The 72,089-nt window shown below is 42.4% G+C and overlaps 3 protein-coding genes and 1 pseudogene across 3 annotated transcripts; 3 read left to right on the top strand and 1 right to left on the bottom strand.

Moving 5' to 3' along the window:
* The first annotated feature begins 16,862 nt into the window (after positions 1-16,862).
* Positions 16,863-17,651, top strand: LOC115674825 (uncharacterized; annotated as a pseudogene).
* A 26,448-nt stretch (positions 17,652-44,099) lies between these two features.
* On the top strand, positions 44,100-44,843 carry LOC115674874 (dirigent protein 22-like). The gene has a single exon (XM_030597393.2). It carries the CDS (start codon positions 44,177-44,179, stop codon positions 44,717-44,719), a length of 543 nt encoding a protein of 180 aa, XP_030453253.1. The 5' UTR covers positions 44,100-44,176; the 3' UTR covers positions 44,720-44,843.
* Positions 44,844-49,152: 4,309 nt separating this feature from the next.
* LOC130134946 (uncharacterized) lies at positions 49,153-50,308 on the top strand. Its single transcript, XM_056303002.1, has 2 exons — positions 49,153-49,743; positions 50,022-50,308. The coding sequence occupies exons 1-2, from the start codon at positions 49,153-49,155 to the stop codon at positions 50,160-50,162; spliced, it is 732 nt and encodes a 243-aa protein (XP_056158977.1). The 3' UTR covers positions 50,163-50,308.
* A 6,390-nt stretch (positions 50,309-56,698) lies between these two features.
* On the bottom strand, positions 56,699-57,082 carry LOC115674872 (dirigent protein 21-like). The gene has a single exon (XM_056303001.1). It carries the CDS (start codon positions 57,080-57,082, stop codon positions 56,699-56,701), a length of 384 nt encoding a protein of 127 aa, XP_056158976.1.
* Positions 57,083-72,089: the final 15,007 nt, after the last annotated feature.

The following is a 72,089-nucleotide window of genomic DNA, read 5'->3' as shown; positions in this document are numbered from 1 at the left end:
TTCTTCAGGGTCGTAATGTAGGCTTGGTCAATGGCTTAACGAAGGAGACTGTCCGAGTCAAGGCCATGAAAGAAAATATTCTGCAATCATCTCCGGATTTACAAGTCAAGAACCCTGCAAAACGAGATAGAAATAGTCTTGCTCGCACTTCCTCGAGCGTTGTTTATAAACATTTGAAATTCCACATTAAATCAAGTGCCCTAATCAGAAGAGACTTCATGAGGGATGTAACGTGGGCTCAGTTCACAGGTTGAGAAACGAAAGGATCGTTAGGCTCAAAAATGTGTGTAAGGGTGAAAATTGGTGATCATTTTAGCGTTGTCACCAGCCTTCTTCTCCACCGTCGGGACTCTTTTGGAAAACTCCCTGGGTAATCCCGTGTTTTAGCTTCTTTGACAACTTTTTCTTGAGGAGCTTCTGCGTCAAGCATTTTCCTGGATACCATTCTATTTATGTTCCAATTGCTTTCTCAAGAATAGGCTCGTCTTCATCTATTATGTGACAGATCTTTGTCAAGACAGAGTTCCTAAAGTAGGAATTTGTATCGAAGAAGAACTCAAGTTTAACCCTTTGGGGTCATTTTTTCATCGTTTTTCTTCTTCTCCTTGTTCTTTGTTTTTTTATTCATGGGCATTGGCCTTGCTTTTACCAGGCACACTGCTTTTTCATGCCCCTAGTTTTCAGCATTTTTTTGCTGCTCTTTTGGTGTTGTCAGGACTAGCCTAAACAAGTTTTAGTAGAACAATATTATTAGGCTCTTGGAGTCTTCATCTTGATTCGGTACTTTGGACCCTGATGCTCAAGTTGTGGTGACTTTTGCCTTGCCCCGGTGTAGGGGATGATCACCAACTGGGTTGGTACGAAATGAAATCGCCGGCTCAATTGGGCTAGCAAGGGATATAAGTGTATGGGATAGAAGAAGAACTGCTCTTCGTCATCCTAGGGCACTTAAATTATCGTGAGAGTTCACCTGCAATAGTAACACTCAAAGATTAATGCAAGTGAGAGCAAGAAAATTTCTATTCATCTTTTTCACCTTGTGAGAGCTGTTGCAGCTGATGATCATAGAAAATTTTAGATATTACAAACTCCTCATCCTTCTTGTCTTGTTCATCACTGTTATCAATAAGATGTTGGCATTTTGGACAAGCTTTAGTTTGCTGCTTCTCTCTTGACAAAGCCCTCTTAGTCTCGACTGTCCGACCGTCGATGGTGTGCTTGTCTTGGAAGACTCTGTTGAGGACCGCCGGATCCGTAAAGACGACGAGGCCGAAACCACAGGGGTGGTGACCAAAAAGGAGGGACGCTCTTCTTGCTCCCTCTGGATTTGAATCCTTCCTATAATGCTGGTTTACCTCAAGCTGCCCCAATGTGGGGTGGTTCTTGACAGGGGTGATTTAAAGGGAACCTCCAAGTGTATGGGCTCAAATGGTCAAGCAAAGGATTAATGGAAGTGTATGGGGCAGAGAAATGAACTGCCTCTCGTCATTTTGGCTACCGTACCTTATGCGAGAAACCCCTTTACCTTGTAGAAGTGGAACCTTTTCGCTCATCTTACATGGGTTTGGTACTTGAGAATGTGTATAGGCTAAGGATTGCCTCTCATCATCCTAACATACCTCGTTCAATACATCGGAGCAGTTCGACACCATTCGTCGAATTGTCAAAATTTTCACAGGGAATTGGTGAATTAAACAGGTAAAATTACCATGCGAAATTCTTTCCAAAAGATATGCAATGCACTTGGGGGAAGGTTAAGCATTTATTTGCTTTAATATGTTTCCTCTTTCTTTTGATTCTTTCAACTCTTAAAGTTTTAAGGGAAAGAAATACTTACCTATGCTGCAGCAGCGACGAGGTAAACCTGTAAGGCAATAAGAAAGACCGTGTTAATGAACGGCTCTTTGAGGGATAGGAATTGGGAACGATACAACATTACCCTTCGTGATTCCCTTCATTTGAGATTAAATTGACAACTCCTTGAGTTTCCTCGGATGTCGATAATTCCCTTTTGACAAAAACAGGAGCTTATGTTAGAAATGAGAGGATTGAGGGTAAATTGAGAACGATACAAATTACCCTTCTTCCATTTTGCCTTCAAAGCTAGCAGAGTCTTTTCTCCTCTTTACTTTGTTCAGCCTTCTCTGACTCAGTCTGCTCCTCCATACTCTTGGTCTCGAAGCTCGAATGAAATCCTCTATAATTTGGGGTGCTTCCAAATAGAGGGTTCTATTGTCAGTGCATGCTATGTCAACGCGGCTCCGGCATGTTGAGGAGTTTCTTGTAAATGCTCTGATTCTTGACTGCACAGGGCATGTGCAATTGCTTGCGTGGGGATCTTCGCAGCAAAGCTAATCTCTGCTTTAAAGGTCTTTGACGGACATGGGCGTGACTACCATCGAGACTTCCGTGCTTGCCAGGATCGGCTTTGACGCAATTTTGTCATGTGCGAAACCCTTTCTGGTTAGACTTGCTACCATGAGTGTTCTTTACTCAATTTTGTCCTATGTAAAAGGAAAAGATATGTCATTTCTGTACTAAAGTGGATGAACTTTTAGGAACGAAATACATCCTTTTTTATGGACTGGGGGATTGCATGCCCCCTAGTCTACTCTTCCAATTAAGCATTCCTTTGTTGTGTTTCATTTGAGAGGTCCCAACATTGGTGCTCTATCCGGCTCGCTAGCACGTCAGAGTCTAGCATGTTCCCCAGTTCATTATCTGCAAAAGAAAAGGGATGGAATGCCATTTTCAAAATTTGTTAAGGAATAAGACATACCTTTTTTCTTTCAAAAGGGGTAATCTTTTCTTGATCTGCCCCCGACTTTTGTACGAAATGATGTTTCGCTCATCATGGAGTCAAGGAATGCTCAGCATTCTCTTTGACTCTCTGGGGCTGATATCACCCACTGGTAATAATGAGATTTGCCCCATGCTTCATTTGAAGATTGGATGATCTTCGCTCGGACTGCCCCTATCAGATGAGTTGGTCCGCTAGCATCACTAGGGTCTGATGTGCTCTTCAGTTTGTGTCATTTCCAAATGTCCCTTTCGTAATAATAAATCAAAAGGGAGTATGCTCTGAGACACGAAGTGAGCGAGTTAGAAAGACAAACAGGGCTATGAGCATGCATGCTTTTTCACCACCGTTCTTTTTCGATCCTTTTGAAAAATGATAAAACGTTTGTTTTATTTTCAAAAGCTTAGAAACGAGGAAACATGAGGAAGCCCGGGCCTCAGAACACTTTCCTTTTCGTGGCTGGATATCATCATCGGGCCGGTTTGGAATACTTCCTTAAGCCCTCAAAACAAAACATTTGTAATTCTTTTGAATAGTTCAGGCGAATTACATTTGTTGGAATGGACATTGCAATACTAAAATTCCAAGCATAATTACAAATTCAGAAACTGGGAATCTTAAAAAATAACTGGGACTTTAGAAAGCAAGAAAAGCTCCCACATAGGAGGATTCAAACTATTAAATATGCCTCTATTCTAAAGGAGGAAAATTGAGTCTTCAGTTTACTCAATGACGACATCCGCGCCTCCTGCTTGATTGGGTGGTGCGTTGCAGAATGAAAACATTTTTGCATCTAACAATTTCTGGACCTTATTTTTCAAGACAACACAGTCATTGACGGAATGTCCCGTTTCACCCAAATGATAGTCACATGCCTCGGAGGGAACGTAGTTGAGGAAACGCTCAGGATTTTCACGCTTTGGCTCTTTAGCAAGCAACCTCTTTTCCAGGAGAATAGGCAGGATCTGAGACATAGGCAAAGGGAGTGGCGTGAACTGCTTTTTGTTATTTCGCCTTTGGGGCGGCTTGCGGCCTGAGGCCGGTTGCTGTCCACTGCCCATCTGAATCATTGGGGAAGGACGAACGGTTTGGGTGTATGCAACATCCACATCTGTCAGGGGTTCTTTCTCCTTCCTCATGCCGAGTTTCTTGCTTGTGGAAGTGGGGTCTGTAAATCACCCCTCACGCAATCCCATTTCGATTCGTTCACCCACAGGAACAAGACGATTAAGGGATTCAGGTGGCACCAACCGGGCGGTGTCCGTATTCATATGGAAGAGACTTTATGAACAATTTCACTTGTTCATGATCAGTGAGTTGTGGGGTAACTTGGGCGGCCAAGTTTCTCCATCTGGTGGCATACTCTTTGAAGGACTCACTCTTCTTCTTTTCAGTGCGTTCCAGATCGTCACGAGTAAAGGTGACGTCGAGGTTGAATTGATAATGCTTGAGGAATGCATCAGCGGCATCATCCCAAGACTTAAAAGTATCCACATCCTTCGACATATACCATGTCAGGGCTGGCCCCGTCAAACTCACTTGAAAGGTCTGAATCATGAGGGGTTCGTTGTCAACGTACTGGGTCATCCGCACATGATACATGTGCAAATGATGTCTGGGGCATGAGGTACCGTCATACTTCTCGAATTCCGGCATCTTGAATTTTTCTGGTACTTTGACCCGTTTGTATATAGACAGGTCAAGTGGGACAACATTCTGCGGGGCCTTGTAGCTGTTTCAGCATCTCCTCGACTTTTGCAAGGCGTTTGTCCTGTTCTATCATTGGTACAGCTTCAAGTTCAGGCTTCCTGACAGCAAGGGGAAGCGGATCGTCCTCTAGCGGGGGCATTTTATTGTCGCTGGCGGAGGCTTTGTCTTTTCCGGTAGACGGTGGTGATAACACCACCTCAACTGCTGCAGGCGTAGGTGTGAGCTTGCCATGAATGGATTCCACCTGCTTTGTGAGATTTTGGATTGCATTGAGGACCATCTTCATTTCGTCCTCCATGTTATTGAGACGGACGTTTTCTTCTGCCATTTTTTGTAGCTACCTGGGAAAACGCTGATATGAATGAGTATAATGCCCAATAAAGAATCATTCTATGACTTATTCATATTATTATTGCATATTTTCTTTATTTGCAAAGAAAAAATAAGCAAAAAAGGTTTTTATTAATATTAACATTACAGGCGGCGTCCCCGGGGTTCGAACCTCGGTCGCCTCGGACCTGACGCTACATCCCCGGATACCACTGGGCCGAAGGCCGCGATGGTGTCATTAAGGGGTAAAAAATTTTATTTAAAGCATAAAAAACGGCCCGAGTTATATTAACATTTGTACAACCCATAAACATTTTTACAGGAGATAACCAAAACCCCTAAACATAAATACAGGGAAATATAAAAGACAGGGTTTTTAACAAAAGGGCGCCATTCCCGGATACTCATTTTATAAACGATGGGGAAATCACGGTCTCTCGGAGGCGCTTATTTTTACGGACAAGCTCCGCAATAAGCGTATCCCTGGTATATAGACTGCAATCAACGGGTGGTCTAACAGTAACAAATCAATTGAATAAGTAAACCGTATATATATAAAAAATGAGAAGTGATAGAATATATATACCTTTCCTTGAACCATGGCAATCGCAACAACATGCACATGAGGAGTGAGGTTCGATTTCTATCTAGACTGGCTCAGCAAAATGAAATTAAAAGGGTGCCTGACCGTCGCAGCCTCGCGTTGGTGTCAAGTCCTTTTAACCTCGGCCAAATCGAAAGGAATATCTTATAGTCACGCGAATAGCGGCTAAAGATACTTCTTTACGATTTTTAGAAATAAATTTCGGGGAAAAGAAAGGCAACCTCTACATCGCGGGCTCGCGTTCGAGGTCGTATCTTTCTTAACACCATCCTAAAATGCCCTATCGCGGCCCAGGTCCGGCAGCGTGGTTGTGTGTGCAACGGTGTAGTGCTAAATCATTAAAGCATGCACAACAAATTATAAACAATCAATTCGAACCTGCAAGACAAATAACACCTTAATGTCAGGATCATACCTGGAGTCCTTGCTGCCAAACAAAAATTATTTTGAACAAGATAAAATTTTTTGGCTTAAGTCCACTTTGAAAAAAATGCAAGTCCCCAGCGGAGTCGCCAGTCTGTCGCGACCGAACTCCCGAGCCCTTTTTAAACAACAATGCAAAAAGGGGGGCTCGCCTGGTACGTGCTAAGTCTAGGTTCAGGACTTAACTCGGGCCCTCCCAAGCCCATACCATATCGCGACTTAGGGTTTAAGTATTTAACATGCAAGTGGTTTATACTAAGGAGTCGCCACTAATCGATTTGGGGTGGGTCGATTAGAAACCCAAATAGGGTGATGGGAGAACCATCCTATTCCTACGAACCAGAGATTAACTGAATTCGGGGACTTGGTTACATTAGTTAGATAACTAATGCCCTTTCGGTACCTTTTTATCCTGTTCATTTCATGAAAACACTTGTCAGGCAATTTGGATTGATTTTAGGACCTTTCTCCTAACATGTGAGGTGATCAAGCGAGTGCATAATCAGAAACGATTAGCAGTCAGGAACACAACAATTCATGCAGCTTAAGGTTCTAACCTTAACTAAGTCAGATGACATTCAAAAACACAACAGCTCATGCAATTGTATTAAAAAACATGCATAACAATACAACGGTAATAAAAACTAACATGCAAAATACTACCGCGCAACTTCAGGTTTGTCTAATTTAAACATGGAAAAAATATGCATAATAATACTACATTAAATTAAACACTTAGATATAACATAAAAAAAAAGATTTTTTTAATTTAATTAAAAAAAAAATTTCGAAAAAAAAAATACAGAAGAAGGAAAAAAAAATTAATTACATTTTTTTAATTTTTTTTTAAAATTTTAATTTTTTTTAAATAAAATAAAATAATAATATAATATTAACCGGGTCGGATCCGACCCGGGTCAACGGATCCGACCCGGGCGTTGACCCGGGTCGGATCAGTGGCCGGAGTCGCCGACCGACCGGGTCAACGGATCCGACCCGGGCGTTGACCGGGTAGTCAGTGGCCGAACCGAGCCGACCGAACCCGTGGGAGCACCCGGCGAGGCCGAAAATTGGCCTCTCGCCGGGCGGACCCTGCACCGGCGCCATCCCCAAATCGGCCCCTAGGACTAAAAACGAACCTCTCCACCCACCGGGGTCACCGTCCGATCACCCGTTCGCCGGCCGGCGGCCAAAAACAAACTAGCCTCTTTGAGGCATTTCATCGAGCAGGTAGCGTGCGCGGCAAAAATCAAGGGATTTCGGCCTCCTCCGGCGACTCGGTCGGCTCCAACGACCTTGGTTCGCCTCCAACGGTGAGCAGGGACCGGGACCGACGTCGGTATGGGCCGGGATTCGCACGAAACGGCCGGCGCGAGTCCCGGCCCAACCACGCCGGAAAACAGGGGAAAACAGAGGGGCTTCTCGGCCGAGGGGGGCTCACCGGTCGACGGCGCGTCTGGATGGCTTCCGGCAGGTCTGGCGGCGTCGACGACCGCTGCTGGTTCTTCTTTAGCTCCGGCGGATTCTCGGCTCTCTCTCTCTTTCCCTGTTTTCTCTCGGTGCTCTTTTTCTCTCTCTCGGCCTCTCTCTCTGTTTTTTTTGTCAAACGGCCGACAGGGACTCTCTCTCTCTCTCTGTGTCGCCGCCTTCGGCTCAGCGACGGGGATGGATGGCTGAGGCGCGGTGGCCGCCGGATGAGCTCTCCGTCTCTCTGTCTCGCTCCGTCTCCCTCTTTCTCTCGGCTCACGCTCTCTCTCCAGCTGCTCTGTTTCTCTCTCTCTCTGGCCGACCGGGCGGCTTTGGCTGCTTCACGGCGACGGCGACGCTGATGGTTCGCTCCGGCGTACTCCCGACCTGCTTTCTCTCTCTCTATTCTCAGCTCTCTTTCTCTCTGTTCTCTCTATGTTTCTCTCTATGCTCAAACCGACCGAGAAAAGACCGCCCCTCTCTCTCTCTCTCTTCTGGCCTGTATAGGCCGACGACCACGCTCACTCTCTGCTCCGTTGCGTCTGCTAACAACGGCCTGCACCAGCCTACGCCACGCCACAACTTTCGTGGCCATTTGCAGGCCGGTGCAGAGCAGGGGCGGAGCAGGTCTGAGACGAGGCAGAGAGGAATAGCGAGCTGAGAGGGAAGAGGAGATAAGGAAGGCCGGGACAACGGGGAGGACGGGACTGGCAATTAATGCCAGTCCCGTCGGCGTGCTCACCCGGCCCTCCTCTGGCCAGACAGCGACGGTGAGAAGCGGCGCCGCCGTGCGTCACGCTTCCGTCGCAAACAGGGGAGAACAGGGGCGAGGAGAGCGACCGGCGCAGGGGGAAGAGAAGGAAAGGAAGCTGGGCCGGGCTAGGCCCAGCCACGGGGGGAGAGAAAAAAAAAAAAAAAAAGGGAAGTGGGCTGGGCCCGCGTGGGGGAGAAGGGAAAAAGGAAGAAAAAGGCCAGGTCGGCCCAGCCCCGACCCGGCCAGAATCGATTTCGATTTTTTTTTTTAATTTTTGTTTAAAATTAAAGAAAATATGCTCTAGTAGGCCCTATTAATGGACATATGCCTAATGTCTATATGCAATGCATTTAAATAGCAATATTTTTTTGTTTTAGGAATTAAAGAAAATTAATTCCTAAATTTTGTGTAATTAATTTTGGGCAAATAAAAAATAGGTGTCAACACCACATTTGTGAAATCTCAACATGAATCAAGTAAGTGCACCTTATACACCACAACAAAATGGATTTGCAAAAAAAAAGAACCAAATTTTGGTGGATATGGTTAATTCCATGATCTTACAAGCAAAATTTCCAATAAATTGATGGGGAGAAGCACTTCTTACTGCATGTCACATTCACAACAAAATTCTTTCAAAGAATTTAAGATATCTCCATATGAATTATGGAAAGGAAGGGTACCAAATATCCAGTACTTTAAAGTATGAGGATGCCTTGCGTGCTATAGAATTTATGATCCTAAGTGAACCAAATTAGGACCAAGGGTGTTAAAAAGTATGTTTACTGGATATGCTGAAAATTCTAAAGCTTATCGCTTATTAGATGTTTCACGACCGACCTTCGAGTTTTTATTTTTAAAAAAAATGAGGATTTCGCCTGGTACGTGCTAAGTCTAAATTGGGGACTTAACTCGGGCTCTCCCAAGCCCATACCATATCGCGACTTAGGATTTAGGTTTTTAACCTGCAAGTGATTTTTATTTAGGAGTCGCCACTAATCAGTTTGGGGTAAGTCGATTAGAAACCCAAGTAGGATGACGGGAGAATCACCCTACTCCTACGAATTAGAGATTAAAATGAGTTTGGGGACTTTGTTACACTAATTAAATAACTAATGCCCTTTCGGTACCTTTTTACCCTATTCATTCAGAAAATATTTGTCAGGCAATTTGGATTGATTTTAGAACCTTTTTCCTAACATGTGAGGTGATCGAGAAAGGGTACAATCATTAAAAAAAGCAGTCAAGATAGATATGCAGTCTAAGGTTCTAAATCTAACTAAGATGACAACATTTAAAACATAACAGTTCATGCAATTATATTCTAATAAAAAACATGCATAATAATAACACAACAGTAGTAAAAAAAAAACGCAAAATACTACGATATAGCCCTATAGGTTTATCTAATTTAAACATGGCAATTTGTGCAATTATAATTTAATTAAAAACAACATATATAATAATAATACAACAACAATTCAAAACATACAGATATGTCACATAATTTAGAAAAATATTAGACAATACTTATACCTAAATTATACCCTAATTTTAAAAAGAAAATTTTAAAATTTTTAAAATTTTTTTAAATTTTTTTAATAAAATAACAATATAATATTAAAACCGGGTTGGGTTTGCTGATCCGGGTCGGTCAAGACCGACCCGGGTCAATGGACCTGACCCATTGCGTTGACCCAGGTCGGATCTCCGGATCCAACCCGAGCCAGGGGTCAACCCGGGTTATTAACCCGGGTATGGACCGGGTCGGGCCCGGTTAGGACCCAGTCCGATCAATAAAGAAGAAATAGGGCTGGTTTGACCGGGTCGAACCGGCCCTATTTGGCTTGTAGACCGGTTGGACCGGTCTGTAGGCCGGTCCAGGGACGGCTCCCGCGTGTTTAGACACACGGGAGCTTCGGCCGACGAGATCCGGCGATCTCGCCAGACGACCTAGGCCACCCATGGCCTAGGTCTTCACCTTATGAACTTTACCTACCTTTTTCGATGATTGAGCCCGTCGTCCGACTGCTTGCTCGCCGGCCGGCAGCAAAAAACAAACTAGCCTCTTTGAGGCATTTTATCGAGTAGATGGGGGGCATAACAAAAATCGAGGGATCTCGACCTACTTCGGCGAACCGGTCGGCTCCGGCGGCTGCGGTTCGCCTTCGACAGCGAGTGGGGGCCGGGACCAACGACGGTATGGGCCGGGATTCGCACAAAACGGCTGGCGCGAGTCCCGGCCAAACCGTGCCAAAAAACAGGGGAAAAGAGGGGGGTGTCTCGACCGGGAAGGCTCACCGGTTGGCAACGCTTCTGTGGGGGGCTTCCGGCTGGTGTGGGGACATTGGCGAGACGACTGGCTTCCTTCTCGCAGTCGGGGGACTCTCGGTTTGCTCTTTCTCTGTTTTCTCTCGGATTCTCTCTCTTCTTCTTTTTTCTTTCTTTCTCGGTTTTTTGTTCAAACAACCTGACCCCTTCTTTGTCTCTCTCGCCGGTTTTTTTATAGGTGATGAACAACTCACTCTCTCTAAACTCGTCTCCTCCATTAATGGCCTGCACCGGCCTACGCCTACTCGGGACTTTTGTGGCTTTTTAGGCCGGTGTAGGGGCTGCTCTGTCATCCGGGAAACAGGGGGGAAGGAGAGAGAGATGGCCGGGAAATGGAGAAGGAGGGGACTGGCTATCAATGCCAGTCCCCTTGCCGTGCTCCCCTGTCCATCCTCTGTTCAGAGGGGACAGGGATGGCCACTCCATCGTCCATTAGTTGGACAGTGGAGAAACAGGGAAAAACATGGGAGAGAGAGAGAGGCCGGCGTGCGGGGGAGAAGGAAGTAGAAGAAGCTGGGCCGGGCCGGGCCGAGCCCAGCTCGGGCGAAATGGGGAAAAAAGAAAAGAAAAAGGGCGGGCTGGGCCCGCACGAGGGGGGAAAAAAAAGAGGGCCGGGTCATTCCGAATTTTTTTTTAATTTTAATTTTAATTTTTTAATGTTTTAGTTTTTGATTTGAAAATTAATCAAGAAAACATGCTCTAATAAGCCCTATTAATGTAAATGTGCCTAATGTCTATATGTAATGTGCTTGGAATTAAAAACATTTTTTTTAGGAAGTAAAATTTAATTACTAATTTTTGCATAATTAATTTTGGGCAAATTAAAATAGGTGTCAACAGATCACAAACAACAATTGATGCAAGCAATCCTTCATCAATTAAAAGAAATTTTTTTGATTTTCCAAGGGAGCCAAGGAGAAGTCAAAGAGTGAAGAAAACGAAAGATTTCGATTTAGATTTTGTAACTCTCCTCGTAGAAGGAGATAGGGAAAATGTTGTGAATAAATTATCTATGTTTATTTTACTTGGATGAAGATCATATGACGTTCAGTGAGGCAATGGCATGTAGAGATGCATCATTTTGGAAAGAAGCAATTAATGACGATGGATTCAACTATTGCTAACAATACATGGATGTTAGTTGACTTGCCTCCTGGATCAAACCCAATTGTATGCAAAGAAGTATTTAGAAGAAAGTATAATCCAAACGGTACGTTACAAACCTTTAAAGCAAGGTTAGTAGCAAAGGGTTATAAGCAGAAAATGGGAATTGACTACTTTGATACTGTTGACACCTAATTTTTGCTTATACGTTTTAGATTAATTACATATAAAATTAGGGGTTAATTTTTTAATCCCTAAACAAAAATATTTTCATTAAATTGCATAGCATATAGACATTAGGAGCATTGGAATTAATGGGGGCTATTAGACACATTTTTTCTTGTTTTTTTTTATAAAAAAATTAAATTTTAAAAAAAATTCGAAAAAAGAAAAAAAAACTCCAACCTAGCCTACGTTGACTACCTTTTCTGGCCCAACACCTATTCGAGGCCCAACTTCCCTTCTCTCCTTTTCCCTAGCCCAACCCCCCTTCTTTTCTCTTCCTCTTTCCCTTACGCTCTGCATGAAGGGAACCAGAAGGAGAGGACAGAGCAAAAGCAGAGCAGAAACAGGACAGAACAGAGTAGAAGCCAGAGGCGCGGGGGCAAACCGGCGTGATCCTCGGGTCGGGATCAGGCCGGCCACGGCAGTTGGCGGTGGCAGGAATCCATGCGCAACTGCCGTGGCCCTTAAAGTCGAGCCGGAACAGAGAGGGAGGGAGACCGGAAGGATAGAGAGAGCAATAGCGAGAGAGAAAACGGGGAGACCGGAAGGCAGAGAGAGAGAAAACAGAGAGAGTAGAGAGAGAGATCGAGGTCGAGGGAGAGATCCGAGGTTGAAGGGCCCTCTGTTGGCAACCCTTATGCCTCAACTGCGATCGACGACCCTCTGACGCATCCCCTTTCCCGCGATAGGGTCATGGTAGGTCTTGGTCCCGAACTCTTGTCAGGGCTCGCGTTTGTTTGATTCGCGGTCGATTTCCCGAGGATTCCTGCTCGAAGGCGTGCAAGGCGACCGGACATAGTCCGATCTATCAAGATCGCCCTCATTCGTCGCCACCGAGCAGGATAGGGACGACGCCACAGATCTCTTGTTTCGGCCCCTACTGTGCTCTGCTTTTTTTAGTTCTTGGTCAACCGGGGCCGAGGCTCGCCGGCACTCGTTTTTGCTCATTCCTGACCGTCGGCGAGCCTTCCCTAGCGGCTGTTGTATGCAATCTTCCATGTCGTATTGATTGCGGTTGACGTTCAAACCTCCCTTGGCTCGGTTTTCGCTTTTCCAGTCAACGTTCGTAATGTGTTCGATATAATGCCGGAATGAAATCCACGAGTTTTCGCATATAACGAGCAATCATTATGCATTTCTCTGTGCTTGTCATGTGGTTCGTGTTCGTGTTGCGCTTCCTTCGCAGGCATGCTTTCGGTCGATCAAACGGTCGTTTTCGTGTTTGTCGCCGGAGTTTTTTTTGTTTGTCCATTGGCCGGCGTTGAGGAGTCACCGGCGTCGAAACTCGGCCCAGCCGAGGGGGGGATGTCGGAGCTAGGCCGGTTCGGGATTGATTGCCGTCGCGGTGTCGGGCGTAAGGACGAGTCGGGCCGACGGCTGTGGAAGATGAAGCGCCGCGGGCGTGAGTCGGGTCGGTAGCCGCGAACTGGGTCGGGCAAGCGAGTCTAACCAGGTAGGGTTTTGTTGGGTGTTTGGACTGGTTTTAGGTTTATTACGTTTTAATGGTTTTGGGCCTTTTAGTTACTACAGTGGGTCTTTTAGGTGTTGGCCTTTCGTGGGTGGGCCGAATTTGGGAATTAGGCTAAATTGTTATTTAATTTTTTATTCCAAGTGAGCTTGGGTGTTTTGTTTTTTTTTATTGTTTTATTTGAATTGTGGGTTTATTTTGAATTGGGCCCTCATGGAGCCCACCTCACGGTGGACCCGGGCCGGCACGCCCAAGTCAGCTCTGACCCGGGTCGGATGTGGAGATTCGACCCGGGTCCGTTTTATATTATATTGTTATTTTACTATTAAAAAAATTAAAAAATTTCGAAAATCAAAAAATATTATTTGGACTTTGGAATTGGTTTTTCTTGCCTTACTGTCTGATTAGTGTCATATTTGAATGCACGTTGCTTGGTTCACACACTTTGAATTGCGTGTTTAATTTAACCTCGCATGTAGTTGATTATCCATGTTAGGTTCACATGTTGATTGTTGCTTCTCCTATCTTGGTTAGGAATCGAATTTTAAGACTTCCAATTAGTGTGAACACGTTAGGCGGTAATTGAGGCACTAATTGGTCAATTAGTGTAATCAAGTCTATGTACCCATTGAATCTCTGGTTCGTAGAAGTGAAGCATTTCTCCCGTGCTTTACTTGGGTGTCTAATCTACCTACCAAAAATTGATTAGTGGCGACTCCTATATGAAATTGATTTGCTTGTTAATAACTTAAACCTTAAGATGCGAGTTGGTATGGGTGGGGCCGATTTGGAGAGGTCGCGACAGCTTAGCGACTCCGCTGGGGAATTGAATAGAATTCTTAGTGGACTTAGGCCGTTTATCTTGTTCAATTATGTCCCTAATGTGAATGTTCTTGCAGTTGGGAGTTATAAGGTGATGAGTGATTGTTGACCCCTTGTTTTGCAGGTTTGGATTTTGGGAATGAATGTTCATTTTTTCGAACTCTTGAAGTGTCATTTGTTTATAAACTGTTGTGCATGCTTTAAATGTTTTAACACTACACTGTTGTACACACAACCTTGAACGTGAGACTGCGATATAGAGGTTGCCTTTCTTTTCCCCGAAAATTCTCTCTTGGTGTTGTAAGTGTTTATCTTTGTCCGCGAGACCGCGTAACTGTAGGATATTCCTTTTGACTGAGCTAAAGTTAAGAGGACCTAGCATCAACGCGAGACTGCGACAGTCAGATCACCCTCTTAGCTTCACTTTGTTAAGCCGTCTAGAGTAGGAATCAGCCGCACGTTACATTCGCATGTTTATGTGATTGAAAGTTTGTCATCCATTGTAAATATGGTTTCTCTCTTTACTTGTTCACTTTTGGTTGAAACTTTCATTTTTTAAATTCGTGGAAATCAATCGAATGCCATAGGTGATCTAAGCTTATAATTGAAAATTTCGGGCAATCACTCTTAACAGTGAGCCTTGAGCATAAATCTCTAATATCTCCGATTTGGCCCTACAAAACAGATGATCTTGTCTAAATTTTCAATAATGGGCTTAAAATCACATTTTGTATAGAAATTCTTCCGAGTCAAGATTGTATTTTGCGGCATAAAATTGAAATCACATTTTCAACAAAATTCTTTATTGTTCACATTTCGAAATCGGAATTCAAATTACATTTTGTGTATTTTTCTTAAAACAAGAATTATCTCGTCTTTCCAAAAATCGAAATCACAAATCAGTCTTTCATAATTGATGCCGCATCTTGTGCATGAAACTTTTGGAATAGAATGGGCGTTCGATTGATAGCCACGATTTGATCTTTTAATGATGTTTCCTCTTACTACGAAATCTTGGCGAAATACCAAATCCCTGCAAATAGGGGCCATGGGGCACGTATCGTCGCCTTGCTTTCGTTATAAGAGGCGACTTCATTGAGAGATTACTTTTTTCATTCACGTACTGACATTGTCTTCCTTTTGAAGGTTATATGCAGCGGCCCTTCTTTAGAATCTTCTCGCTTAACCATGCCAAGAAGTGGACTTAGAAGCTAAGACGAGATTTGTTTATTACACTCTTCTACGCAAGAGTTTTTTTGTACTTTGTCATCGTCTTTATTCTTAGTAGGAATCATGTTTCGTGTTTTGGGCATTGATTGTGAACCCAATTGAATGTTTTTGTAAATCATGCAACTCAAATTCAAGGTCATAAGTAGCTTTTTGCTTTGGGTCCAATTGGAGATGCTGCAAGCTACCCATTTGGATTAAATTTCCACAGAGACTTGGGAGAAACATTCTAGGATGGTAAAATGCCGTCGTTCCAATAAGAACTTCTCATGCAGCAATTGACTTGTTTTCCATTTTCTTTCATGAAAACAGATAAAATGAAAGGGTTGTTCGAGATTGGCATTCACTTTCCCTACAAAACAAAAGTGTGGGCCCTTTGAACTCGAAGCGCATGCAGGATAAGCGTCGTAGAGAGTACGAAGTGATTCTCGTTGTACTTGCCAGACAGATAACAGAAGAAAAGAATCATTACTCACAATGGGTTAGCAATGAAGTTGGTAGGTCTAGAAGACATAATTTCTTGAAGTTTCAAAGTATATTATTCGTCTTCTCAAACTCCATAAATAATCTCTTGGAACACACATTGGATTGGTGTTTGATTCATGCAAACATTTGCATGATGAACTCTGCTTGCATCCTTGAGATTTTAAACTAAAATAGAGGCGGCTTCTGGATTCGAAGCAACTAAGGCTTTAGGCATGTTAGCCTCCTAGATTTCCATTTGATGCACTTGCATAAATTGCTGAAGCACTACCGCGCGCTCTTCATCTATGGTGGCTGGCTCTTCGATGGTGGGTTCACGATATGAACTTGGAATTTCTGGGGCTCGCCAAGACACTGTTGATTCATGGTACAACTACAAGTGCCTATCAACATTGGTGCAATAGATCCAGGATCTATATAAACTACACGAAGCATTTCACCTTGAATGTGATGCATTCCGAGGATGACTAAATTTGCTCGTCTAGGGAACAACTTCCTGATTGCATAGGAGAACTAAGTTTTCTAAAGAACATTGCTCTCGATGGTTTAGCAATCAAAGAAATTCCCAGTTCAATAGAGTCCTAATAAAGTCCTGAACAGAACTTGAGAAACTAAGTTTCATGTTGTGCAAATCGCTCGCGACACTTCTGATATGATTGGGAATCTCAAATCATTGACACAACTTTTCCTTGGTCCCTGTTTGCTGATAGAGTTACTTGTTGTTGTGGGTCACTTATCCCGGTCAAAATACAATCCATTGGAGATATGTCAAGCCTTATCGATCTGTTCTAGGATAACACCATGATAACAACACTGTCAGAGTCTATAGGAATGTTTGAAAGGCTTCGCACCTTAAGACTAAGTCAATACGCACAACTCTAGCAACTACTTGCTTCACTTGGAAAGTTGAAAAGTATGGTTTACTTAACAGGAACTTCTGTTAGAGAATGACCCCAGGAATTTAAGATGTTCACGAGCTTGACATCATTGAAAATGAGAAAGACAACTTCTAAATGTGGAAGACAATCCAGAACTGGTTGAACCTAATCGATCCGATGCCCTAAATCATATTGTTCTTCTAGAGTCGTTTACAAACTACTGTTTATTGAAGGAAATGGGTGCTCATACTTGGGGATTTTTGGGAAGAATCTCCGACAATTTTGAAAGGACTAGCTCCTTGCAGGATTTGGATTTGGATCGTAATGATTTTTCTAGCTTTCCATCCAGTCTGAGGGGGCCTTGTACTTTAAAAAAAAAAACTCGATTTATCTCATTGTATCTGCCTCCACTTCTCGTGAGCTTGCTTGAGTCAAATATGGCGAACTGTAATGCGTTGGAGCGCATGTACGACTTGACAAATGTGGATGGTTTAAATGGAGCTTGATTTTACTAATTGTAGCAATTTAGTTGATGTCCCTGGTCTCCATGAAGCCTCTAAGGCATTTTATTCCTAGTTGGTTGCAAGGCATGCATCCTAGCAATGAAGAGAAGAATTGAAAAGATTGCTCCAAAGCATTTGGACAACTTGAATATCGCTGGGAGTGAGATTCCACGATGGTTTCATTAGAAAGTTTCTCATTTTATTGCTTCAAAGAACCACGAGATTGGAGGAATAATTTTCATTATTGAGGTCTCTCTGGACATTGTAAACCGGGGAAACTTTCCACTACTAGCAATTGTGGACATTAAAAGAAGGCTTCTCAAGCGTGAAGGTCTGATACGCACCACGACATTGTACCTGATAGGGATCCCCGACACAAGTGAAGACCAGCTTTACTTGATTACTTTTTTAGAATTCGAGCCAATGGTTGGGAGCTTAAAAAAGGAGATCGCAAATTTGATTAATGGTAAGAGATCATCACGATCTCTCATGCTTGCCTTGAAGCATTATGGAAAATGCTAGTCTCCCATTGATGAAAGATGGAAGGACTTGCGGCTCTTGGCATAAAGAATGACACCCTAGTGATCATAAAGAGCTCCGTTTCAAGAATCCACTAAGCCATTACGCTTCACCATTTTCGGAAAGCGAATCCGAGGAGGGATGACATCTGAACATTCCTAAATTTGAAATTTGACATTAGGGTCACATTTGTGAATCTACTTCTTTCTTCAATCGTCAACATGGATTAAGAAATGCTCTTAAATTTTGTGCTTCGGGTAATCCCTATTGTTCTCAAAGCAGAGTCCACAGAAATTTCTCATCTTGTAGAATCTCATATCAATTTGACAACCTTCTCAAAGGAAGAAATGGGCAAAAATTCCTCGGCACCAAGGCTACTTCCTGGGTTGGTGACATCTATAACTCATGGGAAGCTCTTTGATGGGTCCACATATATGGATGCAAACTATTCAAACGATATTGTCAAAAGACAAGAAGAGGAATGAGCTATGATCCATTTGGAATTGCTGAGCATCAGTAGCTGCAATTTTTGTGCCTTCAAATAGCTTCTCGGCATTTAATCTAGTGTGGAGATGATTATTGGTGGTTCGCTAAATGATCCTTCAAGGCGTGGATGTACACGAGCTAGAATCAGTCATCAAATGGTGCCCCCGAGTCAAAGTTGTAATCGTTCTGAGTTAAATTCAATTTATTTAAAGAATGACTTGTTCCTCCCCTTGTGCAGAATTTGTGAGGACAAAAAGATTTGATGTAAGGAAAATTCCCGGGAATTGACAGGATTGCAAGAGGAGGACAACTTAGTCCAAAACTGCGTCGTCCCAAAAAGAAAAGGGCGTATATCGTTCCCAAATTAGTCCAACTGAAAATGGAAATGACTTGTGCCATCTCTCATTTTGTAGATGAAATAATGTGTTTGACCATGGTGACAACAACTTCTTCCAAGAAAGCATGATGAGGCAATACACATTGAAGGGAAGTGTATCTGATCATAGGGGCAACGCCTCCCGTCAACAAATCGTGACAAAACCATCCAATTTAGCACAAAAGGATGTATCGTTCCTAAATTAAGTTCAATCAAGAATGGAGATAACATGTTCCATTTCCTTTTTGCAGGGTGATAAACAGGGCAGGTCCCTGAAAGAACAGTAACCCTCACCCAAGACGCATGATAAAGCGGAGTCATTCGATTCAACACAAAAAGGGTGTATCGTTCCTAAATCAGTCCAATTCAATTTTGGGATCGAACTAACATGTCTCATCTCTCATAGACAAAGGCGCATATTGACCGCGGAGGCGACACCTCCTACCAAGGAAACATGCAACAGATGGGGCAAAGCATCCAAGGGACAATGCCATCAAATATCGAAACAATGCCGAAAAGTCAAGGCGAAGAAAGCAGATGAAGGGAGTTGCCCAACATACAAAGGAGCAAATTCAAATTAAAGGAGTTGTCAAACACTCAAGAATGCGAATTCAAATGAAGGGAAGCATCAAAGACCTGAAGGACAAATGCAAACGAGGGGTAATGTTATATCGTTCTCAATTTTTCAATCCTTAAAGGGTCTTTAATTAACACATTCTTCCTTATTCTTTACAGGGTTACCAGGTCGTCGTACCACAGGTAAGTATCCTTCTTCCTAAAATCAAAGGGAAGTCAAATGGAAAATTTTCATCGCATAAAAAAGTCTTTGATATTTTTGAGAAACAACAAGCGCTAAAGTGGGAGTTAAAAGAGCAAAATTTGCGCAAAGGTTTGGAATGTCGTTTCATCCAAAAATTGCCTTTATGCTTGACGAATCATTCATTTTGAATCAAAATTCCATGTGAAGATTGATCAATTCATGATCTCAACGAAATGAAAGGAAGATGTTAATAATGCCAAGTGAGAAAGGCAAGCCATTCCCAAACACGTCCTGTAAACACTTTGAGATGAGCGAAAAAGAGAAACTCGTGTTGTTTAAGGAGGAGAGATTCATTCGCGAATAGTACACATATTGAAATGAAAAGAGGCATTTCCTTCTTATATCCTATACACTAAAGGTGATCATAGTTAAGACCCTTTGAGCCTTCGCATGTGAAAAATTTCTACAAAATACCCCTATCAAGAACCACTTCACAATGGGGCAAATTTGGATGTTTTGGTTGACATTCCTTGGAGGAAAAGATGAGAAATATTTCTTCGCTCTCACTCACATTAATCTTTTTATGATAACTTTAGGTGAGTCCTTCTGGAAGCTTGAAACATCCCGAAATGAAGAAGAACATTCATTTCTCTACCCAAACACTCATACCCTTTGTTCAGCCGAGTTGAGCTTGAATATTCATTTTTAAAGCCCGAGTGATGATTGTCTTCCCACACTAGGGCAATTGTCTTCCCACACTAGGGCAAGGCACATGACTTACCAAAGCAGTTGGTGTTTGTGTCACAACGTGTGGAAAAATCTCGAAAGTTTTAGGAGCTCAAAAGAGTCAGTAGAGCAAAAGTCAAGTGAAAACTAGAGAGCATGAAAAAGCAGTGTGCCTGGTAAAAGCAAGGCCGGTGCCCATTGTAAAAAAAAAGCATCAAGAGAAAAATTCTTTCGTGAAAAAAAAAGATGTCAAAAGAAAAATACTAGCAAGAAAAGAAAAATCATTGCAAAAGGCAAAAGCCATTAGAAAAAGAGCAAAGCTCTTATGTTGAAATGATTAGCCGATGGACTCTCGAGACGAGTTAAGGAGTCATGCGCCTTTTGAAAAGACTAGATAATATGGTAATGATGCCACGATAATCATCAGCTCTTAAATCTCTTTTGAAAAACTTGAGCCTTGTTGACACCTAAATTTTGGCACACCATTTAGGGATTAATTACATAGAAAATTGGGGATTAAATTTTAACCCCTAAACAAAAATATCAAAATCGCATAGCATATAGTTTAGGATCATATAGTTTAATTGCATTCCACATTGGACCGGCGACGATGAGTAAGCTAAAAATCCATCGCATAAATCGAGCTCGGACACTAAACGGAACTCGGCTCACCTAAGGGATAGGGGCTAAAGATCATGAGTCCAAAAGGCCTTGATTATCTTAATTTGAGCTTAAATCAACCCATTAAGCTTAATTAAAGAAAAGTCCAAATTAATTCAGCCTATTTGGAATTAAATCAAAATTAAAGGATGAAGCCTAAGCCAAAGCCAATTAGGTCTTGAAAGCCCGGCCAATTAACCTAGGGTTGCGATATAAATATGTGATTATACTCCTTAATCAGGGGGGAGCTCTCATAATTTTCAAGATCAGAGTTTTTAGAGAGAGCACGTGAGGGAGAGTGAGAGCAAGGAATGAGAGAACACTGCCCCACCGTCACGCTGCCTCGTGTCTGCGCTGCCTCATCGTCGTGCCCTCACCGCCGTTGTCGCCACCTGGGCTCGTGCCGCCGCTGCCCCCGCTGCTAAGCCGAGCACGACCAGTGTCCACTACACTCCAGCCCCGACGTTGACGCATTGCTGCCACCCGAGCCTCGAACCCGTGGAACGCCCTCTTGCCGTCATCGCTATCGCCACCCGTGTCGTGCTTGTCGCCTATTGCTGCACCGCCCGATGATCAGCCACTGTTCCCGAGTCGGTGCTGTGACGCCGCCATCCCGATCTTGTCTTCCCACGATGCCCGTCGCTGCACTCTTTGCTGCCCTCTTGATGCGATGCTGAGCTGCCTTGACTCCTTCCTCGATTAAAATCTCACTGCGTTTGTCTTCAGGATCACGGTCAAAGGTCAAGAATTACAAGTCCACTCACGATTTTTAAAGAAAGAGGTCTGATCATGGGTGAGAGCATTGGTGACCAAAGAGAAACCTCCACATCTTGGAGGTGAACGTTCAGCAACTCCCGCCATTGCTTAGCATCATCACCACCGTGAAGCAGCCTGAGCCGCGAACACCACTGCGACACCATTGCCGGTCCGTCCCACCGTCGCTAGTCCCGATCCGCAATCCCGTCCGCGAGTCCAAATTTGGAAATATCTCGAAATTAGATAAGGATGTTATCCAATATTTTCAGAATATTTGGTTTCTTAATTTTCATATGTTTGAATATTTCGTAAATATTGCGTGGATAGCTAGATATCTTAGGATAATGTGTGTTATATCCGCAATATTCAAAAATACCCAAAATTAGGAATTTTTCCTAATTTAGCAACGTATCTGGACGACTATCCGACCTTATCCATAAGGTACGATACGCGGTAATATGGAAAATCGTTATCTTATCCATAATCACTTGAATGCGATAATAGATTTAATTCGCTTTCCAAATTCAAATAATCGGCTCTCCGTTGATATCTATAACCCTATAGATATGACCGTTAGCTCGATTCTCTTTCCTAATTCAAATTTGATAAGAAGAATCTTGCGGATTGCGTGGATTGTTTGAATGCGGTTGTTATCTTTGTTTGATTGCTTTTTTTTTAAATAAAAAATCCAAAAATATGTTAGTTAGGATTTAGATTAGGAGTTTTGCATGTTAGGAAATCCTAAATGTATCTAGAAGATAGGATAATTATTTAATTTAAATCGGGACTTAAGATAATTTATTTCCTAATTTAAATTAGGTGTTATTCTAATCCTAATAGAATGTTTAGGTTATTTTTAGATTCCGAATTTCCATGAAAATCCCAAAAAGAATGATGCATGTTTAGGATAGGTTTAGGATAACTTTCTTTGAATAAGGCGATAGGATAACCTTTTTATTTAAATTAGGAATTAGAGTAATTTATTTCCTAGTTTAATTTAGATATTATCCTGATCTCGATGGTTCGTTTTGGGGTGATTTTAATTTCGAATTATCATAAAAAAATACCCAAAAGAAGTCACTTTAGCATAGGTTAAATTATGTTTTCTAGAATTGATTGTATGTTAATTTAGGCATTTTTTTAATTCCGAATTTCATTGGAAAAATACCAAAAATAAATCATTTGCCCGTCATTAGAAATAGGTCATATTGTCGCATGTCATATAGTTCGCATGCTAGGTCGCATTAATCGCATGTCATTTTTTGCACGTCATTACATATAGGTTAGTTTTTATTTTAATAAAGCGCAAACCCTAAAGAACACCTTGAATGCCCTGCTTTGTTAATTAGAAATCATATTAGAATTGTCTATGTGATTTTCTACTAACAATGCAGACGCTTGCGTTGCTTTAAGGTACGTCATCCTCCCAATCTTGCAATCTATTTACTGTTTTCTTGGGTGTTAAATTAGTGGTTTGCGCACCCGTATAAACACTTTACATGTTAGTGATTAGGTAATAAAATGGATCCAGACTACCTGCATAAACATTTTTGAAAAGAAAAGGTACCGAAAGGGTGTTAGACTAGATCGAGTGTAACCAAGTCCTCGAGCTTAGAATCTTTGGTTCGTAGGAATAAAACATATCTCCCTATGTTTTATTTAGATTTCTAATCGACCTACCACAAATAGATTAGTGGCGACTCCAAGCATTAAAACTTTTGTATGTTAAAAACTTAAACCTTAAGTTGCGAATTGGTAGGGCTTAGGAGGACCCGAGTTAGGCTTAGTCTTAACAATCCATTAGCCTGAGAAATTTAGGTCGCGATAAGCCTTTGGAGCCTTTCACCAAACCAATGTTACAACCCTTTCCAAAGTCTCTTCTGATCGGGATGATTCTTGCAGAAATTTGGACTTCCAAAGAAGCTACCGCTTGAAGAAGTGGGAGCGAGATTATCTTATCTCATCTTAAGATTTCTTGACTTGTAAACCTGGTAGAGATGCTGATCGACAATTATTTCATTTCTTGGCCGATAATGCTTATCCATTGTTGAAACCATGACCAAACCCACATTACGGTCCTTAAAAGACCTCTTGGATTGGTCAATGCGTAGTTATTGCAAATGATTCTCGAAGCCTTCGACATTGGTAGTGTGAGGTATATGGAGAGATCATGTCGATTTCCTACATTAATGGGTGGGATCAAACAGCCTTCTTCAAGAGCTTGTGAGAGGCCATTTCCGATTAAGGAGCTCTTGTTTGGCATGTTTAATGAGCCCTTTTCATGAGCCAAGGTCCTTTTGACAAAGATTTGTCTCCTAAGGGAATTTGATGATTAATGACATTTCCCAAGTTTGATGGCAATTTTGTGATATTGAGCAATGCCAAACAACTGAAACTAGCTTGAATTGCTCATGTAATCAACACTTTCTCAGTGATGATATTCTTTTGATAGTGTCATTCATGACATTCGAATGACATTTGTGACAGTTCGAATTTCGACCCATTTTTGAGATTTATAAAACGTGTATTTCGTTAGTGCGCTTATAATAAAATCTCACTCGGAACTGATCACTCTTGGGTTATTTTTAAATTAGAGATTTCGCTAGATTTGCACTTGATCGAATTTGACCGTTATTTAGAGCTTGAACTTTGGTGTCGAATTTCTCGAAGTTTTGTGATGAATTTAATTGGACGGTGTCGATATTATTGTGGCCAACGTCAATATTGCCCGAGATAAGTGAAAAGTGAAATTTGGATCGAGTGCGAATTTGGACTAGTAGACCTCCCTCGTAGTGTGTTTTAATTATTATCTTCTGGCTTTTTTTCTAATTTATAATTAGGGTTTTTCGTGGACCGTTAGATCGATTTTGGGTTTGAACGTGGGCCGTTGGATCGCGCAATCATTGCGTTGACTTTTCTCTCTCTCTCTCTCTCCCCCACTGCGCCCATCCACTCCCCCCCTTCCCCATGCACATCCCCTCCCACCTCTCTCTCTTCCTTGTTCTTCTTCCCTTTTCTTCTTCTTCTTCCTTCCTTCTTCTTCTTCTTCTCTGGTTTTCTCTTTCACCTCGACTGCTTCTGCTTCTGCTCACCCGACCAGTCACCGCTGACCACTCCTCGCCGTCCGCCTCGTGCCGCCGTCGACCCGACCGAGCTGCGTCGCCGCTCGTTGCCCGTGACCGCCTGCACTACACGAGAGCAGCAGCTTGCCGCTGCGTCCTCCACGGTCCAGCACTGCCCAGTCGCCCGCCGGCCCGTCCTCCGTCGCCCGGCCACCCGCGCGCCGCCGTTCTGGTCGCCCCCGCTCTGCCTCCACCACCCAGCCTCTCCCCTCAGCCACCTCCGCCGCCCAGCTGCCCCCCCTTGGCCGTGATCACCTCCCTTTCCCCTGTTTTTCCTCTTCCTCGACGCCTCCCCTGTTTTGAACTCTCCCCGGCTCCGCCTCGTTCAGCCGCCGCGCGCCACCGTTTTCGGCCGCCGCCGCTGCTCCGCCCGCCACCACCCAGCTCCCAGCAACCTGCCCAGCAACTTGCAGCCGCCGTGCTCGCCTGGACAGCCTAGCCACCGTCGTCATCGCCGTTGCCCAGCCGTGGCCGGACTACCCCTGCTCATGCCGAGCTCGCCTAGGCCGTGGCCGGATAGCCCAAACCACTGCCCCAGCCATGGCCGAGCGCCTTGCCAGCCACTGCGCCCGTCGCGCCCTCGCCTGCGCCGAGTCGTCATTGTTCACCCGGGCCATTTTGGGCCAGTGCCGATTTTTCCCGGGCCAAATTTAGGTAAGCGACTCCCTAAACCCTACCTAGTATTTTGGGTATTACTAGACTTGTTTAGGGATTAATTAGTACCGGGTTAGTGGTTAAGCTTGGATTAGGACCAATTCGTGAATGTGGTTAATTGGTAGATTAAATTGTAATGATTATGTGGCATATTTAGTGGCTGGTTTATGTGGGTGCGATGACTAGATTGTCATGGCGTTGGTGGGTGAAATTGACATTTGATTGGATCGACTCGAGTGTCGAATTGGTGGGCTGATGTGATGAGTTTGTGATTTGAATTGGATTTGTACGACGTGTGAGAATGGCGAATTGTGATGTGGTGTATGTGCATGCGAAATGTCTAGTGAGGGATGGAGCCCGGATTGATCGGAGGGCTGACCTGAGGCGTGTTGACGTGGGTCGTGAGAAAGTGTAAAATATCCGGTGAGGGACGGAGCCCGGATTGATCGGAGGGCTGACTTGAGGCGTGTTGACGCGGGTCGTGAGAAAGTATGAAATGTCCAGTGAGGGACGGAGCCCAGATTGATCGGAGGGCTGACACGAGGCGTGTTGACGCGGGTCCTGAAAAGTTGCTCGGCCACGAATGCGAAATGAGTGTGATTGAATTGAGTGACTGTACGTGTGTATGGCGCCTGAATGATGACAATGTGTTCTTGAGTTATTATGATATTCATGTGATTTGACTAATATGCAGAGCTAACGTGTGAATCAGGGTGAGGTAAGTGTGAATTGGTGAGTTTGTCGTATCGGTGGTTAGATTGCATGTTAGACTCGTCTGGATACGCATTGGCCTAGGTGGAGTATAGGTTGTCTGCTTATTGAGATTTATTCTCATTGCTGTAGTGCAAACCTTTTCAGATCCCCGACCTTGAGCATGTCGTCGTCTCGGCGTTTTAGGGTCCCCATGCATACGGTGCATGAGGAGACCAAGTATCCGGTAGGCCCGGATCAGACGTACATTAGGCACCTTACCACTGTATGGGTAGATGAGGGTTTAGAGGACCTGCAGTGCCATACCTATTTGGCTTGGTCTCATCGAGTCGAGTTGGAGACTACTAGGCCAATCCGTGATTTTGAGGGGCTGCAGCATGGTAGTGATGATGCAGTGAACTGGGAGCCCTGGGACAAGTATACTCCCGATGGCGAGGTGTCGGATCCCGACGATCCACTGGAGAACCCTAGCCTAGGACCTGAGCCCATACCTGAACCCGAGCTCGAGCCCGAGAAAGAGCCTATGGAGTCCGAGCCCGAGGAGGAGCCTCTGAAGCCCGAGCCTGAGGAGGAGCCTATGGTGTCCGAGCACGAAGAGGAGCCGATCGAGATCGACTCGGACACGGAGTCGAAGCCTTCAGGGTCCGATTCAGATTGGGCACCGTAGGGGTGTTTAGGTTCTTGGCCTGGAAGCCCTTTTTGGTAGAGTCCCTTTTTGTGCAGTTAATTTGTCTACCCGGCCACCTGTCCCTTTTTGATGACGAAGGTGGATACTAACCCTAGAAGCCTAATGTATGAATTTTTATGATCTCAAGCTAATGATATGGGTTTATTGATTTTTGTGCAAGTGCTACCCTATCGTCGTTAGTTATTATCTGGGTTATTTAATTTCCGCTTCCGCTTGTGTTTGTCTTCGCGTGTTTTGTTTGGGTCGACGACACGTCCTGGGACGTCGCGTTCAATACGGCCATTGAAGGGGAGTCGCGAGCCCGTCGAGGTTCGGGGTGTGACATCCCCAGTTGATTTGGTATCAGAGCAAGGTTAGCTCGATCCAAGTTGGTTGAAGCTTGGAGTGATAAGGAGCGATGACTTTGGGATAACCGGTTAAGGAGACTCGTGTGCCATGCGTGCCCTAGACTGCGTGATTGTGATTGCTGAGTGATTTTATGCAATAATATGCGAGGTGCAGGTGCGTCGGGACCTAAGGTAAGTGTACGAACTTTGTTGGTTGGGATTGGCTGTTGTTTGTGATTGGCTGCCTACTTAGTGAATTGTTGTTGTAATTCACTGTTTAGGGTTTTAGACTGGTATAGTTGGCCTAGGTCTCTAATTCCTGCGTGGAATTATAGTAGGTAGGCGAGCGTGAGATCCCGAGAGGATGAGTAGCCGAGGGAGAGGTAGAGGTCGAGGTCGCGTGGCCCCGCAAGCTGGTGTCATGGAGGATCCCCGAGTGGATGGAATTTTGAGAGCACTACAAGAAGTCAGAATTTTAATGGGTAGGCAGATTGAAGAGCGAAATGCTACTGTCACCGCTGCTGCTGAGGCCACTATTGCCGCCGCCAACAAAGCCAATGGAAATAATGGAAACCATGGAAATAATGGAAATGATGGGAATGGTGGACACCCCGCTCAGGGCCAAGTACAGGCAAATAGGCCGATGCCTAAACTAGTTGAGCAGTTTTTGAAGTTGAAACCTCCAAGGTTTGATGGAAGAGGTAATACTGAAGCTGCACCTCGATGGGTAGAAGAGTTAGAGAAAACTTTCGAGGTGCTGGGATACACTGAAGAGGAGAGAGTAACCCTGGCAGTCTACCAGCTTCAGGAAAATGCAAGCGATTGGTAGAGCCACAAGAGGTCAAGTGTTCCCCACTGATAGTGCCCCGAATTGGACTGTTTTTACCGAAACCTTCAATGGCAAGTATTTCTCGGAAAGTGCCCGAGAGCAAAAGTTGGCTGAGTTCGTGAGACTTCGCTAGGGTCAAATGTTGGTGGATCAGTACGAAGCCGAGTTTGCAAGGCTGTCCAAATATGCCCCAAGAATGGTGGAGGACCCAGTGGACAAGGCCGGGAGGTTCCGAGATGGGCTAAAGCCGGACCTCCGTAGTCAAATGATATCGCTGAACCTGAGGGGTTACCATGAGATATATGATCGAGCTCAGGCAATTGAGCGTGATATGATAGAGAGAGCTGCCGCCTCTAGATCGCGGCAGGCCCCGGCTTGGGACAACAGTCATTTCGGGAAGAGACCTATGATAGGGAATAATCGCTTTTTCCCTCCAGTCCAAAGAAGTATTGGGAAGCCGAACCGCTTTCAGCACGCCCCGTGTAGGTTATGCCGGGGGAGACATGAAAATGGACCTTGCCCAAATAGGGACAGATCGTGTTTCAGATGTGGCGAAAGGGGCCATCAGATGAAGGACTGCCCCAACAATAGGCAGGCTAGGTCGCTTACACTACTACCACCGCCGCCCCGGAATGGAAATCAATTTGGAGCTATTCAGTCGGCCAATCAGAATAGGCCGCCGGCCCAAGGACGAGTGTATGCAATGGCGAGAAGAGAAGCTGAGGACGCGCCTGGCGTGGTCACAGGTACGGTCTCTCTCTGTGATGATGCTGTATATGCTTTATTTGATCCGGGGGCGTCGCATTCGTTGAATTATCTGGGATTGAGCCAAAACCGCTTGATGTTATGCTATGTGTGACTACTCCGCTGAATGACAAAGTGCTGATTGCGTTTGGATGTCCTAATTGTAAGATAGTGATTGGCGATAGGGAAGGAAGGATAGATTTGGCGGTTTTAACTATGCATGACATTGATGTGATTGTCGGTATGGACTGGCTAGTCAAACAGAAAGTCATAATGCACTGTAGTAACAGGGTGATCCAATTCAATCCGGTTGGACATCCTAGATTCGAGTTTGTAGGAAACCGAGGAGGAACCTCGATCCCTTGGATTTCGTCGCTCGAGGTAACAAAGCTGCTGGATAAAGGGTGCCAAGGATTTCTGGCAAATGTAGTTGATTCGACGGCTGGAGAGCCGAGGCTAGAAGACATAGCCGTAGTGTGCAATTTCCCCGATGTCTTTCCCTAGGAATTGCTGGGACTGCCACCTGATAGAGAAGTGGAGTTCGTGGTTGAGTTAGCCCCAAGCACGGAACCGATCTCAAAAGCACCTTATAGGATGTCACTATCGGAATTGAAGGAATTGAAGGTCCAAATGCAACAGTTATTGGATAAAGGCTTTATTCGCCCGAGCGCGTCTCCATGGGGAGTGCCAGTGTTATTCGTGAGGAAAAATGATGGATCATTGAGGTTGTGCATTGACTACAGACAACTAAACCAGGTGACCATTAAGAATAAGTACCCGTTGCCAAGGATTGATGACATGTTTGATCAGTTACAAGAGGTGTCAGTGTTTTCTAAGATCGATTTGAGGACTGGTTATCACCAATTGAGGATTAAGAGGGACGACGTACCGAAGTCGGCATTTAGGACGAGGTATGGACACTACAAATTTACGGTGATGCCGTTTGGATTGACTAACGCCCCTGCAGCTTTTATGGATTTAATGAATCGGGTATTCAAGGAATTTCTGGATCAGTTTGTAATCGTGTTCATAGACGATATCCTGGTATATTCGAAGAGTTCCGCCGAGCATGAGTTAGACTTGGAAAAAGTTCTACGGACCTTAAGGGAACATGCACTATACGCTAAGTTCAGCAAGTGCGAATTTTGACTTCATCGAGTGGCATTCTTAGGACATGTGATATCCGAGGAAGGAATTGCGGTGGACCCGACAAAGATTAAAGCAGTCACGAATTGGCCGAGACCGACAACAGTAACTGAGGTTCGGAGCTTCTTGGGCCTAACAGGGTATTACAAACGCTTCGTGGAAAGGTTTTCTGCATTAGCGACGCCGTTGACGCGGTTACTAAAGAAAGAAACGAGGTTTGGATGGACGGATAAGTGCGAAAGGAGCTTCCAAGAATTAAAACAGAGGTTGACAACCGCGCCAGTGTTGACAATCCCGTCAGGTCCGGGAGGATATGAGATCTATAGTGACGCGTCGTTAAGAGGATTGGAATGCGTGCTAATGCAACACAGAAGAGTAGTGGCATACGCGTCGTGACAATTGAGACCGCATGAGCAGAATTATCCGACGCACGACTTGGAATTGGCTGCGATTATCTTCGCCCTTAAGATTTGGAGACATTAATTGTGTGGGGCAAAATTTCAGATTTATACGGACCATCAAAGTTTAAGGTACTTGTTCTCTCAAAAGGAATTGAACATGAGACAATGTCGTTGGATGGAACTCCTTAAGGACTATGATTGCGATATTCTGTTTTACCTCGGAAAAGCTAATAAAGTAGCGGATGCACTAAGCTGGAAATCGAGCATCGCGTATATGATGGTCAAGGAATGGACTCTGTTAGAGGGAGTTCAGGATTCGGAATTTAAGGTTGAAGTAAGTCATATCTCGAGCCTGCTTGCAGCATTGAGGATTGAGCCGGAGATCCAAACAAAGATTAAGGCTTTACAATTGTCGGACCCAGAGATTCAGAAGGTTCTTAAAATGGATGTCGCAAAAAGGAAATTGGACTTCCAGGTGCCCGAGGACGGGATTCTAAAGTTTCGTGGACGGTTGTGTGTGCCCAATGATGCAGAACTTAAGGAGAAGATTTTGTCTGAAGCACACCGTAGTAATTATAGTATTCATCGGGGTAGTATGAAGATGTATCAAGACTTGTGACAATATTATTGGTGGAACAGCATGAAAGTGGATGTAGCCAAGCATGTGGCCAAGTGTTTAACATGTTAGCAAGTGAAGGCACAACATTGCAAGCCAGGTGGAATGTTGCAGCCATTGGAAATCTCTGAATGGAAGTGGGAACACATCACGATGGACTTTATAATGGGATTACCAAGGAGTCAAAGGGGTCATGAATCAATTTGGGTGGTAGTCGATCGGTTGACAAAGTCAGCACATTTTCTGCCAATGCGAAAGGACTTCGCCTTGGAAAGATATGCCGAGATATACGTGCGACAAATAGTCCGTCTTCACGGAGTGCCGGTAACGATTACTTCAGATCGTGATCCTAAGTTTACTGCCGCTTTTTGGAAAAGTCTTCATACGACATTAGGAACGAAGTTACAGTTGAGCATGACCTATCATCCCCAAACAGATGGTCAGTCTGAAAGGACGATTCAAACTTTGGAAGATATGCTGCGGGCATGTGTATTGGATTTTAAGGGTAGTTGGGAGGAACAATTGCATCTAGTCGAGTTTGCCTACAACAATAGCTATCAGTAGAGTATCAGAATGGCACCGTTTGAAGCGCTGTATGGCAAAGCTTGCAGAACATCGATTTGTTGGGATGAAGTTGGTGAAAGGAGCATCACGGGTCCCGAGTTGGTTCAGCAATCAGTCGAAACAGTCAAGGTGATTCGAGACAAGCTTAAGACCGAGCTGAGCCGCCAAAAGAATTATGCAGACCGGAGACGTAGGCCTTTGGAATTTCAAGTGGGGGACCACGTTTTCCTCAAAGTGTCGCCGATGAGAGGATTGTCACGGTTTGGCAAGAAAGGAAAGTTGAGCCCGAGGAACGTGGGTCCATTCGAGGTCTTAGAGAGAATTGGTACCTTGGCCTATCGTCTCGCGCTACCGCCAAATTTGTCTCAAGTGCATAATGTATTTCACGTGTCTATGTTAAGGAAGTATGAACCGGATCCAACCCACATTTTGAATTATGAAGAAATAGATGTGGACGACAGAGTGTCATACGTGAAAAGGCCAGTACGGATCGAAGACAAAATGGAACGAGTGTTGCGGAACAAGACGATTTCGATGGTCAAGGTGATTTGGGAGCATCATGGAACCGAAGGTGTGACATGGGAAAGCGAAGAGTTGATGCGACACCAATACCCCTATTTGTTCGAATAGTTGGGTTGGATTGTAAATTTCAAGAACGAAATTTTTGTAAGGGGGGAAGAGTTGTGACATTCCGAATTTCGGCCCATTTTTGGAATTTATAAAATGTGTATTTCGTTAGTGCGCTTATAATAACATCTCACCCGGAACTGATCACTCTTGAGTTATTTTTAAATTAGAGATTTCGCTAGAATCGCACTTGATCGAATTTGGCCGTTATTTAGAGTCCGAACTTTGGTGTTGAATTTCTCGGAGTTTCGTGACGAATTTAATTGGACGGTGTCAATATTATTGTGGCCAGCGTCAATATTGCCCGGGATAAGTGAAAAGTGAAATTTGGACCGGGTTCGGATTTGGACTAGTAAACCTCCCTGGTAGTGTGTTTTAATTATTATCTTTTGGCCTTTTTCCTAATTTATAATTAGGGTTTTTCGTGGACCATTAGATCGATTTTGGGTTTGAACGTGGGCCGTTGGATCGCGCAATCATTGCGTTGACTTTTGTCTCTCTCTCTCTCTCTCTCTCTCCCCCCCTTTGTCGCGTCCCCTCCCCGATGTGCCCGTCCACTCCCCCCTTCCCCATGCACGTCCCCTCCCACCCCTTTCTCTTCCTTTTTCTTCTTCTTCTTCTCTGGTTTTCTCTTCCGCCCCGACTGCTTCTGCTCGCTCGACCAGTCACCTCCGACCGCCCCTCGCCGTCCGCCTCGCGCCGCCATCACCCCGACCGAGCCCCGCCGCCGCTCGTCGCCCGCCACCGTCTGTCGCCTGCCCGCCTGCGCTGCACGCGAGTAGCATCTCGCCGCTGCATCTGCCTCGGTCCTGCGCTGCCCAGCCGCCCGCCGGCCCGTCCTCCGTCGCTCGGCCACCCGCACGCCGCCGTTTCGACCGTCACTGCTCTGCCTACGCCACCCAGCCTCTCCACTCAACTACCTCCGCCGCCCAGCTGCCCCCACTTGGCCGCAACCACCTCCCTTTCCCCTATTTTTCCTCTCCCCCGACGCCTCCCCTGTTTTGAGCTCTCCCCAGCTCCGCCGCGCGCCGTCGTTCCGGCCGTCACCGTTGCTCCGCCCGCCACCACCCAGCTCCCAGCAACCCTGCCCAACCTCTTGCAGCTGCCGTGTTCGCCTGGATAGCCCAGCCACCATTGTCGTCGCCGTTGCCCAGCCGTGGTCGGACTGCCCCTGCCCGTGCCAAGCTTGCCCAGGCTGTGGCCGGACAGCCCAGGCCACTGCCCCAGCCGTGTCCCTAGCCGTGGCCGAGCGCCGCGGCCGTGGCCGAGCGCCTTGCCGGCCACCGCGCCCGTCGCGCCCTTGCCCGCGCCGAGTCGTCACTGTACACCCGGGCCATTTTGGGCCCGTACTGATTTTTCCCGGGCCAAATTTAGGTAAGCAAGTCCCTAAACCCTACCAGTATTTTGGGTATTATTAGACTTGTTTAGGGATTAATTAGTACCGGGTTAGTGGTTAAGCTTGGATTAGGACCAATTCGTGAATGTGGTTAATTGGTAGATTAAATTGTAGTGATTATGTGGCATATTTAGTGGTTGGTTTATGTGGATGCGATGACCAGATTGTCGTGGCTTTGGTAGGTGAAATTGACATTTGATTGGACCAACTCGAGTGTCGAATTGGTGGGCTGATGTGATGAGTTTGTGATTTGAATTGGATTTGTACGACGTGTGAGAATGACGAATTGTGATATGGTGTATGTGCATGCGAAATGTCTAATGAGGGACGGAGCTTGGATTGATCGGAGGGCTGACCTGAGGCATGTTGACGCGGGTCGTGAGAAAGTGTGAAATGTCCAGTGAGGGACGGAGCCCGGATTGATCAGAGATCTGACCTGAGGCGTGTTTACACGGGTCGTGAGAAAGTGTGAAATGTCCGGTGAGGGATGGAGCCCGGATTAATCGGAGGGCTGACCTGAGACGTGTTGATGCGGGTCGTGGAAAGTTGCTCGGCCATGAATGCGAAATGAGTGTGATTGAATTGAGTGATTGTACATGTGTATGGTGCCCGAATGATGACAATGTGTTCTTGAGTTATTATGATATTCATGTGATTTGACTAATATGCAGAGCTAGCGTGTGAATTGGAGTGAGGTAAGTGTAAATTGGTGAGTTTGTCATATCGGTGGTTAGATTGCATGTGAGACTCGTCTGGATATGCATTGGCCTAGGTGGGGTATAGGTTGTCTGCTTATTGAGGTTTATTCTCATTGCTGTAGTGCAAACCTTTTCAGATCCCCGACCTTCAGCATGTCGCCGCCTCGGCGTTTTGGGGTCCCCATGCTTACGGTGCATGAGGAGACTGAGTATCTGGTAGGCCCAGATCAAACATACATTAGGCACCTTACCACTGTATGGGTAGACGAGGGTTTAGAGGACCTTTAGCGCCATACCTATTTGGCTTGGTCTCATCGAGTCAGGTTGGAGACTACTGGGCCAATCCGTGGTTTTGAGGGGCTGCAGCATGGTAGTGATGACGTAGTGAACTGGGAGCCCTGGGACAAGTATACTCCCGATGGCGAGGTGTCGGATCCCGACGATCCACCAGAGAACCCTGGTCGAGGACCTGAGCCCGTACCTGAACCTGAGCCCGAGCCCGAGAAAGAGCCTATGGAGTCCGAGCCCGAGGAGGAGCCTCTGGAGCCCGAACCTGAGGAGGAGCCTATGATGTCCGAGCACGAAGAGGAGCCGATCGAGATTGACTCGGACACGGAGTCGGAGCATTCAGGGTCCGATTCAAATTGGGCACTGTAAAGGTGTTTAGGTGCTGGGCTTGGAAGCCTTTTTTGATAGAGTCCCTTTTTGTGTAGTTAGTTTGTCTGCCCGGCCACCTGTCCCTTTTTGATTACGAAGGTGGATACTAACCCTAGAAGCCTAATGTATGAATTTTTATGATCTCAAGCTAATGATATGGGTTTATTGATTTTTGTGCAAGTGCTACCCTGTCGTCATTATTTATTGTCTGGGTTATTTAATTTCCGCTTCCGCTTGCATTTGTCTTCGCGTGTTTCGTTTGGGTTGGCGACGTGTCCTGGGACGTCGCGTTCAATACGGCCATTGAAGGGGAGTCGCGAGCCCGTCGGGGTTCGGGGCGTGACAACATCGATCTCGCCTAGTATGATTTCTCTACCAGGGCATCTGTTATAACATGTTCCGTTAGATGTGCAGTTGCCATTTCAGAATCTTTTTGCTTGATATATTTATAGCCTCAGACTTGCACGGTGAGCTTTTGCAGCCCGAAGCATCCCTTCGACCTGGCGAGCTTTCATAGCCCAGAGCTTTTTTCCTTACACGATGAGCTTTTGCAGCCCGGAACTCCCCTTCGACCTGGCGAGCTTTTGCAGCCCAGAGTCTTGTTCCTTGCATGGTGAGCTTTTGCAGCCCGGAGCACCCCTTCGACCTGGCAAGCTTTCACAGCCCAGAGTCTTTTTCTATACACAGTGAGCTTTTGTAGCCCGAAGCGCCTTATCAACCTGACGAGCTTTCGTAGCCTAGAGTTTCTTTCTTTACATGGTGAGACTTCATTTGGCCAAAAGCCTGTTCTTCCATGGTATGGCTTACTCTTCAGTTAAAGTCCGTTCTTACACGGCATGACCTTTGCTTGTGGTCAAGATCATTCTTACATGGTGAGACCTTATCGAATAAAAGGATTCCCCAGTGGGGTGGGTATCCGTAAAAAAAAGCCAAAAAAGAAAATCCCATCACCCCTCATGCTTTAGTCATTGTGCCATTCCATGCTCTCCGTCGGCAAAATTTAGTTGTCTCTTATCTTTGAAAGAAACCTCTTCGAGCTCCCCTTCAAAGAGGGGCAGCTGTTGACACCTAATTTTTGCTTATCCGTTTTAGATTAATTACATATAAAATTAGGGGTTAATTTTTTAATCCCTAAACAAAAATATTTTCATTAAATTGCATAGCATATAGACATTAGGAGCATTGGAATTAATGGGGGCTATTAGACACATTTTTTCTTGTTTTTTTTTATAAAAAAAAATTAAAATTTAAAAAAAATCGAAAAAAAAAAAAAAAAAAAAAAAAAAAAAAAACTCCAACCTAGCCTACGTTGACTACCTTTTCTGGCCCAACACCTATTCGAGACCCAACTTCCCTTCTCTCCTTTTCCCCAGCCCAACCCCCCTTCTTTTCTCTTCCTCTTTCCCTCACGCTCTGCATGAAGGGGACCAGAAGGAGAGGACGGAGCAAAAGCAGAGCAAAAACAAGATAGAATGGAGCAGAAGCCAGAGGCGCGAGGCCAAACCGGCGTGATCCTCGGGTCGGGATCAGGCCGGCCACGGCAGTTGGCAGTGGCAGGAAACCATGCGCAACTGTCGTGGCCCTCAAAGCCGAGCCGGAACAGAGAGATATCAGGGGAGGGAGACTGGAAGGATAGAGAGAGCAATAGCGAGAGAGAAAATGGGGAGACCGGAAGGCAGAGAGAGAGAAAACAGAGAGAGTAGAGAGAGATCGAGGTCGAGGGAGAGATCGGAGGTTGAAGGGCCCTCCGTTGGCGACCCTTATGCCTCAGTCACGGCCGACGACCCTCCGACGCATCCCCTTTCCCGCAGTAGGGTCATGGTAGGTCTTGGTCCTGAACTCTTGTCAGGGCTCGCGTTTGTTTGATTCGCGGTCGATTTCCCGAGGATTCCGGCTCGAAGGCGTGCGAGGCGATCGGACATAGTCCGATCTATCAAGATCGCCCTCATTCGCCGCCACCAAGCAGGATAGGGACGACGCCATAAATCTCTTGTTTCGACCCCCACTGTGCTCTGTTTTTTTAGTTCTTGGTCAACCGGGGCCAAGGCTCGCTGGCGCTCGTTTTTGCTCATTCCCGACCGTCGGAGAGCCTTCCCTAGCGGCCGTTGTATGCTATCTTCCATGTCGTGTTGATTGTGGTTGACGTTCGAACCTCCCTTGGCTCGGTTTTCGCTTTTCCAGTCAACGTTCGTAATGTGTTCAATATAATGCCGAAATGAAATCCACGAGTCTTCGCATAGAACGAGCAATAGTTATGCATTTCTCTATGCTTGTCGTGTCGTTCATGTTTGTGTTGCGCTTCCTTCGCGGGCATGCTTTCGGTCGCTCAAACGGTCGTTTTTGTGTTTGTCGCCGGAGTTTTTTTGTTTGTCCATTGGCCGGCGAACTCGGCCCAGCCGAGGGAGGGGACGTCGGAGCTAGGCCGGTTCGGGACTGACCGCCGTCGCGGTGTCGGGCGTGAGGACGAGTCGGGCCTGCGGCCGTGGAAGGTGAAGTGCCGCGGGCACGAGTCGGGTTGGCAGCCGCGAACTGGGTCGGGCGAGCGGGTCTAACCGAGTAGGGTTTTGTTGGGTGTTTGGACTGGTTTTAGGTTTATTACGTTTTAATGGTTTTGGGCCTTTTAGTTACTAGAGTGGGTCTTTTAGGTGTTGGCCTTTCGTGGGTGGGCCGAATTTGGGAATTGGGCTAAATTGTTATTTAATTTTTTATTCCTAGTGAGCTTGGGTGTTTTGTTTTTTTTATTGTTTTATTTGAATTGTGGGTTTATTCCGAATTGGGCCCTCATGGAGCCCACCTCACGGTGGACCCGGATCGGCGCGCCCGGGTTAGCTCCGACCCAGGTTCGTTTTATATTATTTTAATATTATAATGTTATTTTAATATTAAAAAAATATTTTTTTCGAAAAAAAATTAAAAATTTTCGAAAATCAAAATAATATTATTTGGACTTTGGAATTGGTTTTTCTCGCCTTACTGTGTGATTAGTGTCATATTTGAATGCACGTTGCTTGGTTCACACACTTTGAATTGCGTTTTTAATTTAACCTCGCATGTAATTGATTATGCATGTTAGGTTGACATGTTGATTGTTGCTTCCCCTAGCTTGGTTAGGAATCGAATTTTAAGACTCCCAATTAGTGTGAACACGTTAGGCCGTAATTGAACAAGGTTAGGTATCGAAAGGGCACTAATTGGTCAATTAGTGTAATCAAGTCTCCCTACCCATTGAATCTCTGGTTCGTAGAAGTGAAGCATTTCTCCCGTGCTTTACTTGGGTGTCTAATCTACCTACCAAAAATTGATTAGTGGCGACTCCTATATGAAATTGATTTGCTTGTTAATAACTTAAATCTTAAGTCGTGAGTTGGTATGGGCTTGGGAGAGCTCGAGTTAGGTTTAACTTAGTAATCCATTAGCCAAACCACTTAGGCGGCAGGGCTGGTTCGAGGAGGTTGCAACAGATACGTATGCATCGGCTGCTCGAATAACATCCATTAGAATTCTGTTAACTTTGGCATCAATTTATAAATTGCATGTGCATCAAATGGATGTTAAAACAACTTTTATAAATGGTAAACTAGAGGATGAGGTGTATATGGAACAACCAGAAGGTTTTGTTCTACCTGGAAATGAGAATATGGTTTGTAAGTTAAACAAATCATTATATAGTTTGAAGCAAGTACCAAAACAATGGCATGAAGAATTTGACTCGATGGTATTATCATATATATTCAAGCATAACAATGATGATGAGTGCATTTACTCAAAATTTACCGAAGAGTTTGGAGTTATAATATGCTTATATGTTAATGATATGTTGATTATTAGTACAAATACGCATGGTATAGATGAAACTAAAAGGTATCTATCTTCTCAATTTAAAATGAAAGATTTGGGAGAAGTGGATGCAATTTTAGATATCAAAGTGATCAAACATATTGGGGGTTATACTTTAAGTCAATGCCACTCTATGGGGAAAGTCATTCAAAAATACCAGTACTGGGAATTAAAGAGTCAAATGTACCATATAATGTATCGATTAAATTAATGGAAAATACTGGGCAACCTTTAGCACAATTAGAATATGCTAGTACAATTGAAAGTATGATGTACACTATGCATTGCACTAGTTCAAATATATCATTTATTGTCTGTAAATTGTCCAGATTTATTAGTAATCTTAGTACTATGCATTGGAAGGCTATAAGTAGAATTCTTGGTTATATAAAGAAAAATGCATTATAGTCTATTTTATGAAAGACAACCTGCAGTACTAGAAATATTCAGACGCTAGTTGGATAACTAGCACAATTGATAACAAGTCAACATCTGGATGAGTCTTCAAGCTTGCAAATGATGCAGTCTCTTGGGCATCAAAGAAACAAACATGTATAGCTCATTCAACAATGGAATCCAAATTTATATCACTATCTGCGGCTAATAGAAAGGCTGAATGGCTGCGGAATTTGCTATTGGATAAAGAGTTGTGGCCACAACCAATGGCAGCCATATATTTACATAGTGATAATGAGGCAACTATGTCGAAGACATACAATAAAATATACAATGGAAAATCTAGACATATTAGTTTGCAACATGAGTAATTTATGTTCGGACAAATAATAACTTGGCTGATACATTCACTAAAGGACTCTCGAGAGGTTTTATAAGCAGCACTGCCAAGGGAATTGGTCTTAGACCAATTGATAATAGTCTAGCATAGTGGAAGCCCAACTTTATAATTTCTAATGACGTTATTAAAGTTAAATGGGTAACGGCAAGCTATTGTAACTTAACGGTGATCGAGTATTGGGGCATAAGTACTCATGGAAAGTTAGGAGGATGAGTGTAAGAAAACATTATTAGTAAAGTTCAAGGTTTAAGCAAGGCAATGCTAAGGTAACAAATTTAAGAACTTCACCTATACAAACATAAGAAGTGGTGCCGCTTCTAAAAAAAGTCGCATGAACTTTTGTAAATGTTCATGAATGCAGAGGGAGCACAAGGCCATAAAAGTTCTTAGGCTTAGGAAATTTCTAACCGAATGTGTATAAATCCATATGTGTGATAATTTGATTAACAAGTGGAATCATGATTTAAAGTTTTATCTACCATTAATTTTGTTAATAAAATTATTTATACTAATTGAAGGTTCAAATCTTAATAGGTATGTTCTTGTATGTATGAATTTATGTAAATTAGTGCAGATAACAAACTAAGTGGGAGATTGTTGAAATTATCATAAAAGAAATGACTCTTGGTTAAGAGCAGATGTAACTCTTGGTTTTGAAAAGTGGTGACTCTTGGTTCTAAAAAGAGGTTATCGATGGTTATGAAAGGAAGTTATTATTAACATGAAGAGTGATGATGGTAGGGAATAAAATCATATTCCCAAGAATAAATTAATTGGTTGTTTGTGAATAGAGACCAAATCACACGTTATTTAATATAACTACAACTGTTCATAACTACAATTTTTTCAGAACTCTGTCTTCTTCTCTTTTCATACACACAACTTTAACAACACATTTAAAGTGAAATTCAAAGAGAGAAATTAAGTAATTGCTAAACTCGTTTGTCTACAAAGAGTAAAGTCTTTCCAGAGAAAAGTTAATATTTGTCATTATTTATATGCAGTGAAAATTTCAGGGGTTCGAGTTAAGAAAAGTCAAAGTTCATCCACAAAAAGATTTAGATTAAGCAAAGAGTAAAGTCTATCCAAATAAACTCAAATAGTATATTCTAAAGCAAAATCTGCACCGAATTGTGTCGGCCGCATTTGAGATGGCGCACCTCAAAAGTCAAAAGTAGTGTAGTAGTTATAGCACTCTTTCTGCATCCAAATTTATACAAGTGACTTTATCCACCAACAATTAGAGTAGATAATTATAATTCTCAAATCAAGAGCAGATAAGGTTGCTTGTGTCGACTTCCCTTCCCTTCATATTGACTATGAATACACTATTTTTTCTTGTTCACACGCCACGACCATATGCATAACGATATTTTGTCGCATGCCAAAGAGGTTACCAGCCTTGGACTCAAAGCTCGAACAAATATCTCGCCACCCCGTGCGAAGGAGAACCTTTTAGGCACAACCAAGCAAATATTGCATAAAAGTGTATTGGACCAAGTCAATCAAACTAAGAATTTATGGGATCGACATTGGTCTCACCAAAAGATACAAGTCCCCATATAGTTTTTGAATTGTGTGATTGGTTTGCCTACCGCATCATCCATAGACTAATGTCCTGTTTCGTAACTCCAATAAGTGCTATAAATCAATGTCTTTGGCACTTAAAATTAAGAATATTTGATAACCATAAATAGTTTTGACTTCGTGATCCAATTAAGTCAAAAAAATCACTTAATTCACTAAGTAAGGACGGGTTACTTATTTCATTCGATAGAAAAGTGCACTCAAATAGGAAATAAAATCTTGCATATTACATTGCTTAAAGCCTAAAATCTACCAATAGTATACACTATTTAATATTCGCCAAAAAAGCATTCTTCCATTCCCATTTTTCAGGTATTATTACACAATTTTTATTTTTTATTTTGAACACTTCAAATGGTCAACACTTAAGTTTGAGGCCCGGTATGGGATTAAGGAACCAAATACAAAATTACTAATAGAATAAAAAATCAACAAATTAATAATCACTGTACCTCATTTATTCTGAAAACCCACTTTCATGCATGAGAAATGTGAAGTTGATAGATTTACAAAATTGGTTTATTAAGAAATGCGACAGATTTAAAATACCGCCCACTTGTTTAGAGAATCATTACAATTTGACCCACCATTTCCTAAGTCAATTTTAGTAATGTTGTTAGTCCTAAAATGGTGGAAGATTATTCAGAGAAGTTAGTTAATATTTTTTTTTAAAAATGACCAAGCTGTCATATTAAAATTCAAAGCACTTGTGAGATCGCATTTTTTCCTGCGTAGAGAGAGAGAGAAAAACTTTCTGGTGATGGTGGCGCCATGAGAGGCGGCCATCGGAGTTGGCGGTTGTAGGGGTAGTGGCGACCACCAGCGTTGGTCGCAATGGGCAGCAGGATAGGCGCCAGCAGTGGGTCAGTGGGCTACTCTATTTGGGTAAAGGGTAAAGGAAGAGAAAAGACAAAGGGAAAAGAGAGATGGTTTCAGGGTGTACTTTTGGACTTCATCAATTAGCATATGATACAAATCCAATGGAGAGTTTACCCAAAATTACTGATACTTCTAATGGTACAAGAATTCATCACATCCTTAATTTTATTACAAAACAATTTCTTAAACTATAAGTCTACGGTCGTTGAATCACTAACATTATTCAGGAAAATTATCAAAAAAGTCTTAAATCTATTGTAGTTGTTTCAATTCAATCCTAAATCTTTTTTTTTTGCCTATTCAGTTCTAAATCTTTTACATTTTTGTCAATTTAATCCATCCAGCCAATTCTAGCCAGCCAGCGTCGAAGTGGACTTTATTAATAATATTTTAATATTTATTTTTTTTCTTTTCTTTTCTTTTCTATATTTTTTCCCCTCCACTTAGGGCCAGGATGCCCTCACCAGATCTAGCCAGGCGAGGGCACCGCAGCCCTTGCTCAGTGCCAGCAAGGGCATCTTGGCCTTCGCCCATGGTTGACGACCCTCACCAGCCCTAAGTGGAGGGAAAAAAACTAAAGAAAAGAAAAGAAAAGAAAAGAAAAGAAAAGAAAATTATAAAAATTTCAAAATATTATTTAAAAATGTCAACGTCAGCATCAGCAGTGTTACGTCAGCGTCAGTCAGCCAAAATTAGACGGATGGACTGAATGGCACAAGTGCAAAAGGTTCAAGACTGATTGGCCAAAAAAAATATTTAGAACTAAATTGGCACAATTGCAATTGTTTTAGTTGTAATTCTCCCAACGTTATTCTATTTTGCTTTGTTTACCTTCACTGAACGTGCGAAAAATTAGAAGTCAAGTCAAAGAAAGCTTTTCTTTAGTTAAGAAATAGAGAGAGAGAGAGAGAGAGAGAGAGAGAGAGAGAGAGAGAGAGAGAGAGAGAGAGAGAGAGAGAGAGAGAGAGAGAGAGAGAGAGAGAGAGAGAGAGAGAGCCACCAATTAGGGATTGGTAGAAGAAGGCTATAGAAAGTTTGTAAAGAGAGCAAGAGAGGAGCAATTTTTTTACCATAAGATAACAAAAGCATGTTCACTTGCCTAGACTCAGATCCATTATAATCGGGTCATCGCGTGGACCTTACGTTGAGCTGCATATGAATTTGATATTTGTTCCATGTGTGAGTATCATGAAATTCAATAGCTTAAGCGCACCCGTCCTTATATATTCCCCGTGAAAAGATACAATTGCAGGGGAGTAACAATGAGGTGAGAGAGAATCAAAAGGAAAGATTAACAAATAGAGAGCATATGTCTACGAACACGATAAAAAAATGTCATAATCTGCACTACAATCGTATGAACTTGACATAATGTACGTAGAATGACTAAAGCTATAAAAGTCGTCCATTTTATATTGCAATATCTAAAGAGTCTTGGAGAATCTATTTTATTTTTTCCCACCGACACGACCATGTGACTTTACTTCTTTTGTCACTTTTCGCGAAAGGAGGAGCAACATCGGGCAAAAAGAGCCGGTACGTATAAATGCCTCGTGTGCACATGCATCTTCACGCCTCGAATTTCGAAGAAGAACAATCAACCAATAATAATCCTAAGCTCCGATACCAATTTATAACACAAATGTGGAACAAAACAGTTTGAGTAACAAATAAGTGCATGAATAATATTTGAACACGATGGACTTACGTGATTCGACTATATGCCTAATTTATGGGGAGAGATCGACGAGATGGACCTATTATCATTGTAAAAAATGATACTACAACCACTCATTGACATTCACTTATAAGGGTTTCCCAATCTTAAATTAAACTCGAACCCACAAGAAAAGAAAAAAAGTTTTCTCATACTCTCAACTCTCATAAATGACGATGACTCTTGATACTCTCTATGCCTCTCACCAATTTTATACATATTAGGCACGCTCACTGTGCAAACCAAACCAAACTCAACAACAATAATGATCACACGTTTGCACGCTTTTTTTGAAAGGCTTTGCTAGTATAATAGTCTCTGGACTATTGTGTAAGTAACATCATATTATGAGCCACAAATTCTAGACCCCACAACAGTTTCTAATTATTTTTTTTTTGTACAAAACAAGCTGTCAATTCATAATAGATTTAAGACTGCCACGTAAACATTTCTCTTTTTTTGAATTCCCATAATAATGGTCAACTTTTAAGTTGGGGTCGTCTTAAAGTTATCCATTTTGTTTCCTTTTTTAAAAAGAAAATATCGTGTTCACGATCTATTCCTATATTATATCTTCTCGCACTATATTGTGCCAACCTGTTTTCTTCATCTTGACTCTTCATCCTTGGAAAGAGTCTCACTCGGGGCACTATAAAATGCATGATATGAAACCGCTACATTGCGAACTCGTGCAACCAAAACTTGCTTTGTTATTTCTCTTCCTCAATCACTACGTCTAGCCTATCATTCCCTTCCCAATTCCCACGCCATGGCCTTAACCCTAACCAAGCTCCTTCTCTTCTCATTCCTTGTTTCTTCCACCGTACTCACCGCGAAATCCAAACTCCTAACCTCCAAGCGTGAGAAGCTCACTCGCTTCCTCGTCTACGTGCACGACCAAAATGCCGGGAGCAACGCCACCACTGTAAACGTAGCTCAGGCGTCGACGACCAATCAATCCGCCACGTCATTTGGTCTAGTAGGGATTTTCGACGATGCGTTGACTATGGGCCCTGAGATGAGCTCGAAGAACTTGGGTAGGCTCCAGGGCATGGTGGCATTTGCATCCCGAACGGAGGTGGCTGTGTTGATGTCCATGAACTTCGTGTTCACGAAGGGAAAGTACAACGGGAGCAGTTTGACCGTTGTGGGAAGGAACTTGTTGTTCTCGAAGGTGAGGGAAATGCCAATCGTGGGTGGAACTGGTCTATTCCGGTTGGCCCGTGGTTATGTTCAGACCAGCACTTACTTGTTCGACCCGAACACTGGACTCCTCGTTCTTGTGTATGATTTCTCTGTGTACCACTATTGATGGTTTCGCTAGGTTAAGCTTGGCAGTTGTCTTTGTTTGAATCAATAACAATAAAAACATAATTAAACTCTCAGGGAGAGAGCATGAAAAGGTTTCATGAGAAGTTTGGAAGAGTTTCTTATAATTCTGTCGACAGTGCATGATTGGAAACCGTTCCAGCTATCTTGTTACTGAGTGTTTTGTTGATAACAAGCGAGCTCTCCATTTATTGTCCAACGTAGGATGAGGTTACGTAATACCGTTATTTATAGCAGTGCAAGAAATGACATAAGAGTAATTGGAGCCCACCTGATTGCATTTCGTAAGTGATAAGACATTGCGCAACGATAGCACAACAAAACGGGACACACTAGAGCAAGTAGCAAATGAAGACCACACGCATAAAATTTGTGATCTACGAGATGAAATTTCATTCATCCGATCCATCATAAAGTGATGTTTATAACTGAAGTATTAAAAGTTGTGATTTGTTGAGAAACCATCTGAGGTAAGGAGAAGTGGATCTTTGTACATAATTTAAATTTGCGAAACTTTGCACCTGCACCGTCGCAAGAAATTCATCGTATCATGTACGTAGGGTCGCGAGCAAATGGGTCACATAGACCCCGTGATGTACGGACGTGTGTGATGATTTGATTGGTAAAGATTGAAATAGTACATTTATCATCATAATGTTCACCGGCATCGTGACCAACTTTATACACAGCTTATATACACTGGGAAACAATATCATCTTGACCATAACATTATATATATATATATATAGTTTAGTGCTGTGAGTATGTTCGTGTTGATCAACATGATTGATTAATTCTTTATTGTAAGTTGAATTTGTAATTAAAGCAAATACTCGCCAAATTATCAATGTTGTTCAATATTCTCTTTGCAATCCATGGCTAATGCATATCCAATGAGGAACTTTTACCTTGGAAAATCAGATAAACGAGTCATCCCGTTCTCAAATTATATTGTGTGACCTAGATGGCTTCGTCTCTTTCATCAAAATGAAAGAGCAGGCCGATGCGTTGAGTTTCTTCATCAGCCGAGTTGTCAAGCCGATATATCCAATCTGAACTTACAAAACATTGACATGGTTTTATTCATGTTTCATTCCAGAGTCTATCCAACACTACAAAAAAACAAGGATTTAGCCACGGAAATTAGCAACGAATAATTTTCCGTCGCTAATTAGCGACGGAATTTGCAACGAATTATTTTTTCGTCGCAAATTAGCGACGAATAAATTTTCGTTGCTAATTTCCGATGAAAAAAAAATTCATCGCAAATTTGCGACGAATTTTGCGACGGAAAAAAATCCATGGCTAATTTGCGACGGAATTTGCCACGAAAAAAATTCGTGGCTAATTTGCGACGGAATTAGCGACGAATTTTTTTTTCCGTTGCTAATTTGCGACAAAAAAAAAAGTCGTCGCTAATTTGCGACTGAATTTGCCACGAAAAAAAATTCGTCGCAAATTTGCGACGAAATTAGCGACGAATGTTTTTTCCATTGCTAATTTGTGACGGAAAAAAATGTCGTCGCTAATTTGCGACGGAATTTGCCACGAAAAAAAATTCGTCGCTAATTTGCGATGGAATTTGCCACGAAAAAAATTCGTCGCTAATTTGCAACGGAATTTGCGACGAAAAAGTATTCGTTGCTAATTTGCGACGGAGTTAGTGACTTATTTTTTTTCGTCACTAATTTTGCGACGTAATTTGCAACGAAAAATAAATTCGTCGCTAATATATGTATTGCGTGTCAAATATTTACTAATATATAAATGTAAATTGTTAATAGGATTTTTCAAACTTCAATGTATGAACGACCACCAAATGAGTTGGACCGTTTGTGCGATCAACAATTTGCAGCATGGTTCAAAACATATGTAAGTTGCCTATAGACCAAAATCAAGTTATTAATATTTTATACATCATTTAAATATATATTATTGACTTTGCGTGTGTGACCTTAGGTTCATAGTAATCGTGATCAAGTTGAAGAGCAAGGATTGCTATATTATCTGTCATGGGGTCCAAAGTCAAGAGTACGAATTTGGCCAGCATATTTCATAAACGGGTATAAATTTCACACTCAAGAATATGGAATGGGAAAAGCCACAATGAATAGTGGTGTGTGTGTTCGGTCATCCAATGATGGCAGTTCAAAAGATGATTTTTATGGTTTGTTGGATGAAATCATGGAGATAGAGTACCCCGGACCATTAATGCGGGTTGTGTTATTTAAGTGCATATGGTTCGACCCCGTCAAAGGAATGAAGGTGCATACGAAGTTTAATTTGGTTGAAATAAATCACAAGAAAAGGTATATGAAATATGAACCATTTGTATTGGCACAACAAGCAATTCAAGTATATTATGCATCATATCCTAGTTTGAAACGTGACAAAGCTAATTGGTTGGCTGTATGTAAAATTAAAGCACGAAGAAAAATCGAGGAACACTGGAAGGATACAACATATCAACAAGAGGAAGTTTGTAACACGGTTCAAACTGAGGAATATAACATTCCAACTCTACGAGATCCATGTGGAGCAATGATAGATGTAGATCTAACTGAAATTCGCGAATCAAATTTAGAATGTGTTGCAGAATCCGATTTTGAGACAGAGGATGATGATGATGATGACGACGACGACGACGACGACGACGATGCTCAAGAAGAAGATGAAGATCATGATGAAGACGAAGGTGAAGATGAAGATTTAGATTTTTTAGACTTTTTACTAATTATGTCGTAATTATTATTATTATTATTATTATGACAAGAGTTTATTGTTGTTGTCATATTTATTATTATTGTTGTTGTCGTAATTATTAGTATTATTGTTGTTGTTGCTGTTGTTGTTATTATTATTATTATTATTGTTGTTGTTGTTGTTGTTGTTGATTATTATTATTGCAATTATTGTTACTGAAACGTTATTGTCGGGAAAAAAAATGAATTAGGCGTGTGTGGGCTAGTAGAAATGAAATTCGTGGCAAATTTGCCACGGATTTCATAAAAAATGAATTGTGGGCATTTTATGAAATTCGTGGCTAAAATCCGTGGCAAATTTGCCACGGATTTTGCCACGAATTTCATAAAAAATGAACATAGGCATGTGTATGGGCACTTTTTTTTAAAATTCGTGGCAAATTTGCCACGGATTTTAGCCACGAATTTCATGAAAAAATTACTTAGACATGTTTGTGGGCATTTTTTTTAAATTCGTGGCTAAAATCCGTGGCAAATTTGCCACGGATTTTAGCCACGAATTTCATAAAAAATGAACGTAGGCATGTGTATGGGCATTTTTTAAAAATTCGTGGCTAAAATCCGTGGCAAATTTGCCACGGATTTTAGCCACGAATTTCATAAAAAATGAACGTAGGCATGTGTATGGGCATTTTTTTTAAAATTCGTGGCTAAAATCCGTGGCAAATTTGCCACGGATTTTAGCCACGAATTTCATAAAAAATGAACGTAGGCATGTGTATGGGCATTTTTTTAAAATTCGTGGCTAAAATCCGTGGCAAATTTGCCACGGATTTTAGCCACGAATTTCATGAAAAAATTACTTAGTCATGTTTGTGGGCATTTTTTTTAAAAATTCGTGGCTAAAATGTGGCAAATTTGCCACGGATTTTAGCCACGAATTTCATAAAAAAATTACTTAGACATGTTTGTGGGCATTTTCATGAAATTCGTGGCTAAAATCCGTGGCAAATTTGCCACGAATTTCATGAAAAAATTATTTAGACATGTTTGTGGGCATTTTTTTAAAAATTCGTGGCTAAAATCCGTGGCAAATTTGCTACGGATTTTAGCCACGAATTTCATGAAAAATTACTTAGACATGTTTGTGGGCATTTTTTTAAAAATTCGTGGCTAAAATCCGTGGCAAATTTGCCACGGATTTTAGCCACGAATTTTTAAAAAAAATGGCCATACACATGCCTACATTCATTTTTTATGAAATTCGTGGCTAAAATCCGTGGCAAATTTGCCACGGATTTTAGCCACGAATTTTTAAAAAAAATGCCCATACACATGCCTACATTCATTTTTTATGAAATTCGTGGCTAAAATCCGTGGCAAATTTGCCACGAATTTTAGCCACGAATTTTTAAAAAAAATGTCCATACACATGCCTACGTTCATTTTTTATGAAATTCGTGGCTAAAATCCGTGGCAAATTGGCCACGAATTTTTAAAAAAAATGCCCATACACATGCCTACGTCCATTTTTTTATGAAATTCGTGGCTAAAATCCGTGGCAAATTTGCCACGGATTTTAGCCACGAATTTCATGAAAAAATTAATTAGACATGTTTGTGGGCATTTTTATGAAATTCGTGGCTAAAATCCGTGGCAAATTTGCCACGGATTTTAGCCACGAATTTTAAAAAAATGAATTTTTGCCATTTTGATGAAATTTGGGGCTACATTTACGATTACGGCTCTCTCTTCTCTGTCTCTGTCTCTTTGTTTTTCGTTTTTCGTTTTCCCTCTCCTTCGTCTCCTTGGAGGGAAAAGCTTGCGACCCAAAACAATTCCCCCAAATCCCTCTTCCAATTCCCCCAAATCCCTCTCCTTCGTCTCGTTCGTTTTCAAATCTAGGCTAGGGCTTTTCCCGGCCTCGCTCCACGATTCCACCTCCCCCATTCCTCGCCCGCTTCCGGTGCCGGCGGAGCCGAAATCGCTCTGGTTTCCTTCGCTCGAGACGACCTCCTTCGGCCGCTGCTCCACCCCCCCTTCGTCGCCCGCTTCCGGTGCCGGCGGAGCCGAAATTGCTCCGATTTCCTTCATTCGGGACGACCTCCTCCGGTCGCTGCTCCACCTCCCCCATTCCTCGCCTGCTTCCGGTGCCGGCGGAGCCGAAATTGCTCCGGTTTCCTTCGCCCGGGAAGACCTCCTCCGGCCGCTGCTCCTTGCGGAGTCCGTCCTCGTTTCTTGCCTCTTCTTTCCCCTTGGTCTGGACCGCGATTCTGGGGCGAATTTCGAGCCAGCATCAGCTCAGGTTAGTTGGCTTGTACCTGCTGTCTGCGCATTTTCCCGCGTTGCGTTGGTCGTGATGGTTGGGATATGTGACCCGTCCGCAATTGGCTTCGACCTCGGTGATCATCGGTCGGCCTTGTTCTTCGTTTCTTGCTGTTTGAGCTCGATGTGGCGGTCGTGTCATCGAATTGGGGCTACTTTAGCTGGAAATGAGCAAGTCTGGAACATGTGCCACTTTCTTATTATCTTCATCCTTCTCTTCTAGCGTAAGATGCTCGGTTAATTCTTTTATATTCACAGAACTCCAGCAATTTCAGCTTGGTGAGGTGCTTGATTCCTGGTGGCATAGTCTTCAACTATTTGCATCGCTGGATGATCAATTTCTCCAGCTTAGACATCGCTTCCTCCTCTATCTGTACAAATGTCAGCTTCTCAAAATGATCAAGACCTAATATCTTGAGCTTTTGAAACCCTTTAGCCTTGAAGCATAGTGTTTGCCAATCATAAAGCTTTTGAACAGATTGTTGGTTCTGTCATCATCCGCATCTATGTAGTAAAGCTTTTGTACAGATTGAAGAGCTCCGATTTGCGCTGGGGTGCTGAAGCCATATTTGTAGTGCGTATAGGATAGTGACGAGTTTTTGGTCTAGGGATACTAAACATTTGTAGTCGAATGAAAATGTTTTGATAAAGCCTTTTAATAGCACTTCCATGCTTCACTGTTTGTTAATATTGTGGCAAGGATATTTTCCTGCTTATTTGGAGACCATTACTTGATCAATTCTGAGCTTAGCTTAGGGTTGTGGCAAGGAGTGTCATGTTCTACGGAGGTGGAATTTTGTAGGCTGACCTTGTTGAACAGATTCTGAGCTTAGCTTAGGGTTCATCCTTTGTCACTACAAGTTCATATGTACTACCAATTAAGCTATCAATTAGGGCCATATGAAAGATATCCTGTACCAATTGACACAAATGTTAGGTCAGTATGCCTTTTTCTTGCATAGAATTTTGTGTGAAAATTTTGACGAGGCTGCCATTGGGTAACTTTATATTATGCTGCATTCATTGTTTGCGAATCTTTTACAGCGGTGGAATGAACGGATTCCTCTGGCTAAGTGAGAGGAATGTACTGACCAATGTAATTCCTTCGCCTATCCATGGATTGGAGGATATTGTCAACAATCAAGTATAGTAAGTTTCTTATTTGCTTTTGTAATTCTTGGGCGACAAACTTGAATCATTCACAATCCCTGTTGCTTTACAGTAATGTTACTTATCTCAATCCTGCAAAGCACAAGCACATCCCAGACCACCTGCTAGTGTTGTCATTCCTCCAAAGGTACATGATGCTCTTACTGGTTCATATATGTTAATCTAAAAGCAAATATTTGTATTTTGTTCTCAATGTATACAATATAATTGGAAAAACGTTATGTGCATTATGTAGGGCTTTGTGTTTGATGTTACATGAGGCCTTTTCCCTTTCAACATTTCTATGAAATATCAATACGGTTGAAAAGCGCGGATTATTTCAAACAGGAGAACCTTTTTCAAATTACTGTTTAGGTCTCTTTATATTGGATGTCGTGACAAGAAAATGGATGGCTCACTTGTTCACTTTTATAGGTTTTAGGACCTTTGGATAACAAGCCATTCCCTGTGTTATGGCATGAAGATAACAGTGGTAGGCGCCAGAATGGAAGAGAAAGGTGAGAATGAATTCTAATGGTCTTGCTGTCTCGGTTGATGTCTCTGTCCGTTTGTTTTGTATTTCTGCTGTTGCATTGGTGGTTTGTATCAATTTAGAGGCTTGTGGTGCAATAGATTTTGCAGTTGAGAATGAACTTGAAACCAGGAACATTTGGAATAAAATTTTGGTTACTCCTGCAGGCTATTGAGTGTGTTTGTGGAATCTTTGGAGATCGTTTTCCCCTGTTGTTTCTGTTTAGAGACGCTTCTTTCTTTTCTCTCCCCATCTAAATGCAGTGCTTGTAATCTTGCAGGCCATCAGTACCTGGAGCAATGGTCGGTCCAATGCTGGGAGAAGCAGCTCATCGTCTTGTCAAGAGTACACTAAATATCAAGTTGAACAACAATCAATCCTCTGGCATCTTGGAACCACCACGCAATCGAAACTTTCTAGGATATTATGCAGTTAATAGACCAAGACCAGCTGCTCCCTCTGGGTACGAAAGGGGCTTCAGTGAAGATACCCACCTATACCATGGGAATCACAACTACACTATTATTTGATACCCACCTATATCAAGGAGTCGCCACTAATCGATTTGGGGTGGGTCGATTAGAAACCCAAATAGGGTGATGGGAGAATCACCCTATTCCTGCGAACCAGAGATTAACTGAATTCGGGGACTTGGTTACACTAGTTGGATAACTAATGCCCTTTCGGTACCTTTTTACCCTGTTCATTTCATGAAAACATTTGTCAGGCAATTTAGATTGATTTTAGGACATTTCTCCTAACATGTGAGGTGATCAAGCGAGTGCATAATCAGAAACGATCAGCAGTCAGGAACACAATAATTCATGTAGCCTAAGGTTCTAACCTTAATTAAGTCAGATGACATTCAAAACACAACTCATGCGATTGTATTAAAAACATGCACAATAATACAACGATAATAAAAATAGCATGCAAAATACTACCACACAACCTCAGGCTTGTCTAATTTATACAAGACAATAACATGCATAATAATACAACAATATATCACATAATCATAAAACTTTTTATAAAAAAAAAAAAATTTTGAATTTTTTTTTTCGAAAAAAGAAAAAAAAATAATAACACAGAAAAGAAAAAAAAAATTCTTTTTAAATTTTTTTTAAAATAAAATAAATAAAGAAAACAATATAATATAGTAACCGGGTCGGGTCGGCGGATCCGAGTCGGGCCGGATCCGACCCGAGTCAACGGATCCGATCCAAAACGTTGACCGGGTCGGATCTCCGGATCCGGGTCAGGTGATTGGATTCGGGTCCGATCGGAACCGACCCGGATCCACGAAACCGACCCGAATTGATTAATTCGGGTCGGATAATTGGATCCGGGTCGGGTCTGATTGACCCGAATGGATGAACCGGCCCTGAACCGGTTTTTGAACAGGACCGGACCGGTTCAGCCGGTGTCCAAGCCTCAAATACCGGAGGCCACTGACCGGACGAAAATCCGGCGATTCGCCGGATGTTTCGTCCGGCCAGTGGCATCATTCTCCTCAGCTCATCGAGCTGAGGAGTGTTTGATGCCCGGTCGCCGGAGAACCGACCTGAATAATTGCCGGCCAAGCCCCGATCGGAATTCGTCAAACCGAACGCCGATCGGAACTTGGCCGACGTACCCAGACCACGATTCGGGCTCCCTCTGGTCCCTGATGGTCTCCTCAACACTTACCTGAGTCGGTTGAGTCACCGTTCGGCCCCCTACTCTCCGACGAAGCTCAAACACAAACCGGGCTTTGTGAGACATTTTGACAAACGGTTGGCGGGCATGACAATAATAGAGGCATTTTGACCTCCTCCGGCGACTCGGTCGGCTCCGGCGACTGTGGCTCACTTCCGACGGCGAGTGGGGACCAGGACCGACATCGGTATGGGCCGGGATTCGCACGAAACGGCCGGCGCGAGTCCCGGCCCAACCACGCCGGAAAACAGGGGAAAACAGAGGCGGTTCTCGGCCGGGAGAGACTCACCGGTCGACGGCGCGTTCTGGGGGGTCTCCGGCTGCTCCGTGGGCGACGGTGACGCTGCTGGTTCTCCTTCTTGCTCTGGCGAGCTCTCGGTTTGCTCTCTCTCTCCCTGTTTTCTCTCGGTGCTCTTTTTCTCTCTCTCGGCCTCTCGCTCTGTTTTTTTTTAAACCGCCGGCCGACCTCTCTCCTCTCTTTCTCTGGTCTTTTATGGTCTCGGTACGAGCACGGCGGTCGCCGGAAGAGCTCTCAGTCTCTCTGTCTCGCTCAGTCTCTCTCTTTCTCTCTCGGCTTCTCTCTGCTCTGTTTCTTTCGTCAAACGGCCGACCAGGGGGTGCTTCCGGGGGTTGCCGGTCGGCTTGTTGGTGACGACGAGGCCGACTCAGACCTGCAAGACCCTCCGAGGCTCCTCTCTTTTCTCGGTTTCTCTTTGATTCTCTCAATCTCTCCCTGTATTTTTTTTTCTCTCCAAAACCGAACCTAGCCGACCCCCCCTCTCTCTCTCCTCTCGCTGGCCTGTATAGCCGACGACGACGCGTCTCTCTGCTTCGTTGCGTTCGCATGACGACGGCCTGCACCGATCTACCTGCTTCGCGACTTTCGCGGCCATTTGCAGACCGGTGCAGGGGGGGCCGAATCTGTGAGTGTCGAGAGGGAGGAGGAGGAGCGGAAAAACGGGGAGAGACGGCTGGGTTTCAAGGGAGGACGGGACTGGCAATTAATGCCAGTCCCGTCGGTGTGCTCGTTTGGCCCTGCATTGGCCGGATAGCGACGAGGTGAGGCCGCTCCGCCGATCGTCACTCTGCAGCCGCAACAGATGAGAATAGGGGAAGGAGAGCGACAGTCGGCAGGGGGAAGAGAAGGAGAAGGGGAGCTGGGCCGGGCCAGGCCCAGCTCGCGCGGGGAGAAGAAAAGGGGAAAAAAGAAAAGGGGCCCAGGCCCGCGGAGGGGAAAAAAGAAAAGGGAAAGGGCTCGGACCCGGGGGAAAAGGGAAAAGAAAAGGGCCGGGTCGGGCCGGCCCCGACCCGGCCCGACTTGAAATTTTTTTTTTTTTGAATTTTTTTTTAAAAAAAACATTCTAATAGACCTTATTAATATAAAATGTGCCTAATTTCTATATGCAATGCATTTAAATAGAAATAATTTTTTGCTTAGGAATTAAGGACATTAACTCCTAAATTTTGTGTAATTAATTTTTGGGCCAATTAAAATAGGCGTCAACAATGGGAAATTAGATCTGGAGATATATGGAGATTTAGGGAAGGTAATCTAATTCCTCATATACGAGTAACTAGCGCCGGCAATTTTCGACCTGACTTGCTTCTAGTGCTGCCCAACCCTCTTTCTGTAGCGACATCCCTAAGGGAGCCCTCTCTCTCCCCCTCTTCCTCTCCCTCTCTGTCTCCAAATTTCTCTATCTCCTCATTTTCAAGACTTACTTCGTTGATTTCGCGAACGACGCAGTCGACATCCTCCACGGAAGTAGAGAGTTTTGTCCTGTCAGTTCAGAAGTTCGAAAAATTAGCGTTTCGGAAGAATCTGCTCTTCCAGAACTTCTTGTTTCGGCTTCGGTTCTTGCTCCATATAGTCGAGTGCTCCGTAAGTTTCTGAGATGACTTCTCTGCTATTGCCTTCAACAGTTGACTAATCTAAAAGAGGTTTTGTGATCAAGTGGTATTTCTTTTGCAGGTCTTCTCTCCCGATCTAGAGCTGGATCTAGATTTGGGTGCTCTTCTATTCCGTCTGAATATAGATTTGGGATTTACCAGGCATTTTCTGTACTCTTTCAACCTATTGGTGATATTATTGTCTCTTTATGGTGATGGTACTGGGGCTGCCGAACCTAGGCGTTCACCGCCTTTTGGCAAAGCCGTAGCTACTGAAGAAGGAAATCTCGTCGTGTGTTTATCACTGATGATGATGATGTGAGATTCGGTGATCGGTCGCCGGTTATGCTTTGGTGCTATGATAGACCTGCTTTTGTGGAATGAGCAAGTCTTTATAGGCTGTACCAAATTGATTTATTTTTCAGATTTACTTATTTTGTGGAATTTGCATCTTTATGTTGATGTTATGTACCTCCTTTTTTTTATGTAAAATGAAAATTTTCCTTCCGATAAAAAAAAATCTAATTCCTCATGTTTTGAAGAACTTGGCATTCTGGATTGCAATTAAGGATACGTCGATGACTAAAATTGGTCTAATAGTTATTAGCTTCGTTAATTTGTTAGATATTAGTCAGCTTGATTCAGATTGTTGATGTCGGCCCAAAAGTTCGTTTGCAACCATTAGCAATCTAAATTCAAGCAATCAAGAAACATAATAAAAATAAATCTAGCGAGAAATTTAGGCTATGCACAAATATAGAGATGTATTGAGAGTTTGCTAGAGCGATTTATATAATGTGGTTCGGCCTCGATATACTACTCTCCCCACGTCCACCTTGAAAGAACTCGACTCTTAATTTTTTTACTCGAAACCTCAAATTCATTTTTCAAATTTTCAAGATCAATTTTAAAAGACTCTTTTCGTTCTTTTTTTCAAGAATTCAATTTTTTTCCTAAAAAAAGTTATTTTTTTCATTTGTCAAAGTATTGATTGCCTCTTATTTTTTTTTTCCTACTCTAACTCTTATCTCTTTCTCAAACTTTTGTTCTGTTTTTCTACGGAGCATGAGAATCGAACCCACACCGGAAACTAATCGTACCCAACCCACCACACCCCACTCCACTCCACTCCACTCCACTCCACCCTACCCAATTATTGGACCACTAGGCCTCGTGCATCACGTAAACATCATTGATTTCCAGATTTTGTTATTTTAGCATTTGCCGCACAACCCTTTTTTAAGATCTGCGCTTTTCCGGTCAAACACAATGTAAAAAGCCGTTCATAAGCGAACGTCAACATGTCGACGCATCTGCGGAATGAAACTTAACACGACCTACTACTGATCGTGCACTTTCTAGTTTTGAACAGGACATACACAACATCTCCACTGAAACTGAATTATTCACTTCCATGGACAGAAATAAAACTTCCTTTATTATCGCAGTGCTCGTTCTCGCACGTTCGTCATCAGTAATGTAATGCGTAAGCATCGTACTTCACAATCGCATTCCTGGTCATCGTGTCGAAAGTGAGAGTTCTCAGCTGAATATATCCGCGAGCGAACCAGAAAATGCCGTTCCCGCCAACCATTGTCAGCTCCCTCGGATTTTTCAGAATCGGGTTCTGCCCCAACACGGTCAACGTGCTCCCGTTGTACGTGCCTTACGTGAAAACCAAGTTCATAGTCATGGCGAGGCTGATCTCGCTTTGTGATGATGACGCATATATTGCCTGAGCTCTCCCGACGAGCGTGGAGTTCGGGTCTGGGCTCACGGTCAACGGGTCATCAGTGACTGCGACGGCACCGAAAAACGTAGCTGACGTATTTGTTGTTGCTGCTCGGGCGACGGACACGGCAGTAGGGTGTTGCCCGGTGACTGTGTCGCGGAGATAGAAGCGAAGATGGGTCATCTTCTCGGGTTTGAGCCCGTACTGATCTCGAGCAGATAGTTCTCGAGCGAACAAGGTCTCCGATTTAATCGCAGTGGGAAAGGCGAGGGAAAAGAAGAAGGCCAAGATGGTGAAGCTTGTGTTGCAGTGGGCCATTAGAGAGAGAGAGAGAGAGAGAGAGAGAGAGAGAGAGAGAGAGGCTAATAACGTTTATATATGGTTCAGTGAAGCTTAGCAAACCAAAAGAGAAAGATGTTAGTTGTACAATAGCCGTAGATGATAGTTTTTCTTTTGGTCAGATTGTAGATGATAGTTTTTTTTTTTGTCGAATAGTAGATGATAGTTTAAGTTGTTTTGTTACAGAATGATGGTGCTGAATTCTTGTGGGGTACTTTTTCTTTTGGTGGGAATTCTTGTGGGGTACTTCAACATGACACATTCATGAGAAATAATGCTGTATGTGCTATATATTATTCTTGCATTTTATGCATGTATGCTTTTATAAAACTAGCATTATTTTAAAGCAAAGTGTAGTGCACACCCATAAAATCAATGTTAACATGGACGATTGTTATATATAGTAGCTGCATAAATAATCTCTGAGATAATAAAAGATGCTTTCCAAAAGCAGACATGTGTTTTACTCACAAGTTAGTGAAATTATAGTTACCGATCATACATTAAGCAATGGTCGCCTGAGATCGACCGACCTCAAGCAAGGCTGCCAGTAGCCAGATTTGGTCTCGCTAGCGGTCTAAACCCTCGCCGGTGACATTGCATGTGTTGTAGCTAACAATATCACCTAGAAGGGGGATACGTGATTTTAAAACTACTTGAAATTTTAATGTGGAAGTAAGATGATCGAGTTGAATATTATCAAAATCGAGTGAAGTCAGAGTCTGAATATTAATAGTGATATGATGATATTCACAAAGAATGAAAGCCACAGTCTGAATATTAACAGAGGTGCGATGTGATTCACTAGTGTGCAAAAGTCTATGAAAAAAAGATAATCAACAAGAGTTTAAAGATAGAAGAAATTTCACACAGAATTTATAGTGGCTCGACTTATTGTAAGTCTACGTCCACTCTCTCACGCTAACAGCCTATTGGTTGGATTCCACTAAAAATCTTCTTGAAGTTACAGTAGTATTTGCCGTTTATACGCAAGCACTTCTCCTTGAAGTAGGTGTTGCTAATACCCAAGCTGATATGACTCACTATCTCACACCTAAGTACAAACTATAACACTGTTAACACTTTTCAAAAAATTTACAATTTAATGCTCATGGAAGACAAGTATGTAAGATCGAAGTTCTCTTACTCTTTGAAATTTTTTACTCTGGATCTTTCTATTCTCTTCGGCACCTTGATCTCATTTTATATTTCCCCACTTCCAATCTACTCGTTGGACAGTCTTCAATGATCACTCTCCAATCAACCCGTTGGACAAGATTACATAAAGAAGATTGAGTAGCGATGAGAGATAATATTTGAATCCCCATTGATTTGATCGCCCATACAAGCAAATCTCCAATTTCCATAAGTAGAGTTCTACGATTAAGGAAAGTAAATTGTCTATGAAGTGATTGCCAATCAATCTAAGATGTCTTGCGTAAATGATTTTGTTGCAATACAATCTTTAGGATCGAAAATCAATACTTTCTAAGTTGGAAATCCAGACCAAATCACTAGTTGTGATGGTTAAATTTTGCGTCTGAATGTATATTGCGTCTGAATATATTTCCATGCGTAGATTTTGTAATATGATGATATTCAGTTTTAGCGTAGAATCTGAAAAGATCAACTGCTTTGATGATATCTATGTATAAGCTTTAGCGAAATCCACACCGTTGCTCTGATGATATCTATGCAATAATCTTGATGATATCCATGAAGTACGCTACCGATATCCACGTTATAACTGGCTTTAGATAATATTCAAGTCCAGTTGTCTGGTAATATCCAAGTATATTGGTAGTTGTGAATCTACCTCGCTGTTCACCTATTCATGGTACTTCCAAGCTTTACTGAACTACTCGTTTTAGGCTTGTTGACCTTCTACTTCGGTACCTCCAGTTTGTAGACACTTATATGCACAATGCCTTATTCATCATTAATAGATAACTCATATGCATCTTTCGTCTGGTTACTCAACAACTAAATATGCTAGTAGCCTTTGATTATTTTGTCATCTTCAAAACATCATAAAGGGACTTTCCTAATAACACAAAACTCAAAGTACCTCCGGACCTACCTTAAGTTAGAGGCCAAAGCTCTCCAAAAAATTTGCCAAATGGTATTTACATTCACCCAAGAGATTTTGAAACCCAAAGCCCCTTGGGAATGTAGTTCTCAGCACAGCCATAGCGCCCCAAGTGTGACTGTATCCAAGGATCGAAAGTAAAGGTGAAGATAACAAGTACGCACATTTTTAATGCGAGAAGATATAACACATTGTAGTAGTTTCATTTTTTCCGTTTCCTTATATTTTTGTTTGCATGGAACATTTCAATTCCTTATATTTTCATCTCGATGTACTTCCAATTCCAAACGTTTCAATTCCATGACTTCAAATCGAGTGCACTTTACTTTCCATCAAAATTCGCACTCCATCTATGTCTCATTTGTGCACTTTGTGCTCAAGTGCCGAATCGTGAAATATAGGTCGCTCTCTAATTATTTGAGATCGAATCGCCTTGTCGCACATTGACTTCCGTCAACATCCATTTTGGCAACCCAGTATCAATTGTTTCTCATAATGTCATATATAATATACACAAGCAAATATAATATTCTTTCGCTTCGTCTCTCTAAAACTTTGCAATTTTAATTAAATGATCATTACTTAATAATCAAGCATATTTAATTAACAATATCATTGATGTTAGATGTCATTAAAATAACTCGGAATTATGTTGGCGTAGTTTTGAGAAATAGAAAAATAAAAGAAATTACAATCACAGGAAGAAAGAAAAGTCTAGCAATTGAAAAGAAAGAAAAAAGGAAAGTCTTTATGTTTGTATCGGTGTTATAATCTATATGGATTACCAAACGAGAGATAGAATCATTAAATATCATAACCCATCAGTTTCATCTCATAGACTGTCCTGACAACTAATCTGGATGGCCGAACCAAACATTTTTCTAGTAATGACTTTGTTAATGTCAAAATTTAATTTTTGTTGGCATTGCTATATTTTTCTTTTTGATAAGTAAAAGGCTCATCGGCACTAAGGACCCCCCTCTGTCACCATAAGGATTCTACATCCGCTACGGAATGTTCCACTTGAGCTGTATCTACACCGTATCACTCACGATCGGAGGATCCAAGGTTGGTGAGTCAGGCACAAGATATGCCGTAGCTACACAGTTTAAAACGAGCTATTTAGAGGTTCACTTATGATATGAATGGAGCTCGTGACCATAGGTAGGATAGGTGATCCAATTATCACAGGGCCAATCATTGTGGTGACCGACGAGTTCTAATTTTTGTTCACCTAACATACTACCAATTAATTGGAAAACCTCAGGTTCACGTAGAAGCTAATGCCCGCGTGATTGTTGCAGATCATGTCCCTATCTTATATCTACTAATTGCGTTTCGAGGTTTGATTAAGAAACTTTCCCCACTTGAATACAAATAATGAGAGTTTAAGTTTAAATTACACATGTCACCAAAAACAAGACCAGCCTGTACACAAATGTTACATATTGGAAAACCTCAGGGTCACGTAGAAGCTAATAGCACGTGATTGTTGCAGATCACGTCCCTATCTTATATCTAATAATTGCGTTTCGAGGTTTGATTAAGAAACTTTCCCCACTTCAACACAAATGTTACATACCCCCAAGAATGAAAGATGAATAATACCCTGTTAAACGTTTTGTAAGTTTAGATTAAACAGATCGGCTTGACAACTAGGCTGATAGAAATCTCCCAAGGCAAACCCCTTCATCCCCCAAAAACTCTACCATCTTTTGAAACTCTCTTGTAGGCTCTCAGCTTCAATTTCTGAAGCTGAGAGCCTACTTCACCTTTGATTTTTTTTTTGTGCTTTGACTATCTTTTCTTTTATCTCCCGCTCTGTTTTAGGGGATTATGTGTGTGAATAATCTCTACAACTGATATTGGGTGAGTGTTCTATCGGACAATAAATCTATTGTTAGATTCACTGCTGAGCTGAGTTTGAGCTCGTGGAGTTTGAAATGTCTCTTTGAGGAATGCAATGCACTACTAGCCCAATTAGAAGGTGTCTCTCTAGCCCATTGCCCACGGGAAGCTAACCAAGACGCAGACTGAATCACCAAGACCCACCGAAATGGGACTCTCCCCTCCAATTGGATGTCTAGGCCACCTCAACCTCTTTGGGATTTATTATGTATTGACTCTTATCAACTTTGCCCGTTTGGTATCGCTTTTGAATGGATGAAATGGTATTTGTGTTTGACAAAAAAAAATGTCGATCCTATAAATTCTTGAATTGTAATTGACTGGATCTAATATACTTTTACGCAATACTTGCTCGGGTGTGCCTAAAAAGCTTTCCCTCACACCGGGTTGGTGAGACATTTGTTAGGGCTTTGAGCCAGAGGCAGGTGACCTCTTCGGTATGCAACAAAACATGGTTATGCATATGGCCATGGTGTGTGAATAAGTAAAAGTAGAGCATACACTGCTAGTGTAAATAAAATTTAACACAAGCGACTTATCCACTCTTGGTTTGAGAATTATAACTATCCTTTCTCTAATCGATGGTATATAAAACCACTTTTATAAATTTGTATACTGCCAAAGTGTGCTTTAATTATGACGCTACTCGTAAATTTTGAGGTGGGCCATCTCAAATGCGGTCCATACTATTTGGTTGGGATTTTGCTTTAGAGTATGTAGTTTGGGTAAGTCTGGATAGACTTTCACTTTTCTTTGCTTAACTTAAATTTTGGGGTGGACGAACTTTGACTTTTCTTAATTCGAAATCCGTGAAACTCAAGTGTAATTTTTTCATAAATATTTTAACTGTGAAAGCAAAATTAAAATCTCAGTTTAGCTTTTGCTTTAAAGTGAAAACAAACCAGAATTTTACGATTCCGTCTCATATATCCGAGCAGTCATTGTGCAATCTGAGAAAAAACTTTCCAAATCGAGATATGAGCGTCGCGAAGAAGAGTTTCGTGCGAAATTAGTTGACACAGGTGAAAGCAAATAGAGGAACTCGCTGACCTGCGACAGTGAATTTGTTGGAGGAACATAAAATTGATTATTGGTGTCATTGAGCATGTCGGTTGCTGGAAGCTACAAGCGTTAAAGAAGAGTCATAAAGACTACAACGTGGCTTCGTTTTTCTTCAACAGATTAAGCTGTTTTATTGTCTTTCTTAATGATTGTGGATTGTTATGTTTTCTTTATTAAATGTAATCATTGGAGTTTGTGAACTTCAATTCCTATATAAAGGATGAAGTCGTGAGTTGTAAATCAAGCCAAACACAAAGCCACAAAGACAAAGCATTCTAAATAAAAAGTTCTCCCTCCAATAATTATTTGTGCTCTTATTCCAAGTTCCAAAGTTTATTATTATTCTTTTGGTTCCAACATTTGGTATCAGAGCTAGAAATGGCATCCACTAGTTCCGTTCAGTTACAACTTCCAAAGTTGAATGGGAGGAATTTCAATAACTGGTCCGTCCAGATGAATGTTCTTTTCAAATCGCAAGATTTGTGGAACTTGGTGGAAAACGGCTACACCGAAGTGGCCAATGCTGAAGAATTCGATGCTTTGAGAAGGGAGGAGAAAGACTCTTTGGTGGAATCTCGGAAAAAAGATCAGAAAGCATTGTTTGCGATCTTTCAATCCGTAGAGGAAATGATATTTGAAAAAATATCGAGCGCGGAAACCGCGATAGCAGCGTGGGATATTTTGCAACAATCCTACAAAGGCGATGATGGTGTCAAACGTGTGCGGCTTCAAACACTTCGAGGAGATTTCGAGTCTTTACGTATGAATGACTTTGAATCAATCTCGCCATACTTTGATCGTGTGCAGACCATTGTTAATCAATTGAGGGTTAATGGTGAAGAACTCCAAGATGTGCGAGTTGTAGAAAAAATCTTGAGGTCTTTGACCGAAAGATTTAACTACGTTGTCGCGGCGATTGAAGAAGGGCAAAATGTGTCAACCATGACGTTGGAGCAGTTGATGGGCTCATTGTGCTCGCATGAGCAAAGAATGAATCAAAAGTCCGTCGATTCGACTCCCGAGCAAGCATTGCAGAGTCGGGTCACTCAATCAAGCCGAGGAGGCTATCAAGGTGGCCGAGGAGGCTCTCAAGGTGGCCGAGGTCATGGAGGTGGTCGAGGACGTGGACGTGGAAATTTTAATTTCACCGGAAAATATAAAACACGTGACAAATCAAAGATCAAGTGTTTTAAGTGTAACAAATTCGGACATTACAAATCCGAATGTAAAGCAAAGGTGGCATACGAGCAAAAACAACAAGCACATGCCATTGATGCCGAGGAAAATGTGGTGCTAGCGTGCAAGAAGGATGACTCAAGCATCGTGGACACCAACATCTGGTACCTTGATACTGGGTGTAGTAATCATATGTCTGGCCGAAAGGAGTCATTCTCGCAATTGGACGAGACGGTTCGTGGTGAAGTTAATTTTGGGAATAAATCCAAAGTTCTCGTAATGGGCAAAGGTAACATTAATATCAAGTCAAAAGATGGTACTAATGTTACTGTTGTAGATGTTTTCTTTGTACCAGGACTTTTTTGGAATTTGTTAAGTGTTGGACAACTTTCCGAAAGAGGCCATAAAGTCCATATTGAAAATGGAGTTTGCACCATCAAAGGTGTGAATAATGAGTTGATTACGATGGTGCAAATGATGAAGAACCGAATGTTCCCTTTGACTCTTCAGACAAAGAATCTTTTGAGTTTTCAAGCGATGATGAAAAATACAAACTGGTTGTGGCATCTTCGATTCGGTCATCTAAACTTTCGTGGACTAAAATTACTAGTCCAGAAAAAGATGGTGACCGGCATGCCTCTGATTGACAGTCCAAATCGACCATGCGAAGGATGTCTTGTTGGAAAACAACATCGAGAATCCTTTCCAGTTGGAAAAGCCAGAAGAGCAAAATAACCATTAGAGTTGGTACATACAGACATCTGTGGCCCTGTTGAGGTGGAATCAGTCGGACAAAAAAGGTACACGTTAATTTTTGTGGATGATTTTACCAGAAAAACATGGGTATATTTTCTGAGAGAAAAATCAGAAGCTTTTGGCAAATTTAAAGAATTTAAAGTCTATGTTGAAAAGCATAGTGACTTTATTTTAAAGACGTTGAGATCAGATAGAGGGGAGAATTCACTTCGAATGAATTTGACAAATACTGTAAATTTCATGGAGTGAAACGTTAGTTGACTACCAGCTATACTCCTCAACAAAATGGTATAGCAGAAAGAAAGAACAGGACAATTTTTGAAATGGCAAGAAGTATGCTAAAGGCTAAAAATTTACCCAAGAAGTTTTGGGCAGAAGCTGTTGCGTGTGCTGTATTTGTGCTAAACGGGTGTCCAACAAGGAGTGTTCTTGGAAGAACCCCGGAAGAGGCTTGGAGTGGCAACAAGCCGGATGTTTCGTTCCTCTACGAGTATTTGGGTGCGTGGCATATCCCCATATACCAGATGAACGGAGGAAAAAGTTGGATGAGAAAAGCCAGAAGTGCATCTTCATCGGCTACAGTGACATGACTAAAGGTTATAAGCTGTATAATCCAGTCACTGAGAAGGTAGTCATCAGCAGGGATGTCCAATTTTTTGAAGATGAAGCCTGGGACTGGAACCGGAAGATTGACTAGAAAAGCATCACCATCGAAGACGAACCATTGGTGGGAGAGACAGAAAAATCTTCAACTGAAGACCCATCATCTTTGCCTGGTAGTTCATTTTCTTCACCAAGAGCAGTTTCAAAACTGCCAATATATCGTTCATAGTGATTGCGGGAGACGCCATCAAGATTCAAGGATTATATTGTCACAAGAGATGATGATAGTGATAGTGATGGAATCACTGATGAAACTATGATAAATTTTTGTTTATTTGCAGAATGTGACCCCGTGTCCTATGATGATGCAAAGAGAGATGAGAAGTGGATCCTAGCAATGGATGAAGAAATCCACTCCATTGAAAAGAATGACACATGGGAGTTAACTTCTTTACCACCTGGTAAGAAGCCCATTGGTGTCAAGTGGCTATATAAGACGAAGTACAAGCCTGACGGTCAAGTGGACCGACATAAAGCCAGGTTGGTTGTAAAAGGCTACAAACAAAAGCCAGGTATTGATTATTTTGAAGTATTTGCACCAGTGGCTTGAATGGATACCATTCGGATGATCTTAGCACTCGCAGCTCAGAATCGTTGGAAGATCCATCAAATGGATGTGAAATCAGCATTTCTCAATGGTGTTCTTGAAGAGGAAGTCTATGTGGAGCAACCGCAGGGTTATGAGAAGAAAGGGCATGAAAATCAAGTTTACAAACTAAAAAAGGCATTATATGGGCTAAAACAGGCACCTCGAGCGTGGTACACGAGGATTGACACTTACCTATTAGAGCATAATTTTCAAAAGTGTCCGTATGAGCATACACTGTATATCAAGTCAAATAATAATGGTGACATAATAATTGTGTGCCTTTATGTTGATGACTTGATATTTATAGGGAGCTGTCCAAAGATGTTTGCTGAATTCAGGGAGGCTATGACTAGCCATTTCGAGATGACAGATTTAGGATTGATGTCCTATTTTTTAGGCCTTGAAGTGAAGCAAACAAATGATGGCATATTTATTTCATAGTAGAAATATGCTAATGATATTTTGAAGCGATTGAAGATGGAATCACTCAAACCAATATGAACTCCCGTAGCAGAATGATTGGAGCTAAAGAAAGAAGGAGCCGGTGAACTAGTAAATCCCACTTATTTTAAAAGCATCGTTGGCAGTTTAAGATATTTGGCTTCTACTAGGCCAGATATTACTTGTGGCGTGGGAATTATTAGTCGATTTATGGAGAAACCATACCAATCACATTTGCAGGCAGCAAAAAGAATTTTACGGTATGTCAGTGGAACTCATAATCATGGAATTTTATATTCTTATATCGATAATTTCAGTTTGGTGGGGTACACAGATAGTGATTGAGCAGGTGATATTGAGACTCGAAAGAGTACTTCTGGAAATGCTTTCTTTCTTGGATCAGGAGTAATTTCTTGGTCCTCGAAAAAACAACAAGTCGTTGCACTTTTGACAGCTGAAGCAGAATACATAGCGTTATCTTCAGCGGCATGTCAAGCAATATGGCTTCGTAAGATGCTGTGTGAATTAATGCATGAACAGACAGGTCCTACCAAAATATTGTGTGATAATAAATCAGCTATGGCTTTAGCCAAGAATCCAGTTTTTTCATGGCAGGAGCAAACACATCGACATTAAGTATCACTATATTCGTGATAGAGTCAAAGATGGCGAGATCGAACTTAATTTCTGTAGGTCAGAAGATCAGATTGCAGATATTTTGACAAAACCATTGAAGACGGAGACGTTCAAAAGTTTAAAGATGATGCTCGGTGTTGTTGAATTCCAAAATCAATTTTAAGGGAGGCTGTTGGAGGAACATAAAATTGATTATTGGTGTGATTGAGCACGTCGGTTGCTGGAAGCTACAAGCGTTAAAGAAGAGTCATAAAGACTACAACGCGGCTTCATTTTTCTTCAACAGATTAAGCTGTTTTATTGTCTTTCTTAATGATTGTGGATTGTTATGTTTTCTTTATTAAATGTGATCATTGGAGTTTGTGAACTTCAATTCCTATATAAAGGGATGAAGTCGTGAGTTGTAAATCAAGCCAAACACAAAGCCACAAAGACAAAGCATTCTAAATAAAAAGTTCTCCCTCTAATAATTATTTGTGCTCTTATTCCAAGTTTCCAAAGTTTATTATTATTCTTTTGGTTCCAACAGAATTGCCATACTGTTCATTACATGTACTCAGAAGACACATAACACCAATTATCGAAGTGGTAACAGAGAGGCTGCCCCATAATTTTATCATAAGAACCAAAACAAAGCAAAAGCAGAGCTCCAGCTCAAGCAACTTCAACGAATCTGAACGTCAATAATGTAACACAAACAGGTGGTACTCCGCCACAAAGGTCTTATTGGTTTGGGAAATGTAAACAGTGCTCGTGAGAACATAGCCCCGAGCGAACCGAAGAGCTCACCCGCGCCCCACCCACCCCCCCCACGATCGCCATCTCCCTGACGTTGAGACCCAAGTTCTTCCTTCCCAAGCACGCTCCCGTTGAACTTGCCGTCGGTGAACACGAATTTCATGGCCATCGTCAGAGCGAGCTCGGTCTGCAAGGCGATGGTGAAGAGGCCTTGGGCCCGGCCGGCAACTTTCGAGCCGGCTTCGGGTCTAAGGGCAAGGGCATCGTTCAACACCGAGACGGTGCCAAAGACCAGGTTGGTCGCGTTCCTGTGTGTGGCGCACTCGACGGTGGCATTGCTCCCATCAGATATCTCATGCAAATAGAGGCGGAGGCGGGTTAGCTTCTTGTGCCCGAGGCTGAGCGGTTTGGCGTCGTCAAGTTCCTGGGCAAGGACTAACGCCAAGAGAATGATGATGAGCTTTGTTTGTGTTAGTGATATTAGGATATTCATATGAATTTGCATATTTATCAGGATTATGCATATATTTCTTTTGATAGTGCATATCCTTGAATGATTATATTTGATATTGTGTTTATCTTATTACTTAGATAGTCATCTCTTGAAGCCTATAAATAGGCACTCCATGTAGTCTTTTTCATATATCGAAATATATACAATTTCTCACATTTCTCTCTTCCGCAATTTTTACATTTAACTTTTGAAATGATGCGGCCATAATGAAGAAATTATATGTGGTAGAGTGTTTGGCGATGGAAGATGAAACAATGGAACTAGCTAAATAGCAAGGTATGTATATTTATCTATAGGGTTCATGAGATGACTATGAAAAATCCCAAATTGATGTGTTTGTGATAACTTTACCTTTTGTTAAATTGGATTAATGCCCTGAAAAATCACAAATTGATAAAACTGTGACAAACGGAGGGATAAAACCAATTAATAAAGACCAAATTTTTTATAAGAGTTTTAAGATACATGTGTGCACGGTACATTGTACAATTTATACCTACTATCTTGGCCTCGTACCCTCATGCGAGAAGAAAAATTGTTACCGGTGGTGTTTTCATAAAAGCAATTGGTTTTGCCCATTGTAGGCATTTACCCGATGATGAGACAGTCGTCCCGTGTGTTATGTCGTGTTCCTATGTTTACAGTGCAGATTATGACCTTGTTTTTATCATTCTCGTAGACATATGCTCTGTAGTTGTTATTTTGTCCCTTTTGATTCTCTTTCTCATTATTTTTCACTTGCAAATGCATCTTTTTGACGGGAAATTCTTACCTTGGATCTATATCTATCGACCGCGCGCAACAAAGCTACTGAATTTCAGAAAACTCACGCGTGGAACAGACATGAGATCCACATGCAATCCAATATGAGGTCATCCGATCCATAATGAATGGAGTCTAGACAAGTACTTTCACGCTTTTAGTGTGAGATACTGCTTCTCTTTCTCTCAAAACTTTGTATAGCCTTGCTTTTTTTTTTTTTTTTTTTTTTTTTGTCTGTCTTACTCTAACCTTAACTCACTCTTAGACTTTTGCCCGCCTTTTGCAGGGCGTGGGAGTCGAAATCCACATCTGAAACTACACGTCCTCACCCTTAGCCCCCCTGAGAAAGTGGGGATTCGAACTCCCCACCTCTCCCTTTCCAAGTAGAAAGGGTGGCCACTGGGACAAACCCCAGTGGTTGTATAGCCTAGCTTAATCCATCCCTAATTAATGGTTCTCTCTCTCAACTATTGAAAAGCTTTCATTGGCTTTCTGATTTCCCCACGCTTAACAATAAAAAGTTGTTTTGTGATAAAATGATGTGATGAATTCTTATAGGGTATTTGAACATGGCACATTCATGACAAGTAACGTTATATGTATTATGCGGAATGTTCTTGCATTCTATGCATGTATGCTTTTATATCTCTAGCATTATTTTAAAGCAAAGTGTAGCATACATCCAGAAAGTCAATGCTAGCATGGATGATTGTAAAATATACATTAGTTGCAACAAAAAATCAAATCCGAGATTGCATCGAGAGCATCTACCTGCACTCAATATATATTACAGGTCAATCTTGGGATATATAAGTATTTTGTGCGGTTCATTTGTGATCTAGATCCATGTGTGCACAATTTGAGCACTTAACAATGTTCAATAGAAGATCATCGGTCATTATCCCTCCCACCCTTTTCTTTCGAGTATTTTCCGCATCTATGTTTAACGTCGTATGGAACTCCAAATAGGAATATCGAATGATTAGGTAGAGCGAGTTCAGTGTATTAATTAATTAGCTGCCTAGAGATGTGAGAGGATCATAATATACCCACTTTATCTTTTCCTACAAAAAAAAAATGTTGAGCTACCTTCTCTAGATAATCTTCCACTAGAAGTTCCAGTCATTTTGGATAGACTCTCACTGTCAATGCCAGTACCCCAACAACTGCCAACATTGAGGAAAAACTGTCCAAAAAGTCATAAACCTGTTGTATGATTGTCAATTCAGTGTGATCTGATCAAAATTGACTAGAAAGACTACATTGGCAAATCTTTAAAATGTTTAGGACTAAATTAGTAAATCGTTAAAAGTTTTAGTACTAAATTGGTAAAATTTGAAAGTTTAGGACTGAATTGACTGCCGTGCAATAGGTTTAAGACTTTTTGGAAAATTATTCCCAACTCCGACGGCCTCTCACAGCGTGACCACCACCAAGCTCGCTCTCTCTCTCTCTCTCTCTCTCTCCTTGCACACGCGAGAAGAGATGCGAACTCGCAAAAGTTCGCATGTATATTAAACTTCAATATGCCAGCTTGATCATTTTGTTTTTTAAATATCAAGTATTATCTCCAAATAATCTTCTACCATTTTAGCACTAACAAACATCATTAAAATCGACTTAGGAAACGATGGGTCAAATTGTAAGTGGATTTTAAACAATTGGACGATATTGAACAATCAATACAAATCTATCGCATCATTTAGTAATCCAATTTTGTAATCAATCTTTGTATATTTAGCATTTCTCATGCATAAAAGTGGGTTTTCAAAATTAATGAGATACAATAGTTATTAACTTGTTGTTTTTATATTATTAGTAATTTTTATATATATAATTCTTTAAAACCATACTAGGCCTCAAAATTTAAGTGTTGACCATTTTTAAGTGTTGAAAATAAAAATAAAATATAATGTAATAATATCTAAATATTGAGTTTGAATAATGTCTTTTTTGCCAAAAATTAAATAGTGAATATCATCGGTAAATTTTAGGCTTTAGCCATGCAATATGCAATATCTTATTTCCCATTTGAATACACTTTCTATAGAATGAAATAAGTAACCCCATCCTTACTTAGTGCATGAAGTGATTTTTTTACTTAATTGGATCATTAATTCCAAAGAGTTACGGTCATCAAACCTGCTTAATTTTATTAAGTACTAACTACATTGATTTTCAGCACCTATTGAAGTGAAACAGGTGATTAGTCTATGGATGATGTGGTGGGCATAGCAGATCACACAATGCAAAAACTGTATGGTGACTTGTATATTTTGACGAGACCCAATGTTGAACCCATAAATTCTTGAAATATGATTGACTTGATCTAATATATTTTGACGCGATACTTGCTATCCGTGCCTAAAAAGCTCTCATTCACATGGTGCTGGCGAGACATTTGTTCAGGCTTTGAGCCGAAGGCAGGGGGACCTCTTTGGCATGCAACAAAATATGATTATGCATATGGCCATGGTGTGTGAACAATGGAAAAAAGAGCATGCACTACTATTGCAAAGGAAATTCGACACAAGCGACCTTATTCGCTCGTGATCTATGGGCAAAAGGACACTAGAAGTGTCATAAGTTGTGTACGGAGATCACTTTGGTGCCATAACTTTTTTTCGGATCACTTTGGTGTCAAATCGGAGGAAAATAGATCACTTTAGTGACTCCGGCCAAAATTCTGGCCAAAAAACTGATGTGGCATTTATATTTAAAAAAATGGTCTAACTTGTACACGTGGATATTATGTGGCTTTTTTTCGAATTTTTTAATCTTTTTTTTGTCCTAACTTTTTCCCAGTTGCCGCTCCGGCGACCAGCCAAAGGGGAGGGCCGGCGAGGCCGACCTCGCCGACCTCTGGCGAAGCTTGCCCCGCCGGCCACCGGCTAGGGCAAGCCTCGTCGGCCCCTGGCTGGGCGAGGTCGCCTCGCCCTGCAAAGGCGAGGCTGACCTCGCCCGGCAAAGGCGAGGCCGACCTCGCCGTCGCTTGGGTTGCGACGGCGAGGTCGGCCTTGCCAGATCTGGCGAAGCTCGCAGGTGGCCGGCGGGGTGAGCTTCGCCAGATCTGGCGAGGCTGACCTCGCCATTGCTTGGGTCGCAACGGCGAGGTCTCGCCTTGCCAGCAAAGGCGATTGGAGTGGTCGGCCAGGGGCCGGCGACCCTCGCCGACCACTCCGCCCACCACCGCCGGCCCTTCCCGGCGGTGGTGAGGTGGCAGCAGCAGCGGCGAGGGAGCCCTCGCTGCTGCTGCAATGTTTGATTGTTTTTTTTAAAAATAAATAAATATAATATAAATTTTATTTTTCTAAAAAAGTACACGTCAGTGGACTAAACGGCATCGTTTTTGGTTTTTAATGCTGACTGGACCTCTCCGGCGAGCCATGTCAGCGCCACGTAGGATTTCCGGCAAGCCATGTCAGCATTGGCACTAAAGTGATCGTTTTCAAAAAAGTTGGCATCAAAATGATCCGAAAAAAAGTTATGACACCAAAGTGATCTCCGTACCCAAGTTATGATACTAATAATGTCCTTTTGCCTGATCTATATGTACTCTTTAATCGATAGGGTTTAAAGTCGCTTGTATTAATTTGTATGAACTTACTACTTTGACTTTTGAGGTGGGCCATATGAAATGTGGCCCACACAA

Source organism: Syzygium oleosum, unplaced genomic scaffold (genome assembly GCF_021117445.2).
Source record: "Syzygium oleosum isolate NSW1041296 unplaced genomic scaffold, Sole_v2.1 Sole_v2.25, whole genome shotgun sequence".
In the NCBI taxonomy this organism is placed as follows: Eukaryota; Viridiplantae; Streptophyta; class Magnoliopsida; order Myrtales; family Myrtaceae; genus Syzygium; species Syzygium oleosum.
Note: the sequence above shows the minus strand (reverse complement) of the source record. Positions and strands in the feature narration are given on the sequence as shown.

Bases quoted from the DNA above. Each gene is read 5' to 3' on its own strand.
- LOC115674872 (XM_056303001.1), bottom strand. From the start codon at position 57,082: ATGGCCCACTGCAACACAAGCTTCACCATCTTGGCCTTCTTCTTTTCC.
- LOC130134946 (XM_056303002.1), top strand. From the start codon at position 49,153: ATGAAATTTGGGGCTACATTTACGATTACGGCTCTCTCTTCTCTGTCT. The intron at 49,744-50,021 runs GTTAGTTGGCTT...TTATATTCACAG, and splicing joins TCGAGCCAGCATCAGCTCAG to AACTCCAGCAATTTCAGCTT.
- LOC115674874 (XM_030597393.2), top strand. From the start codon at position 44,177: ATGGCCTTAACCCTAACCAAGCTCCTTCTCTTCTCATTCCTTGTTTCT.